At 38.6% G+C, this 72,089-nt stretch overlaps 4 protein-coding genes across 6 annotated transcripts; all 4 read left to right on the top strand.

Annotated features, from left to right (window-relative positions):
- The first annotated feature begins 22,351 nt into the window (after positions 1-22,351).
- On the top strand, positions 22,352-31,288 carry LOC113276350 (paired amphipathic helix protein Sin3-like 4). Of its 3 annotated transcripts, none has more exons than XM_026525942.1 (25): positions 22,352-22,505; positions 22,689-22,736; positions 22,850-22,946; positions 23,491-23,643; positions 23,732-23,915; positions 24,020-24,118; positions 24,247-24,411; positions 24,523-24,748; positions 25,165-25,301; positions 25,414-25,492; positions 25,573-25,602; positions 25,804-26,060; positions 26,198-26,352; positions 26,545-26,672; positions 26,750-27,004; positions 27,437-28,036; positions 28,168-28,256; positions 28,562-29,209; positions 29,296-29,396; positions 29,478-29,616; positions 29,697-29,849; positions 29,956-30,119; positions 30,196-30,307; positions 30,570-30,748; positions 30,840-31,288. In XM_026525942.1, exons 3-24 carry the CDS (start codon positions 22,882-22,884, stop codon positions 30,732-30,734), a joined length of 4,104 nt encoding a protein of 1,367 aa, XP_026381727.1. In that variant the 5' UTR covers positions 22,352-22,505; positions 22,689-22,736; positions 22,850-22,881; the 3' UTR covers positions 30,735-30,748; positions 30,840-31,288. The 3 variants fall into 3 exon arrangements, with proteins under 3 accessions (XP_026381727.1, XP_026381726.1, XP_026381725.1); XM_026525941.1 differs by having other exon boundaries at positions 24,520-24,748; positions 28,565-29,209; XM_026525940.1 differs by having other exon boundaries at positions 24,520-24,748.
- Positions 31,289-32,172: 884 nt separating this feature from the next.
- On the top strand, positions 32,173-33,806 carry LOC113276349. The gene is made up of 3 exons (XM_026525939.1): positions 32,173-32,398; positions 32,498-32,564; positions 32,656-33,806. Exons 1-3 carry the CDS (start codon positions 32,330-32,332, stop codon positions 33,513-33,515), a joined length of 996 nt encoding a protein of 331 aa, XP_026381724.1. The 5' UTR covers positions 32,173-32,329; the 3' UTR covers positions 33,516-33,806.
- Positions 33,807-42,513: 8,707 nt separating this feature from the next.
- On the top strand, positions 42,514-46,905 carry LOC113276347 (pyruvate dehydrogenase E1 component subunit alpha-1, mitochondrial-like). The gene is made up of 8 exons (XM_026525936.1): positions 42,514-43,358; positions 43,639-43,718; positions 45,031-45,108; positions 45,672-45,767; positions 45,861-45,932; positions 46,104-46,157; positions 46,314-46,379; positions 46,480-46,905. The coding sequence occupies exons 1-8, from the start codon at positions 42,647-42,649 to the stop codon at positions 46,522-46,524; spliced, it is 1,203 nt and encodes a 400-aa protein (XP_026381721.1). The 5' UTR covers positions 42,514-42,646; the 3' UTR covers positions 46,525-46,905.
- Positions 46,906-53,369: 6,464 nt separating this feature from the next.
- On the top strand, positions 53,370-54,919 carry LOC113276348 (probable galacturonosyltransferase-like 9). Its single transcript, XM_026525938.1, has 2 exons — positions 53,370-54,270; positions 54,377-54,919. Exons 1-2 carry the CDS (start codon positions 53,505-53,507, stop codon positions 54,745-54,747), a joined length of 1,137 nt encoding a protein of 378 aa, XP_026381723.1. The 5' UTR covers positions 53,370-53,504; the 3' UTR covers positions 54,748-54,919.
- The last annotated feature ends 17,170 nt before the right edge of the window (positions 54,920-72,089 follow it).

Below are 72,089 nucleotides of genomic sequence, written 5' to 3'. Positions count from 1 at the left end.
TGTGATACTAGTTGCTGGAGAACTAATTGATGCAAGACTCAAGTCTAAAGTACTCGGAATTCTTTGTAAACTTTACATTGAAAAAGCCTTTGACAATGTCAATTGGCATTGTATAGACTCTTTGCTTGAAAGTGCAGGTTTTGGTGAAAAATGAAGGAGCTGGATATATTGGAGCATGTCGTCAGCTCAATCTTTAGTCTTAGTCAATGGAAGCTCAACTGAAAAGTTCAAGCATCAAAAAGGACTTAGACAAGGTGATTCACTTTCACCCTTCCTGTTTATACTAGTTGCAGAGGTGCTGACTAAACTGCTAAAGAAAGGAGAGCAACTCAACATGATAGCAGAATTTAACATTCATGAACAGGTCAGTGTGTCACATCTCCAATTTGTTGATGACATACTGATCCTTTTAGATGCAAAAGAAGAAATGGTGGAGGGTTTAATACTAATTCTACAAGTCTATGAGGAAATAACAGGCCTTAGAGTAAATCTTGAGAAGAGCACTGTGATAAGTCTAGGAGCTGACCATAAAATTCAAGGTATTGCAAAGATACTCACCTGCAAGGTAGAACAACTGCCATTCAAATATTTGGGGATGCCTCTTGGTTCTACAGTAAAACAGAGTAGTGCGTGGACTCCAATATTAGAGAAGTTGCAAAAAAAAGCAAAATGGAAGAGGAGGTTCCTATCTAAAACACAAAAACTGGTACTCATCAACAGTGCATTGGTTAGTCTTCCCATCTACTTCATGTCACTTATGCAAATACCTGTAGCAGTTGAGAAGAAAATGACTAGTATAGTGAGGGACTTTCTTTGGGGAGCCACTACAGAGAGAAAAAAAAGATGGATTAAATAGAAAAAAGTTGCTAATCCTAAGGAACTAGGGGGTTTGGGCATAAGAAGATTGAGGGAAACAAATAAAGCCTTATTGGTAAAATGGAGTGGTAGATACACTGAAGAAAAACAAGCACTGTGGAGAAAAGTGGTGCGGATCAAGACAAAGTCAGAAAAGGGTAATCTATTCCCATTAGAGTACACCTTACCATATGGGAAAGGTTTCTGGAAAGGAATTCAGAAGGAAAGGGATATTGTTCAAGGTAACTCTGAGATCAAAATATGAAATGGTCGAGCAATCAAATTTTGGCTTGACTCATGGAAAAGTAACTCTCATCTCTGTAAAGATTAGCCAATCGCATTCAAAGCAGCAAAAGACAAGACATTGAAATTAGAGGATGCAATACTCAATGGGAGGTGGCGAATTCAACTTAAAATAAACCCAAATCAGGAAGTATTAAGTCAATTCTCTCAGCTGATTAATCACTTGGGCCTTCCTCCAGATTTGAATGAATAATTGGGCTCCATCAAAGGACCACATTACACTTCAAAAGAGGGATATAAACTGTTGATGAAACAAAATCAGAGTCAACCTTCTCTCAGCTTCAGTTTTGTATGGAAGAAACATGTACCTCCTAAAGCTCGGGTGTTTGTGTGGCTTGTTGTTCAGAACTCAATTCCCACCATTGATAAATTGAACAGGAGAGGATGTGACATTGCAGAAACATATTGCAGCTTTTGCAACAACAATGAAAAAGATGTGGATCATATACTCCTTCAGTGCCCTTTTTCTATAGACATTTGGAATTACTTCACCACAAAAATGAACTCAAACTGGAACCACAAAGGGTTAGTGACTGAGCAGTTTGAATCCTGGACATCTCAAAGGGAGAAAAAAGTGAATTCAAAAATCTGGTCACTACTTACATTTGCAGTAGTATAGGCACTATGGTCGGAGAGGAATAGAAGGGTGATGGGGAAGAAGAGGGGAAGGGACAGGGATGGAGTAATTATAAATATCAAGAGAAAGATCTATAAATGGGGTTCTAAACCAAATTGGTTTAGATTTCATAGATTCCGGGAGGTGGTTATGCAATGGGAAACGATTATGGAATGTAACTAATAAGTAAGCTAACCAGTTGGACTTGTAACTGGCTACAATCTGTAATACTTTCATTTTCTTAATCAATAAAATCGTAACCCTATTTTATCAAAAAAAAAACAAACTATGATGTACTAAACTGATCAGAGGTTCGTAATGCCGGTAGCCTTGTTTTATTAATAGGCAAAGAGTTCCATAGGAATTAAGTGTCAAACATAATTCACAGAACGATTGATAGCGGGCAAACAAAAATCCTCTCCGTAGATGGAGGGAAATGGTTTGCTGGTTTTTTAGTGAAGTGAAGAGACGATCGAGCGGACGAGACTCCACAACCGAGTAAACTGCCTAACCTCACACAGATGCACTGCACGGGAGTGTTTTGTGTTCGAGAGATCAATCTGTAGGACTCCGGCCTAAACCAAGTCAATGGTCGTTCCATAGTCAATTCGGTCACAAAGAGGGAGATGGGTTGATCTGTAGGAGGGAAGCTGAGAATTATGTGGGATCAATGATGACCAAGGATTGTGGATGTGTTGTGGGTTTCTGCAAATTGATGAATAAGTTCGAATGATTGAGAGATATTTGTTCACACGATGATCCTTGGTTAAACGATGGATTGTCTGTTCAATATCTCGTGGATTTTTTTGTGTCTTTAATCATGGATTCAGGGACTTATTTATATTGTCACAATAATGAACACATTGATCCCAGTAAGTGTGACGGTTTCTGGAGTGAAAGAGTGGGAAAGTGGAAGATCGTGGTAAAATCAGTTCCATGTCGTGTGGAGACTTGATTGATCATGCACCCACCACTTTGCTAACTCCTTCGACCGTTTTCACGACTTACTCACATTTCTCATCGTGGATGAATACACGTGTTGTAGGCCGCCAGACCAAAACCTTAACTGATACCCCCATGTGACGTGATTGATGTCTCACGAACGTGGAGTCTGCAAAGCAGACGTGTATTTGATTAGTCAGTCGTTGACTTATTAGACAGTGAGTCTAAGTTTTGTTGAATTGAGCATGGGTGACGAATGCTCAGTGATTCATGGATTGAACACACGTACAGTTCTTATGTTGATATTGTCGTCTGAGAATATTGTAAATTCGAGCAACTGAGCAAGTATTGCTCGATTCAACGAGTTACTGAATATTGATAGTTGGATCAATATTCGAGCAACTGAACAATTGCTGAATTCGACGAATTACTTGTAGATGGGGAAAAACGGGTCGCTGGTTTTTTAGGTAAGTGAAGAGACAAGCGTGTTTCCGAGACTCTTCAACCGAGCAAACTGATTAACCTCACACAGATGCACTGCAAAGGGAGTGCTTAGATTCAAGAGATCAATCTGTAGGACTCCGGCCTAAACCAAGTCATTGGCCGTTCCAGAGTCAATTCGGTCGCAAAGAGGGAGATGGGTTGATCTATATGAGGGAAGCTGAGAATTGTGTGGGATCAGTGATGATCAAGGATTGTGGATGTGTTGAAGGTTTCTGCAGTTTTGGTGAACTTATGAGTTCGAATAAGTTATGATAGATTGATGAATTCTTGAGAGTAGTTACTCGAGAAATTTTGTGTAGACGATTGTTGATAGTTGGTGATCATTTGTTGCCTTCAATCATGGATTCAGAGACTTATTTATATTGTTAGAGTCGTGAACACCTTGATCCCTGTAAATGTGACGGTTTCTTGAGTGAAAGAGTGGGAAAGTGGGAGATCGTGGTGAAACCAGTTCCAGATTATGCGGAGACTTGGTTGATCATTCACTCACTACTTTGCTAACTCCTTCAACCGTTGACACGACTTACTCACATTTCTCGTTGTGGATGAATCCACGTGTTGTAGTCCGCCAGACCAAAACCCCAATTGATATCCCCCAATTTGACGTGATTGATGTCTCACGAATCGTACGTGGACTCTGCATAACAGACGTGTATTAATTAGTCAGTTATTGACTGTTTAGACAGTGAGTCTAGGTTTTGTTGAATCGAGCATGAGTGACGAATGCTCAGCGATCCATGGATCAAACACGTGGTTCTCTGAAATGATGTAGATTAAGTGATGAATTACTGACCAGTATTTATACGAGACCAAGTGTTGCTCAATTCAGAGAATTACTGAATATTAAGGATTTGACGAGCAACTGAGCAAGTACTGCTCAATTCGACAAATTAATGATTGTTGATAATTTGACGTGCAACTGAGCAAGTATTGCTCAATTCGACAAATTACTGATAAATTATTAAATATTGATAGTTGGATCAACATTTGAGAAACTGAGCAAGTATAGCTCAATTCGACGAATTACTGATAAATTACTAAATATTGATAGCTGGATCAATATTCGAGCAACTGAGCAAGTATTGCTCAATTCAACGAATTATTTATTGGTGACGTGACCCAATAAAATATTGGTAGATTACCAAATATTATATGATTAATTCAGATGTTGGTTGCTAAATCAACATAAATTCATTAGTGTTTGAATCTTACTCAGAATGATGATTCGTGGAGCATTTATTCGAAACCCTAATTTCAGATCAATTATTTGTTAATTGATGAGTCGCTGAAAATAGGTCATGAGTGATAGAGGGACCGGACACATGGAATGATGGGTTTCCATGTGGTGCCCAGGGCTCGAGTGAGCATGCACCAGAGTCCTCAGTTGGAGAGTTGGTGAAAGAATGATGATTAAATGTCGGTTTCATCATTTATTGAAATATTGCTCGATTCAGCATTAGGTGATAAAACCCAGTTATGAAAAGAGTGTGGGACCGACCAAGAGAGCATGTGACCGACTCTTGGTGGTCACGGGACCAGCTGTTGGTCGTTTGAGAAATCCCCAGGTTGGTTGGAGAGAATTTGGGCCCAGTGTGAGCAATTGAGCAAATTAGGTTAGAATTATGAAAACATGTGGGACCGACTTTGTGCGAGCCCTAGGGATGACCCTGATCGGTCAAGAAGGCATGCACGTGTTACCATGGTGTCCGTGTTTTCGTACTGAGAGTTTCAGTATTTTCTGATGTGCGTTCGAGCAACATTGTGAATTTTCAGAAGAGTTTCATCTTGACTGAAATTCTTTATTTTTGTTGGAATGAGCATGTATGCTCAATTGATCAATATTTTGTAAATATTAAAATAAGAGTATTTTAACATTTAAAATTATTGTGAGAGGCTAGCCGGTCGTGTGACCATGTTGGCTTTTGGTTTTTCATGATTCGAACAAAATTTGAGAAATTATGACGAAATCATGATTTTTGCTCAAACCAAGGAGTTTCATGAATTGAGGAAAATAATAATTATAAAAGACTAGGGATTGCAAGGTGTGGGACCGGCCACGGCTAGGGCATGGCCGGTCGGCTATGCTGCCCGGTCCCACAACACTTTTCCTAATTTTATATTATTATTTTTCATGAAATCGTGATATTATGGAGAATCCATGAGTTTTGTTGAAACAGATGAAATTGGGAAATGATAATTATAAAAGGCTAGGAATTGTAAGGTGTGGGACTGGCCACGGCATGGGCATGGACGGTCGGCTAGGTTGCCCGGTCCCGCACACCTTTCCTTATTTTATATTATTATCTTTCATGAATCCGTGAAGTTATGGAGAATTCATGAGTTTTGCACACACAAGGAAAGTTGCTAAATTTAAGGAGTTTTTCATGAGTTCATGAAAATAACAAAAATAAGGAAAAATAATGGGAGAGGCATGGGACTGGCCACGGCTAGGGCATGGACGGCCGGTCAGTGGGCCCGGTCCCATGGGCGCCTCGTTATTATTATTTTAATATTTGTTGTTTTTTCTCCTGTTTCGTGTAGGATTCCTCGTCCGTCTATATTTCTGAATGCTCGTTTGTGCATCCCAGTGCTCACTTGCACCATATTGTGGGGCTAACTCAGCGATGGTCCAGGTGCCCAGTTGTTAAGTATTCATTACTAATTCATGAAATTCAGCGGAGAATAATTCATGAAACGGAGTAATAAAAATGAGTAGTTATTTATTATCAATTCATAGGATCAGTTGTGGATTCGACCATGAATTCAGAATAATAAAACAAGCATTACCATTCCGTGGGATCGTGGATTCGACCATAGAATCAGAGTAATAAAATTATCTATCACCATTTCATGAGATCAGTCGTGGATTTGATCATGAAATCGGAGTAATGAGATAATATAGTCGTTAATTGCCATTCTATAAGATCAAGCCGTGGATTCGGTCATGGAATCAGAGCAATTGTTATTGCCATTCCATGGGATCATGTCGTGGATTCGACCATGGAATAGGAGCAATTGTTATTGCCATTCCCTGGGATCAGACCGTTGATTCGACCATGGACTAGGAGAAATTGTTATTGCCATTCCATGGGGTCAGGCCGTGGACTCGACCATGGAATATGAGCAATTGTTATTGCCATTCCATGTGATCAGGTCGTGGATTCGACCATGGAATACGGGCATTTGTTATTGCCATTCCATGGGATCAGGCCGTGGATTTGACCATGGAATAGGAGAAATTTTTATTGCCATTCCATGGGATCAGGCCGTGGATTCGACCATGGAATAGGAGCAATAATAGATCATTCTGGGAATTCAGTAGTGAATGTCACGGCAGAATTAATCTATTGCATAAAGAATATTAGCAAGTTAAAGCGTCACATCCATTCTGAATGGTGCATAGTCAGGGAGTCACGGTGTTGTTTACGACCTGAAGGCGTTACTGCTCTCAATCTACGGAGAACCACCTGAAATCTATACACGGTCTCTCCACATAGCCAGGGAACAGTGAGTGTCACCGACGTCCTGAAGGCGTTCATGCTCTCAATCTACGGAGAACCGCCTAATCGTTCTTCTATGTGGAGGTGGGTCTCTCTCCTGTAGTCATGGAACTGTTAATCTGCAAAGAGGTCATGACGAATTTCCAGGGATCGAATCGCTCATCTAGTGGGTCTCTTCGACAACATATTCATCATGGCTTCGTAAAATATGAATCGTTGCATGCCTAAAAGCCGTGTCAAAAACATGCCTCATGATTTTATGATTTTGCCCTTTGTTTGAAAATCCACCATCAACATTACTGAATATCGATAAATTACTGAATATTGATAGTTGGATCAATATTCGAGCAACTGAGCAAGCATTGCTCAATTCGACGAATTACTTATTGGTAACGTGACCCAATAAATTATTAATTAAAATATTGGTAGACTATCAAATATTATTTGATTAATCCAGACATCGATTGCTTGCTGGATCAACATAAATTTATTAGTGTTTGAACTTGCTCAGAATGATGATTTGTGGAGCGTTTGTTCGAAACCCTAAGTTTTGATCAATTATTCGTCAATTGATGAATTGCTAAAAATAGGTCATGAGTGAGGGAGGGACCGACCACATGGGATGATGGACGTCCATGTGGTGCCCAAGTGCTCAAGTGAGCGTGCACCAGGGTCCTTAGTTGACATGTTGGTGGAAGAATGATCAAATGCTGGTGTTGACCATTTATTAGAATAGCGCTCGTCTGAGCATTAGGTGATAAAACCTAATTATGGATAAGTGAGGGACCGACCAGGGGGGATATAGAACCGGCCCTTGGTAGTGTGGGACCAGTTGATGGTCGATTGAGCAAATTCCAAGTTGGTTGGAAAGAGTTTGGACCCAATATGAGCAATTGAGCAAATTAGGTCAAAATTATAAGAATATGTGGGACCGGCTCCTTGCAAGCCTTAGGACCGGCCTTGGTCGTTCAAGGAAGCATGCCCGTGTCACCATTATTTCCTTGTATCAGTCCTGAGAGTTTCGCTATTTTCTGATGTGCGTTCGAGCAATATCTTGGATTTTCAGAAGAGTTTGATCTTTGACTGAAATTCTTGATTTTTCTCGAATGAGCAAGTAGAACTTTGCTTCGATCAATATTTTGAGAATATTAAAATAATAATAATATTTTAATATTTTTCGTAAATAGCCTAGTCGGTCATCTGACCATTTGACTTTTTGGATTTTTCATGGTTTGAGCAATATTTGAGAAAATATGAAGAAACCATGATTTTTGTTCAAACAGAAGAGTTTCATGAAATTAGGAAAATAATAATTATGAAATCAAGGGATTGCAAGGTGTGGGACCGGCCACGGCTAGGGCATAGCCGGCCGGCTAGATAGCCCGGTCCCGCAACACCTTTTCCCATTTTATTATTTTTCATGAAACCGTGAAAATATGGAGAAACCGTAAGTTTTGCTCAAACAAGGAAAGTTACTTGAATGAAGGAGTTTTCATGAGTTCATGAAAATAAATAAAATAAGAAAAATAAAGGAAGAGGCATGAGGGACCGGCCACTGCGGCATGGCCGGCCGGCCGGTGGCCCGGTCCCTAGACACCTCTTTTCTATTATTTTTTAATTTTCTCTCTCCTGTTTAGTGTAGGATTCCTCGTTTGTCCATATTTTCAAATGCTCGTGCTTGCATCTATGCGCTCGTTCGTGCATCATTGTTGAGGACACTTGCACCATTTTATTGGGGATTACTCGGTGATAGTCTAGATGCCCGATTGTTGAGTAATTATTACTAATTCATGAAATTCAGTGGAGAATCATTCATGAAACGGATTAATAATCATGAATTGTGCATCTATTACTAATCCATGGAGTTATCCGGGGATTCATGGAACGGAGTAATGAGATATAATAGATTTTATAGGAATTCAGTGGCGAATATCACGGTAGAATTAATCTATTGTAAAATCGAGATATGAGATAGTTGAAGCATCATACTCGTTCTTAAAGGTGCATAGTCATGGAACAACGTGCGGCGTTGTTGACGTCCTGAAGGCGTTTAGCCCCCTCAACAAACAATTATATGGGAGATCTTCCAGATTCTATACACAGTCTCTCTACATAGTCAGGGAACAGCGAATGTCGCCGACGTCCTGAAGGCGTTAAGCCCTCTCAACAAACAATTATGTAGGAGGACCGCCCAATCATTCTTTTATGTAGAGGGGGGTCTCTCTATGTAGTCAGGGAATAACGAGTATCGTCGACGTCCTGAAGGCGTTAATCCCTCTCAACAAACAATTATGTAGGAGGACCGCCCAATCATGTTATTCTACATAGAGGGCATGATGAAATGCGTAGCATCAAACGCTCAACTAGTGGGAGGCCTTTCGAGAAACATATTCATCATGGCTCTGAGAGGAACTCGATCAGATCTCGTGAACGATTCATGGATCGTAAAATATGAATCGTCACATGCATTCCTGAAGTCGGGTCAGAAACATGCAGTATCATGATTTTACGATTTTTATCTTTGTCGAAAATCCACCATCAACATTAAGTCCCCTGCTTAGTGAGGGACAGTCATGTTCCGTAATAAGCATTGGATGGTGATTTTCCAGTCGACGAGATAAGCAGTTGAACTCGGTCATATAAAGGTATTTTCAGAATCCTCGATTTTCTCCAATGGTGTCATGTACGAGCAAATACTCAGGTAAGGACCCTGATAGTATGATAGAGCTTAATCCCATGAGCACAGAGAGATAAGGCACTGCTGATTTGGATGATCGGGCATCTTGTTTTGGTCGGTTTAATGTTTGCGGGCCCGAGCCCAAAAAAGGAGATCCATGTTTTATCAGGTTTTGAAAATAAATTTAATATAAAAGGGAAGAGACCCTGATTTATTTTTTACCGAGAAAGCACCTCCCTATCTTCACCACCTTCACGCGAGTAGCATCAGGAGAAGGAGATTTTCCGCCGGATTTCAGTCACCACCGACCGTTACCGACCACCGTCCGACCAAGTTCCGTCCGGCACCAACCAGGTAAGTCCGATTTTTTTTTTTGATGTATATTATTCATGAGTTGTTCGAAAATAAAATTTCACAGATATGCATGCATGTGTGGGTTTTATGAAAAATTGTTTTAGCAAATACACGCCCGTTTGTTCGTTAGTTTAAGAAACGAGCAATAATCCCTAATATGAAAGAGATACATAAATTCTTGAAGAGACATGATTTAGTTGCAGTAGAGAAAATTTTGTTTATGAGGTTTCATAAAAATCAAAATTTTACTTTCAAAGCATGAACTTTCACACAAATATCTTTAGGAAACGTACATTCGTTCGTAGTTAAAGTAATAAACAATAATCCTAAGATATATATATATATATATATTTTTGAAATAGACCTGCACTTTATGATAAAATTTTGTTTGTGAACTTTCAAAATTTTATTTGGAATATGTGGACCTTTACAAAAATAGAAAAGACCCTCGTTTCATAGGCGAATGCTCGTTTGAGCGAAACAAAAGAATTTTTTTTTAATAATAAATCACGTAAATTTTTTTATTTACGTGACTTTTTTTTTCTTTCAAAATCCATGTAAAATCATGTTTTCAGCAATTACTAGATGTAAACAATTTTTTGATACAATGTTGCTTGTATGGATTTTGTGATTTGTCAGTGTATGCACAAAACTAAAAAGTGTTCACCCAGTGAGAGTTGCTCACATGGCGGAAATTATGTGAATTGATTTTTTGTGAAAAGTCAGGTGTCAACTTTAAATAATGAGTTTTTTGCTCGTCTTCACAGGTTTGAAGGAGTGAGCAAGTCTTTGAAGTTTTTACGTTATTATCACTAAGTTCGTGAAACCGTAAATAGGTAAGAGTTGAAGATTACCATTTTTTTAGAAGCTGATGTGAGCATCCTAATTATTCTGTTATACTTTAACTCCATTGTGCTGATGAAATTTATTGTATGGATGTCACAACAACTTTCCAAAGATGACTGATTCTCATAGTAGCGCTTCCGATGAAGATGATGTTTCCAGAGAGGAGGCTTCCAGTGAGGATGTTACAGATGCATCTTCCTGAGATGATAGTTACGGGACTTCTAGAGAAGAAGAAGAAACTCCTAGAATTAAGAACATTCCGAATGCTGAGAATAAATTCTTCGTGTTTTTGTATAGACCCGAAGTACGTCCCTCAGGTTCCTCATTTCGGCTCCTCATAAATCCCAAGAGTACTACTCAGAACAAATTGGTATCTCCTCAAGCGATAATTCGATTATGTTTACAAGGGAAACACTATTAGGCTTCACATGTGGAATTCAAGCTTTCCTGAAAGCCTTTGACGGATTTTTTTGGATGGGCAAGACATATTCTGGGTTATAGCCGTGTAAGGAATATGCTGGATCATTCACAGGTGACACGATCCATTCAAGCAGCTGGACAATTAGTAATCCATCATGATACACGAGGTATGGTGGATTTGCATGCTCGTTGGTGTATTTCTAATCATACTTTCATATACTGATGGGGAGAATTCGCCATCACCTTGGAAGATGTAGTCACTCTATTGCATCTCCCGATTATTGTTAATTTCCCTGGAGAGCTCTCAGTCGAGGATCCTGCAATGTCCAACATTTTGAAAGCTATGATGCATGATTGTAACAAGTCGCCCAAGTTTTTATATGATCGATGGTTGATGCACTGGTGGCCGAGAGATAGAATTCCTGAAGAACCTGTCGATAATACATTAACTATTGCTGATTTCTTATGTTTGTGGCTCTCCAGAGACGCTCTTGAGGATAGTGGACATTTGTTGAAGCCATTTGTGATTCCTTTTGCTATTATAATGGCTAAAGGTGATAAACTTCCTATTTGTAGTCTGTTCTTGGGTTCGTTGTTCGTCAATTTAGATTCCTTAGTCATAGACTCCAGTGTTTCTAGTGGATTCATGAAAGATGAAACATATGCTAATACAATATTTCTCCAAGCTTTGGTGTGGGAGCACTTTGAGAATTATGCTCAAATTCCTCGTGGCGTCTTGCAAGGAACAAATGTCGACACTCGTCATGCTTTCCTTGAAAAAGATAATGCCAGGATTATGCGGTGGTCTACAAAGCAACCAAGACACAAGGCACGTCTCACCAGTGTTTTGGACATCGAGTCTGAGTTTAACTTTCTCCCCTGGGTGTCGGTTCCTTCTCTCTTCTCACAATTGATCACTTTCAATGCTGCTGAAGAAAACGTCACATTGAAATCAGGCATCGGTCTGAGTGATGGAGAGAAATCTTTCATACCGGGTTGCACTCCTGGTTATTTGGTGTCAGTAATGCACGGAAAGTTCCAGGTGGAAGAATACAACATCGACAAAGCATCTCGGCAAATGGGTCTCGATCAGTGTTCTCCAGTCCAACGAATGAATAAGCCATTGGTCGAGCATCTGAAGGCTCATTTAGATTGCACACATGTGGAAGGAAATGATTACTTGTTTCCTTGTTCCAACCGAGCTACCTATGTAACTCCAAGTTATGTAGACTTCTGGAGCCAACAACTTGAGAGCTTACATAAGTTTGTGATGGATGTTAAGCCTTTGGTACGAGAATTTCCTTCTGCTGGCATGATTTCTGATCGACCAAGATTGAAGCATCTTTCTAATGGTGATAAAAGAAAAACGCCTCCAAAATGCTCACAGGTACATATTCTCCTTATGATTTTAGCAAATACATGATAATGGTATCTTGACTATTTCATTAACTTGTAGGCCGACCGTATTGTGAGGTCTCGAATTCGGCTAGATTTCTCAGAAGTGCAAGGAAGTCCCCAGGGTGGAGAAGGCAAAAGTAGGAGGAACTATAGGATAACGTGCAGTCCCCAGTCGCTTCTTTGGTGAGTTGTTAATATTACTTCTCCCATGACTTTTTCTTTGTCCGTGTACATTAGGATCATGAAACCAATGTTTGTTGTTGTTCCAAAACTTTGCTCCATCACGCATTGACGGTCTCTGTCTTGTTCAGCCAACAACCCATGAGTCCAGCGGTGAAGATGAAGTCGATGTAAGTATTATTTTGTATAATTAATCATGATACTTATTGAATCAAATAATAATGATTGTTGTTGATATACCCAGGAGGAGATTTTCCTGGAAAACCTACATGGCCATGTTGTTCATTCATCTTCGAATGGTGGTGAGAAAGAGAATCTTCAAGAATTGGGACCGAATGGAGATAATGGTGCTCCCAATGTTAATGCCGACCATGTTAATCTTTCGAACGACTTGGAGACTCCTCAAGTAAGTATCCATTTTGTATTATCCTCGTAGAAGTATAATATTGCTGATTTGTTGATGAATAGATGACAATTCTCATGAATAATTGAAAAGTTTTACCGAAATACGTCACCAGAAAATTCAGAACTCAACCTTTTAGCAAAAACGCCGTAAAATCTTCATCCGATGTCAGACTTTCATGATCTACCCATGTATCTTTATGCCAAGGAAATTTCCAAGCTTTTTAAAAGAATCTTTTTAAGTTTTGAGCACGTTTAGGTGTTGAAACCAGTGAAACAGTAAACCTCCAGGAGACTTTCAAAAATTTTCCAGCTGGCATGTAGTCCAATGTTTTGGCCACATCACTTCGCTCGTTTATCCAATTGCTATGAAATTTTGATATGTTATAAAGAACATACATATGAAGATAATGGTGTATGAATCAACCTTAGATTATTTATAAATTGCTCCCAGTTCATCGTATTATACATGGAAGTATAAAATCTCTTTAGACGAGCTTGTCGAAAAACGTGGTTTATGACTTTCACACTATTTGCTCATGTCTTGGATGTATAGTAAATAACTTAGATAATGTTGGTTCACTTAAATGCTGGATTTTATGATTGACTTTGGTTCAGGTGCCAAATGACGAAGTTGAGAATAATAGAACCAATGATGTTGATTTGAACAATATGGCGAATCAAGGTGATGGTATTACGATCCCTGCACCTCAGGGTCATAAAAATGTTGCTACCGAGGTTGTTGACGAGAAAGATGCTCAAGTTGTTACCACTCCAGGGATAGAAGAAACCATACCCAGAATGGAAGAAGTTGCTTCCACAATTGCTGAAGTTGCTCCGGTAATTGAGAACCACATAATAGTGCATGAATATCCCAATGCAAGGATTATTTGTGAGCCTCCATTCGGCGAATCACTCCCACATCATACATCAGTTGGCGGATTTAGCGTTCCTATAGGGTATGTGATATGTATGAGAAATTGTGGAAAATATATGGTCACATTGTTGTCACCAAGGATCCAAAACGCAGTTACTTCTTGACAATGCAAGTAGGAACTATATTGCATGTCATTGATGATATACGGACCAGGGTGAGAAGTACAGTTACTCAAGATGTACTCTTTGATTGGGAGTACAATTTGAAGAAATCTGAAGAACTTGGTTTCAACTTGAAGTGGCTTCGTCAGAGGATCAACATCATCAGGGATGCAGTAGAGAAAAATATACCCTTCACCAGTGATGTTGTGGCGGAAAAATGGCTAAGATTGCTGAATTGACTGAACATATAGAGTTTGAGAAGGCGGCCTTGCAAGTCTTGAAGAATGCAGAGAAGCAGAAATCTTACTTTGCCGGTTTCCTTTAATTTTCCTTTCCATAATCTCTTGGACCTTCAATTTCTGAGAGATGTGAGGTTTTATTTTGGTTTTGACTTTTTGATTGGTTTTTAATTAGTGAATGATTGAGGATTTTCTTTTTTGGAATTGATAGAGATTTTCTTAAAATAAATAACTTTGATAAATTGATGAATTCAAATACTGAATGCAAGAGTTGCAAACTCTTGGAGGAATTGAAATATATGTGAAAGAAAATCCTAAAATGAAAACGTTAGGTGCTCAAGAGTTCATGCCTTGAACATAAAACACCTTGGGACGCTGAATGTTTCATGCGTTAAAAGACTTTATCCAATTCTCGTGAATCATTGGCACACTTGTCTTGCCTTTCATGTCAGCTAATTTGTAATATCCTCCGACTGCTGACTTAGCAATCATAAAAGGCCCTTCCCAGTTAGATCTCCTTGTGGAATGGAGATTACGCTTAGTTGCCTTGAGAACTAAATCCCCTTCATGAAATTTGTTAGGCTTGGTTGGTCGTGCCCTGAATATCTTCTGCTGGTTCGAAATTCCTCGTATAGTAGGACTCCGTATTAGTGGAGCTTTCCAATCTTGCGGTACATGTGGACACTCACGCAAGGGAGAATACCTAGGATATTGATTGTCGTGCTCGGTCATTATTCTAGCAATTACCGTGTTAGTGAGATGCTGGATTCAGAGAGGCTCTGCGTCGAACCACTTGGTGAAATATTGCTGAGGCGAGACTAACCACTCATAACGTTTGGTGATAACTTGGTTATGAGTAAAATTGAGCCCCCAGACCAGGGTAGCATATTTGAAAGTTGATAATATGGACGCATGAGGGGGAATAAGACTTGCCTGAGTACGAAATCTTTTGACGAATTCATGTGCGCTCTCCTCAGGTTTTTGTGTAAGTCCTATCAGGGCTTGAACTTTCTCTAGATGCTCGAATGATGGAGTGTCCTCTATTTCTTATGAGTCGGAGCTTTCTTCTGAGTCAGAGCTTTCTTCAACAGAGAAATGTGCAATTGAAGGTGTTGGAGTTACCTTTTCAGCATGAATCCATGTTCGTCCAAGGATCATATCATATCCTGGGTCCTCCCTAATTATGTTAAATTTGGTTTCTGCCCAGTTTGTGCCAGTTTTTATCTTGAGAATGATGTAACCATAAGCATCCCTGGAGATTCCTTCATGATCTCTGACTGAGACAGGAGCATGAGTGGCTTCTTGGTAGGGTGATGCCTGCAACTCTGAGAGTTTTTAAAGGGATGGTATTGACAACATTGCCAACATCGACCAACGCTTGCTTGAATTCATTTCCTTTCAGGTGCACTGTGGTGAGAAGTCCCTAGTCGTACATCTCTTTGTCGGTGACTGAAGGTTAAGGGAGCACTTCTGAGATAGATAGGCGTTTCCCAAACGCTATATGGTTCAAAGCCACCAACATGTCCATCCTTTGAGCCTTTGACAGATAAATCAATTCGCAAGCATGCTCGATCAATGATTGAACTGCTTCTTTAACTGGTTGTTCAGATAACGTAAAGGTTCTGATTGAGAGAGGATTCTTGTGCACCCCTTCAGTCCCCAGTTCTCCTGAATCAGCCTTTTCCTTGAATATGTGCTTCAAAGTTCTGCAATCACTGGTCGGATGACTGACATACCTATGAAAGAGACAGTAACGCGGATTCTCCACTTCCTCGTCTGTCGTCTCTCTCCTGACGGGAGGTAAATTGATCGCACCATCTTGGATCCAGACTTCCAATAACTCGATCACCTCTTCAATAAGGAAAGGAAAGTTTGGCACTTCCTGATCATTTTTCTGAAGCTGAGTAGGTGTTTGTGCATTTCGAGTTTGGTTGTCCTTCCTTGGTGCTTTCGTGGGATGAGACGTTGGAGGAGAATTCTTATGTTGATGCGCCTCAGCTTTCCTTTTGCTTCGTTCAACAACATTCATGGAAGGTTGAATATTGTACTGTTTATTGATTAAGCGCTTGGTGCTGCTTCGAGTGTCTCCCGGCTCTTCGGTTTTGACAATTTTTGTTCTTTCCAGTAAGGCTGGAGCAGTAGTTGCCGATTGCTTGGACGCTTCATGAAGTTCTAAAAAGGTTTGGAACCAGAGATTTTCTATCAAAGCTCTGTAAACCGGGATCATCCCGTTGATGCACAAGTCTACCAATTATTTCTCGGTGACATTAGGGTCATGGAAATCCAAAACTTGAAGTCTGAACCTCTTCAGATATTCATTTGAATGTTCAATATTCTTTTGAGCCATTCTTCCCAAGTCAGAGAGATTAATATGCTCGGAGACGAATAAGTATTTCCTGTAGAAGGCATTAACCATTTCTCCCCAACTAGAGATGCTCCCAGGTGCAATGTTGTTATACCAGGTGTATGCTCGGACGGTCAGAGATTTAGAAAATTCTTTCAGACGGTCGACATGGTTGTGTTCGTGCTCACCTAGCGCCTCCAGGAATCAAGAGAGATGCATGATCTCGAGCATTCCCTGTTTCGCTGTATAGTGTGAACGTTGGAAAGGTGTAGCCTTTAGGGAGAGGGATTCTCTGTGTAGCAACAGGATATGGAGGTTGATGACGATGGACAAATGGTGTCTTGTCTTTTCCTCGAGCCTCCATGAAGCGCTCCAGATCTTCACGAGTGATGAAACCTGCAGACTCCTTCTCCGGTGGATTTTCTGCAGCTTTGCAGGCTTCATCATTATCCACCACATGGATTGGTGAACTTTCAGGGTCTGTTTCTTTGGATTTTACTTTCTCCGACCTTTCCTCAGTTTTCTCTGAGATTTTATCGGTGAGAGTTTTAAGATAATTGCATAGTTCCTTCTGAGTAGTGGCCATATCAGTTTGATTTTTGGCGAGAATTTCTTGAACCTTCATGAGATCATCTATGGTGGGCGGATTTTCCCTGACTTCCTCGGGATGCCGGCCGAAGAGAGGATGATTTCCAATGTTGGTTTGAGGAGGAGTGGTATCACCACCATTGTTGGAAGCAGGAATGGTTTATGGAATACTATCATTGTTATTGTTGCCAGTGCTAGCGTCATTTTCATTTGTAACTAACCCAGACCTAAAACCAGCCATCTTGCGAAAATGTGAGATTACAACCGAGATGATGATCTCCCAATGTGGTCGCCAATCTGTAGATGGGGAAAAACAATTTGCTGGTTTTTTAGTGAAGTGAAGAGACGATCGAGCGGACGAGACTCCTCAACCGAGAAAACTGCCTAACCTCATACATATGCACCGCACGGGAGTGCTTTGAGTTCGAGAGATCAATCTGTAGGACTCCGGCCTAAACCAAGTCAATGGCCATTCCAGAGTCAATTCAGTCACAAAGAGGGAGATGGGTTGATCTGTAGGAAGGAAGCTGAGAATTGTGCGGGATCAATGATGATTAAGGATTGTGGATGTGTTGTGGGTTTCTGCAAATTGATGAATAAGTTCGAATGATTGAGAGAGTGTTGTTCACACGATGATTCTTGGTTAAACGATGGATTGTCTGCTCAATATCTCGTGGATTTTTCTGTGTCTTCAATCATGGATTCAGAGACTTATTTATATTGTCAGAATAGTGAACACATTGATCCCAGTAAGTGTGACGGTTTCTGGAATGAAAGAGTGGGAAAGTGGGAGATCGTGGTAAAATCAGTTCCATGTCGTGTAGAGACTTGATTGATCATGCACCCACCACTTTGCTAACTCCTTCAACCGTTTGCACGACTTACTCACAATTCTCATCGTGGATGAATACACGTGTTGTAGGCCGCCGGACCAAAACCCTAACTGGTATCCCCCATGTGACGTGATTGATGTCTCATGAATGTGGAGTCTGCAAAGTAGACGTGTATTTGATTAGTCAGTCGTTGACTTATTAGACAGTGAGTCTAAGTTTTGTTGAATTGAACATGAGTGACGAATGCTCGGTGATTCATGGATTGAACGTACGTACAGTTCTTATGTTGATATTGCTCGTATGAGCAAATATTGTAAATTCGAGCAACTGAGCAAGTATTGCTCAATTCGACGAATTACCGAATATTGATAGTTGGACCAATATTCGAGCAACTGAAAAATTGCTCAATTTGACGAATTACAGAATATCGATAAATTACTGAATATTGATAGTTGGATCAATATTCAAGCAACTGAGCAAGCATTGCTCAATTTGACGAATTAATTATTGGTAACATGACCCAATAAAATACTAATTAAAATATTGGTAGACTATCAAATATTATATGATTAATCCAGATGTCGATTGCTTGCTGGATCAACATAAATTTATTAGTGTTTGAACTTGCTCATATTGATGATTTGTGGAGCGTTTGTTCGAAACCCTAATTTTTAATCAATTGTTTGTCAATTGATGAATTGTTGAAAATAGGTCATGAGTGAGAGAGGTACCGACCACATGAGATGATGGACGTCCATGTGGTGCCCAAGTGCTCAAGTGAGCGTGCACCAGGGTCCTTAGTTGACCGGTTGGTGAGAGAATGATCAAATGCTGGTGTTAACCATTTATTAGAATAGTGCTCGTCTGAGCATTAGGTGATAAAACCTAATTATGGAGAAGTGAGGGACCGACCAAGAGGGCATATAGAACCGACCCTTGGTGGTGTGGGACCAGCTGATGGTTGATTGAGCAAATTCCAAGTTGGTTGGAAAGAGTTTGGACCCAATATGAGCAATTGAGCAAATTAGGTCAAAATTATAAGAATATATGGGACCGGCTCCTTGCAAGCCTTAGGTTCGGCCTTGGTCGGTCAAGGAAGCATGCCCGTGTCACCATTATGTCCGTGTATTTTTTGATGTGCGTTCGAGCAATATCTTGGATATTCAGAAGAGTTTGATTTTTGAGTGAAATTCTTGATTTTTCTCAAATGAGCAAGTAGAACTTTGCTTCGATCAATATTTTGAGAATATTAAAATAATAATAATATTTTAATATTTTTCATGAATAGCGTAGTCGGTCATATGACCATTTGACTTTTGGCTTTTTCATGGTTTGAGCAATATTTGAGAAAATATGAAGAAACCATGATTTTTGTTCAAACGGAGGAGTTTTATGAAATTACGGAAATAATAATTATGTAAACAAGGGATTGCAATATGTGGGACCGACCACGACTAGGGCATAGTCGGCCGGCTATGTAGCCCAGTCCGTAACACCTTTCCTCATTTTATTATTTTTCATGAAACCATGAAAATATGGAGATACCGTGAGTTTTGCTCAAACAAGGAAAGTTGCTTGAATGAAGGAGTTTCCATGAGTTCATGAAAATAAATAAAATAAGAAAAATAAAGGAAGAGGCGTGAGGGATCGCCGGCCGGCCGGTGGGCCAGGTCCCTAGGCGCCTCTTTTCTATTTTTTTTATTTTCTCTCTCCTGTTTTGTTTAGGATTCCTCGTTTTTCCATATTTTCAAATGCTCGTTCGTGCATCTGGGTGCTCGTTCGTGCATCATTGTTGAGTACACTTGCACCATTTTATTGGGGCTTACTCGGTGATAGTCTAGATGCCCGATTGTTGAGTAATTATTACTAATTCATGAAATTCGGTGGAAAATTATTCATGAAACGGAGTAATAATCATGAATTGTGCATCTATTACTAATCCATAGAGTCACCGGGGATTCATGGAACGGAGTAATGAGATATAATAGATTATTTTCTAGGATTTCAGTGGTGAATATCACAGTAGAATTAATCTATTGTAGAATCGAGATATGAGATAGTTGAAGCATCATACTCGTTCTGAAAGGTGCATAGTCAGGGAACAACGTGCGGCGTTGTTGACGTCCTGAAGGCGTTTAGCCCCCTTAACAAACAATTATGTGGGAGATCCGCCTGATTCTATACACAGTCTCTCTACATAGTCAGGGAACAACGAGTGTCGCCGACGTCCTGAAGGCGTTAAGCCCTCTCAACAAACAATTATGTAGGAGGACCGCCCAATCGTTCTTTTATGTAGAGGGGGGTCTCTCTATGTAGTCAGGGAACGACGAGTATCGTCGACGTCCTGAAGGCGTTAAGCCCTCTCAACAAACAATTATGTAGGAGGACCGCCCAATCATGCTATTCTACATGGAGGGCATGATGAAATGTGTTGCATCGAACGCTCAGCTAGTGGGAGGCCTTTCGAGAAACATATTCATCATGGCTCTGTGAGGAACTCGATCAGAACTCGTGAATGATTCACGGATTGTAAAATATGAATCGTCACATATGTTCCTGAACCGGGTCAGAAACATGCAGTATCATGATTTTATGATTTTGACCTTTGTCGAAAATCCACCATCAACACCCTCCCAAGGCTACAACTGCCAAACTGGAGCTGATTCGTAATCTATGCGTTCAACTCAGAAGGCTTAATTATAATCGATATATCTCGTCTGCCCAAGACTTGAGTAATTAGCTAATTTTGCTGTTCCCACTGATCTTAGACCATTTTCAGGACCCATGCATACAGAAAAGGACACTAATTAATGTGGGAAATATATCAAAACAAACCAGATAGCCAGACTTTATATTGCGCTCTAGATTTTCAAACGAATGAATGTTTCTCTTGGCAAATTCATTATACACAAGAACATGTTCTCAGGAGACAAATTAGGGAAGTCCTCATTTTTTTTTCTTGATAAAATATAATCATTATTACTTATTTCGACACGTGCAAAATTACACGCTTCCAACTGTTGTTATTCCACAAAATTTCAAGTCTCAGAAAATGCCACGTTCCCCAACTCTTGTGATAGGTTTCTAGTATCAGCCCTAATCAATACAATTAGCAGCAAACTCTCTCTTTAATCCAGTGGTTTTGGTCGTGTCTTGAATAATCCAATGCTCATAATTTTTGTTGTCAACTTTTATTCATCTAGTCTAGCTAGCTAGGCTATCAAGATTGGACGTATCAAAACAAATGTGACCTCTTATTTACGTCTACTTACTCTGTATCAAAAAATTAATCTCAACCAAATTTAGAATTACATCCAACCTAATTCTATAACCAAACATTTCATTGATACAAAATGCCCTGGCTTTTCATTTGTGGGAGGTGAAAAAATATTTGCATCCCACTTGCCAACCCTAATAACAAAAGAAAGAATATTAAGAGTTAAGACTTGCCATTTCTACAAGCATATCCATGTATGGATCACAGCATGCAAGTCATACGTGTAAGATTTTTATACATGGGTCGGGTCAATCCATTTAATGACCCGGATATATCTCCATGTCTTCCCCATGCCAATTTCTTTAAATTCCTCTTTATTTGCTTCATCTTTTCTTTTTTGTCTCCTCCATGTTAATTTTAAGGTTAGACAAATTTTCCGGCTGAGCTAATAAAAAATCTCATCTGATAGAATGGTAAAATTGTTAAATACTAATATCTATTGTTTAGACTTAAAAAATTGGATCATCAACTTCACTGTTTGATCTAACAAGAAGAAATCACTTTGTGTACTGGTTAACTTTCCAGCAACGTAATTCATAAATTCAATTATAATTGAAATATTTTTTTAGTATCCCGCTTTAATATGTTGCTAAACTTAACAAGCGACAACTATAATTAAACCTTTATATGCCGCTTTTAATCAACACGAGACTTTTATGCGTGTCGTTATGCACTCTTTACTGTTTTAATTGGCGGTAACTGTTATCCAGCGTACCGCCAAAAAATATAAAACATATAGCTAAGCTAAAAAGGGATTATAATTAGGGTAAAAAACATGAGAAATTTTGAAAAATTAAAATTACCAGACCAGCAGAACCACCACTACCAAAAGCATATTTGAACTAGAATCATCACTAGATATGATGAACCGGGTCTTAGAATGTGGATCCTAGTTCCCAAGTGATGAAACCGGATAAAATGAATATAGCCCTTTAACCTAATGGGACTTGTAAATTTTGTAACCGGTTTAACGCGAAAATACCTATTTTCTTTCTTCGAAGTGTTGTTGTTCCTTCTTCTTCTTCTCTTATATATATCTCAAAAAAAACAAACAAACACATAACATAAACTCTCTCTCTTCTTCTCTGAAACCTCTCTAATCTCTCTCTGTGAAATTCTCTAAATGCAAATAACACAAACCATTTAATTATCTGGATTCTTTCACAAACATAGAGAAGAAGTTTTCACAGTTAATCTTCTTCTTCTCTGTCGCTAAACTTCCATTTTTGTTTACAGGGAATAACTTATTTTATCTGTGAAGAAAACAAACCAAAAACGATCTCTTTGTTGATATGTGTATGATTACGTGTGTTGATGTTTCTCTTGTTACAAGTAATCTAAATATGCTCACTTTTTTTTTGTATTGTTGCAGGTTTTTGAAAGTTGATCTATTTTGATGTTAAGAATTGAATTATTACTGGTATGTTTTAGATCTAATGTTTTTAATGTTTTTGATTTCTCGATTTTGTTTCTTTGATTTTGTAGTTATGTTTATCTGATTTTGAATTTTTTTGGCTGTTTTTTCTTGAATAGCATGATTTGTTGAAAAGGAGAAGTTTTTAAAGATGAAAAGAAGTAGAGAGGATGTTTTTCAAGTTAAAAGGACAGTAATTTCCTCTAGAGGCGAACCGTAAGTTTTCTAATTAACATTTATTTTTGTGTTTAGTCCTTTAGTTATTATTTGATAATGTTATCAGATTATACTCGTTGATCATGTTTTGATGTTATCTGAGCTTCAATTCTGTTGGTAATTGTCTATATTGTGTGAAACTTGTGATTCCAAAAAGTTCTTTTTTTTTTTTTTGGATTTTGAGTCTGTACTTTACAGATTCTTCGTTAGAGTAGGTTGAATTGATTTTGTTGCGGATTTGTGCAAAAGTTTCTCTAAGCTGTTAGAAGATTTATAACCTAGATATGGATTAGGGCATGCTGGTGATTGAACTAGCAGAATATAGCTTAGGTTTTTTACTATTGGACCCAAAGATCCTTCTTTTGCTCTAGAAGGACCGGTTCTTACGATGTATCTGGATTGCCTTTAAAACAGTCGTTAACCTGGGGTAGCACGGTTGAAAGCCATTGGATTATTTCTTGTCACAAAGATTTGATTTTCAGTGAATGCTTTGATTAACTTTCTTTTGTTTTTCTTGCTGTGTGGTTCTTTATGGATAATGAAGCTCCGGGCAACAACAGGGTCCCGGAGGCATGTCACAGAAACTAACAACCAATGATGCTCTTGCATACTTGAAAGCTGTGAAGGACATATTTCAAGATAAAAGGATGAAATATGATGAATTCCTTGAAGTAATGAAAGACTTCAAGGCTCAGAGGTAGGCTATTTTTCTTCCGACACATTTTCTTTCTTTCTAATTCTTCCATACTAATAGCATTTTGTCTACTAATACTCCTGCAATGCAGAATTGACACCACTGGTGTTATAGCAAGGGTCAAAGATTTATTTAAAGGCCACCGAGACCTTATATTGGGGTTCAATACCTTTTTGCCTAAAGGATATGAGATTCACCTTGTAACGGAGGATGAACCTTCTCCAAAGAAGCCTGTTGAATTTGAGGAAGCCATCAATTTTGTAAACAAAATAAAGGTAAAAGTTACTAAGTCACTGTTTGTCATTTTGACTCCTTTAACCAACTCCATCTTAAGTATCTTGATCTTTATATTTTTTGCTCATCTTTTTCATTCCTTCAGACAAGGTTCCAAGATGATGATCATGTGTACAAGTCATTCTTAGATATTTTAAATATGTACCGGAAGGAGAACAAGTCCATTACAGAGGTTTACCAAGAGGTATTTTTAGAATTTCGTTTATCATTTATTCATAATTTTGATCGTTGTGAGATTTTATTTTATTTGAAAGGAAACGAGTTTTAAGTTTTTCCACTAGTCTCAGAATACCAAGTTGTTCGCTTTTGCAGGTTGCAATTCTTTTTCAACTTCATCCTGACTTGCTCGATGAATTCACACATTTCTTACCAGATACTTCTGGCACAGCCTCTATTCATCATGCTCCATCAGGCAGAAATTTTCCTCGTCGGGAGAGTTCTATTATACCTACTCTGAGGCCAATGCAAGGGGATAAGGTATCTTTCAGGCCCTCCCTCTTTCTATGGTGCTGGAGACTGTTGTTTGTTATGTTGTGCCTCAGTAATCAGTGTGTAACCTGTTCTTAAAAATTTGCATTTGGCCAGAAGGATAGGACTATGACTTCCCACCTCGACCGCGACCGCAGTGTGGACCGTCCTGATGACCAGGATAGGCGTAGACGTGATAAGGAGAGAGAGAGGAGAGATGATAGGGATAGAAGAGACTGTGGTAGGGAATATAAGGATCTTGAGCATGATAGAGACTTCGAGCAGCGGCCCCACAAACGGAAACCTGCACCAAGGACTGAAGACTCCAATGATGTGTTACATCAAGGTAGGGATGTGTTGAAAGATTTGAACTACGTTTCATTATATTTGTTTTTTAAAGATAAAGAGATAATATTTGTTGAAAAGTAAGTATTCCATAATGCCATTAGAGGATATAATACACATACTTAACGACAACACAGAACAGTTGTAATGAACCCCTACAAAAAGCTAATCTGGAAAAATCGAAGTTTATTATTCCTCTGCAGCTCCTTAATGTTTGAACTTTTATTTACTTCCTATAGTTTCAGTTGTATCCATCATGGTGTGTAGCTTAGCCTTAGCTTTCTTTTAGAGCAGTATTCTCCTTTTTCTTGTTTTTTCTGTTGCAGCTTTGGTCTGTTGCATTCACTGTATTTGAATAATGATTTTATTTAATTCTCGTTTGGGTCACTAATCAAATCTTTTCTTAAATCATGTCAGGTGACTACATTCAAGAATACACTTTCTGTGAGAAAGTGAAGGAGAAGTTACGAAATCCCGAAGATTACCAAGAATTCCTAAAATGCCTTAGTATTTATAGCAATGAGATCATTTCAAGAGATGAACTTAAAAATTTGGTAAGCCTTGGGCTGCCATCGTCATTTACTATCTTAGAGAAAGATATTGGTTATCTAAGGGCTCCTGAGTCCTGTCATTGTGTTTTAACTGAATCTACACTGTCTCTTTTAGATTGGTGATTTGCTCGGATACTTTCCTGATCTTATGTCTGGGTTTAACGAATTTCTGGAACAGTGTGAGAGGAAAGGGGGTAAGGGTTGGCAGCTTAATGTTTGGTTAGTTCCGAATTTTCCATCTACTAAATGTTCTAACCCAAACCCTTTCTTGCAGATGGATACCTTACTGGCTTTATGAGCAAAAGTACGTATATTAAATTTAATTCTCATATTCATTTGTTCCTTGTTGGAGTCTTCAGTTGGTTGATGATTTTGGAACTGTTTTCCAGCTATATTGAGAATTTTGAAGCTGGAGCCCTTTAGCTTTATGTTAATTAATTCCTTGAATATCTAGGTTTCTAGGTTTTTGCTTCACCGAGCTCATGAAGCCTTTGATTGATTGCAGAATCCTTATGGAATGAGAATTTACCTAGACATCCTAAGATTGAGAACAGGGATAAAGTACGAGACCGCGAAAGGGAGGAGAGGGATCGAGAACGAGAAAAGGAAAGAGTTGATAGAAATTTATCAGCAGCGGGTCACAAGGTTACAACCCCAAACAGGGACAGCAGGGGGGAGAAGTATATGGCGAAACCCATATCTGAGCTTGACCTCTCTAACTGTCAACGTTGTACCCCAAGTTATCGGCTTTTGCCGAAGAATGTAAGTCTGTCTCTACCTTGGTCTTTTGCTTTATGGTTACCTTTAAGGATTACTTTTTTTTTGTCAGGTTTGTCATTTGCTTTATGGTTACCTTTTGCTTTGTGGTCACCGATTCTTGTTTTTTTTTTTTTTTGCAGTATCCAATACCTTCAGCCAGCCAGAGGAGTGAGCTTGGAGCTCAAGTATTGAATGACTTTTGGGTATCTGTAACTTCAGGAAGCGAGGATTACTCTTTCAAACATATGCGCAAAAATCAATATGAAGAAAGTCTGTTTAGATGTGAAGATGACAGGTAAAAAATCCTCAAATTTTTATGTAATGAGGCTATTCCTTGTTCGTAAATGACATCAGACATTCTTCATAACATGACTTGGAAGCCTGAGTGAGCATATATTTTTATACATGTTCAGTTCAAATCCTCGCTGCCGAGGCTTGATTTGTTTGGTATTTAATTCATGCTCTGTGATTATGTTTATGATGATAGATTCGAACTGGATATGCTGTTAGAGTCTGTTAATGCAGCCACTAGGCGTGTGGAGGAATTGTTGGATAAGATTAATGACAATACTATCAAGCCAGAAAGCCCAATACGTATTGAAGATCACTTCACTGGTTAGTTGATCAAACCACACTTCTATTTGACTCCTACATCTCCATTGATCTTATACCACTCTGGTTTATCTTTTTAGCTCTAAATCTAAGGTGTATTGAACGCTTATATGGTGACCATGGGCTGGATGTGATGGATGTATTACGTAAAAATGCTAGTCTTGCTTTGCCTGTTATATTAAGTCGCTTGAAGCAAAAACAAGAAGAATGGTCCAGGTGTCGCACAGATTTCAATAAAGTTTGGGCTGAAATTTATTCCAAGAACTATCACAAATCTCTGGACCACCGTAGCTTCTATTTCAAACAACAGGACACGAAGAGCTTGAGTACTAAAGGTACCTGAAATCTCCGAATTGCTTACATGAAAGCTTGTCTCTTTACATTCATTTGTGCTTTCTTATATCTTTATTATCTTATATTGTAGTAACAAGCAAACATTAAGATGCATCAATACATTTAATTACAATATTTTCACAAGTTGTGTGCTCAACTTGAGTTGCCCATATTCTTATGTTGGAGATTTATATATTTCCTCAAAGTCTTTAAATTTTCCCCAGTGCCAGACAGGATTTCTGGTCTTGTAAATGAATCTGGGGAATGAGACAAAATAATCTTATATTGGCCCTGGGTTAGACCCTTCTTGTCTCCAGCCTAATGATTTTGTTATCTGAAAAGCAATGTTAGGTTGATAATTTAAGTGCTTTCTAGTTTTTATGTTGTATACTCCTTTTTATCTTGGACTAACTTGTATGCTTTTCATCGTGTAGCCTTGATAGCAGAGATTAATGAGAAAAAGCATAAGGAGGATGATGTACTTCTTGCTATTGCTGCTGGGAACAGAAGACCTATCATTCCTAATCTGGAGTTTGAGTACTCTGACCCAGATGTACATGAAGACTTATATCAGCTTATCAAATATTCATGTGGGGAGGTTTGCTCGTCTACAGAACAGCTGGATAAAGTCATGAGGCTGTGGACGACCTTCTTGGAGCCCATGATGGGTGTCCCTTCTCGTCCACTTGGTGCCGAGGACACAGAGGATGTTGTGAAGGATACAAATGGTGTTACCAAAAGTGTACCTAGTTTTGATGAATGTAATGGCGATGCTACCCTTGGAAGTCCCAAGCAAGTGAACTCTCCTAGACATGGAGATGACAAAGATGGTACTCATGGTTCTCGTAGGAGTGAAAGCACTCCTTCTGGTACTTCCCAGCTTGGAAAAGGGCAGAATAATGTGTCCATTCCTGAAGAAGCATCTGGAGTTGATCTACAAGCTCCTCTTAAAGAACAACCAGCAAGTTTAAATACCTCCCTTGCTATTAAATCAGAGCAAAGTAGTGGCAAGGCCACCATTGAAACTGTCTCAGGTTGGTATATGATTCCTGAACTATGAGTTTCTATTTTTCATTTACGTTCTCTTTTACATACGTAGTAATTCTCAAATTTTGTTATTCGTACATTTATTAATTCTGGACTGTTGTTGTCTTTTATCTGCAAGGTCTTTGCACGACACCTTCCAAGACTGCTCATGCTGCTGTTGAGAATGGGCTCGAGTCCCCGCTCAATAATGAAGCTTTACCTGCAGAGGTATTGGTTTACCATTAGTTGCATTGGATTTTCTCAGTTGTATTAATATATCGCGCAATGGTACAAATCGTATTAATAACTTAATTTAATGGCGAGGAATAAGGGGACTTTGGTCCACCAATCTGCTTAATCTTTCTTTTGAAAACTATTGAAAAACTACTTAACCTTTCCAGTTTTGAAGGTTAAACATTTGGAATTAATAACTATGTGTTTATGAACTACTGCATTTTGTAATAGAAGATGTTAGGTTTCTTGTGAAAGAAACATTCGTACTCATGTAGGCTTTGCTGCTCCTATTTATACAGCAGGATGGTGACAGTAAAAGACCAATTTTATCAAATGGCATGGCAGAAGGTTCCAAAGTGCAAAAACATCATGATGATTCTGTTGTTAACTTCAAAGTTGAAAGAGAGGAAGGTGAACTATCACCTGCTGGAGATTTTGAGGAGGATAATTTTGCAGTCTACGGAGATGCTAACAATGGAGCCGTGTCTAAAGCAAAGAATAGTGCATCAGGTGTACAGTATCAAGTTAAAAATAGTGACAAAGGAAGCTGTAGGGAGGTGCGAGCAGTTGAAGCAGATGCTGAGGATGTAGGTGACGGTGAGGAAAGTGCACAAAGGTCTACCGAGGATAGTGAAAATGCTTCTGAGGCTGGTGAAGATGTTTCAGGCAGCGAGTCTGCTGATGGTGAGGAAGGCTCTCGTGAAGAACATGAAGAAGAAGATGCAGAAAATGATGCAAAAGCTGAAAGTGAAGGCGAGGCAGAAGGGATGGCTGACGCAGATGATGTTGACGAAGATGGCATGGTAGTGCCATTTTCTGAACGTTTTCTAATGATAGTGAAGCCTCTCACAAAGCATGTACCTCCGGTGTTAGGTGACAAGGAAAAAAAAGATTCTCGAATTTTTTATGGAAATGATTCGTACTATGTGCTTTTCCGCCTTCATCAAGTAAGATTTGCTCTTCTCATCTTAGTGGCAGCTCTTAGAGTTATTCATATTTGGTCAGTTGATCTCATCAATCTAGCTTCTTGCAGACACTTTTTGAGAGAATATTGTCAGCAAAGATAAATTCGTTGTCTTCTGATAAGAAATGGAGAACTTCAAAGGAAACTGGTTCTCCTGACCTATATGCAAGGTGCGTCTAAATTTCACATTTCATCTGTGTAGCTTATAGAAGCACAATGCTTACTTATTTGCAATACTTTTTGATTTGCAGATTTCTGAGTGCTCTATACAGCCTGCTCGACGGATCCTCTGACAACACTAAGTTTGAGGATGATTGTCGAGCTCTTATTGGGACCCAATCGTACGTGCTCTTTACGTTGGACAAATTGATATGTAAACTTGTGAAGCAGGTATATTTTATTTAAGTTAAAATTATTTTTATTTTTTGTAACTTCAAATTATGCAAACCTAATTTGTGTTAATGTTGCAGCTTCAAGCCGTTGCAGCTGACGAGGTGGACAGCAAGCTTCTTCAACTACAGACATATGAAAATTCAAGACGACCAGGGAAGTTTGTTGATTTAGTATATCACGAAAATGCCCGTGTTCTTCTTCATGATGAAAATATATATCGGTTTGAATGTGTATGTGTCTCCAACCCTTTCCTATATGCTTTAATCTTAATGATTTTGGAAAAATGACCGGGAAACTGATTTTGATAGGTTCTCGTTTGTGCTTTATTATTTGCAGACTTCCAGCCCAACTCACTTATCAATCCAGTTGATGGACTGTAGTCGTGAAAAGCCCGAAGTCACCGCTGTTTCTATGGATCCTCATTTCTCTTCTTATTTGCACAGTGACTTCCTCTCAGTTCTTCCTGACAGGAAGGAGGCGCGTGATGTTTTTCTTCACAGGTACAGGAAACTCATTAATGATTAGCCAAAGCTTTTTATGTTTCTTTGGTGGTTTAATTTCATTACGGTGTTGCAGAAACAAACGAAAATACGCATGTGGGGAAGAAATTTCTGGTGCATACAATGCCATGGATGGATTTCGAGTTGTCAATGGTTTGGAGTGCAAGATATCTTGCGTTACATCCAAGGTATGCATCATACATATACCGTCAGGCCGCTCTTTAGATTTTATTCTTAAATTTAGGACAATGTGAGTAAGTCATTAATTTATTTCGTATGAGAATCTTGAAGTATTTGTAGTTGATTTAGGTAATTCAGTGGCAAAAGTAACCTGAACCGATACCAATTATATTATTAATGTTGGTTCCTAGCTTGTTGCTTTTCCTGTTTAACTGCCTACCTATGTTGACACCTTAACTATTTGACTTATGAAATGTTCACATGGGGCAGGTCTCTTATGTTCTAGACACTGAAGATTTCTTCTTTCGGATTAAAAGAAAACTGAAAAATGTAACAGAGGGTACCACCAGCTCAACATGTCACGAGCAATCAAAGCCCTTAAATCGTTATGCTCTAAGAATAGAACGATACCAAAAGATCCTGTCTGGATCCTAATGTATATGCTGAAGGTAAAGCTTTTTCAACTCTCTCTGGAAGAAGAAACAACTATGTTTTACTCGGATTTGTATTAATTATAAAGTATTTTTTGTAAGTGTGCAGATTTCAAGAGATGGGATGAGGTAAGCCAAAGGTGAAAAAAGAAGTGTATGATGTAGTGCAGGGTGGTGTCGGAGAAGCTTTGCTGTTGAGAAGGCGTTCCCTTGCTTTCTTGATCAGCGAAGGAATATACAACTTTGAAAGAGGTGGAGAAAGCAAAGTGTAGCTCTTGAAAAGTGTAGTATTTTTGTAAGTTGGTTTGTTCTAGTGTTGTTTTTAAAGGTTTTTTTTTTGTTTTTTTTTCCCTTCTTGGTGTACATAGGTTGATCAGCAAAATACCATGTAAAACAGAGAGAGATGTATGTTCATTTCATTCCTATCCTCTTCCTTCGCTTTTGATGGTAAAATCATAGGCGAGCCTGAAGTCGACTCAATACTTAGGAGTCGGGAAGAGAACTAGGGTTTGTGTGGGCTTCTCTAATTAATAATAAGTAAAAAAAACCTTTAGCTCAGAAATTTAGCATATTTCATTTTTTTTTTGGTCTTCTGAACTATTAAAACTAAAAATTCGATTCTTCTGTTGAGTGAAATGTTGAAAATTATTTACATCTTAAGCAGCTCCCTTGGGTTTGGTACTGGGTATGTACCAAACCCAAACGGTTTCCTTTTAATTTCCTTCTAGAGATGAGGTGTAGGATGTTTGTGTTGGCAGGATATGAATCTTATGAGTTAGTGTTGGTTAGATAAGTACAAAATCTACCCCACCAAACAAGTGCAAAAGAATGTGTGAGAAGCAAATTCCACTCTCTCCTCCATGCTCAAGGTTAGTTTGTTTTACTATGTATGGTTCATTCTCAGGGCCCAAAAGGATTCAGGGGACAATGAGCACATACAAAAAAGTGTTTTCAACCTTATTCTCTCAAAGTCTGTTAAGTCTGATATGTCTATGTTTTTAATATTTTGGGTTGCAGTTCTTTTTCTTCTGGGCACTTTCTATCTGATTTTCCCAAGTTCTTTAAGATGTTAGCGACTGTGCTTATACTCTGGCTTCATCTAAAGACATCTGAAAGGAAAAATGATTAGTCTTCCTATGTACTCGTGGATTTTGTCTGTTTATGTTCCACACATTCAGAAAGAAAGAGCAAGTGATGAACAATCAATCAACCTATCACACCCACAATGCACGTCTGGAAGTGGAAGTGGAAGTGGAAAGACTTGAGTGATTCCCTGCCAATGCAATGGACGTGGGTGGAAATCCAAATTACGATAACACTTCAGTCATTTTTGTTTTTTTCCAAACAATGAAAGGGTATTTCTGTAATTGAGAACTATCTGTTTAGATTTTTGTGTTAAATAGAATGGTAGGATTTAGACAATCCAAAAGTAATCAGAGGAGAAAGAAAGAAAGAAAGAATAAAAACTCAACCCTCAAACTCATTTCAATCAAAAGGCGTTTCTTTCTTCCAGTTATCCACTCTCTGTAAGGGTTTTATTTTATCTTCTGAAAATTAGGGTTTTTCATATCTTTCAGAAATTTTGAGAGCAACTCCATCATGAGTTCTGAGTCCACCATGAACGCTTCTGCTCCTGCATTGCCTAAGGATTTCGGCAAGAAAAAAAGGGTAATCCATCGATTTCTTATCTTTATATTTGCATTTCCCCTTGATTTTGATTTTGGATTTGATTTTAGGGTTTTCCATGATTGTTGTGTTGCAATTCAGGGTAATAGGTTGGCAAAATTGAAGCAGTGTAAGCTTGATGCAAAGCGTGAGCAATGGCTTTCTCAAGGTGTTTTTTTGTGTCTTAAATTACGTCTTTTCTTAATTGTTTTCATCAACAATATTGGATCAGTGAATTGATGAAATATCCATTCATGCAGGGAAAAATAAGGGTAAAAATGGGACTCTGCCATCTCCCGTTATCAATCAGAATCATGAAAAGGAAGAGACTTCATCAAAGAATTCTGAAACTAGGTCAAGAGGTGGGGAAGATTCCAGTTTGCATGATAGTGATTTGGAGTTTCTGACTTATAGTCCAACAAATAGTAGTGTTTCAGGAAGTAAAGATTCAAGGAAGAATCTTCACATTGGAGGAAGTAGCAGCAGCAGCAGTAGTTGCGGAAGTTGTTCGGTCAGCGTTAGTGATGAAGAAGATGTTCGAGGTGAAGATGATGATGATGATGATGATGATGGGTGTCTTGATGATTGGGAAGCTATAGCGGATGCGTTGACAGCTGAGGATCTTAAGGTTCAAAACCCTAGTTTGGAATTACCTTCTGGATCTGCTGATGACCTTGGTAAGGAGCGTCGAGTTGGTGCTCTGAAGCCAGACTGTAGCAAGAAGATAGGTCAGAAAGTGGTTACGAATTGTCGTGCATGGAGACCTGATGATGTTTTTCGTCCTCAGAGTTTACCCAATCTCGCTAAGCAGTATAGTTTCCCTATGAACTCGGAAAGGCACTTTGGTCGTGGAGGTATGAATCAGGGTTGTCATGGTATAAGTTCACAGCCTTCGTCCTGTCCCATTTGTTATGAAGATCTGGATCTTACGGACACGAGTTTTATTCCCTGTTTGTGTGGATTTCACCTTTGCCTTTTCTGTCATAAGAGGATTTTGGAAGCGGATGGACGTTGCCCTGGTTGTAGGAAGCAGTATGATTCTGGAAACGGAGAGAATGGTATTGGTGGAGGAGCTCAAAAGTTCCGGTTGGCTCGTTCTTGTAGCATGACCGGAGCTTAGGAAGAGACTCATTTTGTTGTTGGCGGTTTTCGGAAACATATGCTAGGTTCATCTCTGCTTTTGTGGGCGTGTTTTATGCATTATCATCAGTTATTAGATCTTGAATTCTGGTTGAGATAGATGTGAATATAGGGTTTAGACTAGAGACAGGCGATCATTTTGCAACCTATATAGTGTTGATGTAGAGGAATTAAGTGGGTGTGTTGATAGATAAAGTGGTATAACCATAGGTACTTCAAATACTTCAAAATTTACTGCAATATATTTCATATCCTTTCTTGTTTTTTGTTATTTTAAGATGTTTTTGATTTTGTGAATATCGTGCATTTCTAAATATCGCTTATTTTTATCTATGTATTGTACTCTTTATGAAGTTGCAGGAAGATATTATCTTGTCATACTGCATATATGGTAAAATGGACTGCTTCTGAAGGTACGAATATTGTTTTAGTTCCCACCGGCATGAATGAAATCACCACTGCCATGCATATCTAGCAATCTATTATACTGGTACTCCATTTGTTGCCTATTTAATTTTGAAGATATCTGAAAGGAGAGTCGGTATCTATTTGCTAATTTGCGGTGATGGTAAAATTACTATGTTTCTGCTCACACATTGCAAAATTGTTACATCTTTGTTAAGATATAGAACCTTTAAGGGAGTACTGTTGGATCGCTTTCTCTAATTATTAAATGGTAACCAATAGAATAAGACTGAAATGGAAGAGAAAATAGTTATCTGTTCTCTATAGACTATCGTATGACATATAATTCGTTATCCTTAATTGTAAGGATGGATTTTATTGTACACATGTTTTTCTCTCCTTAATTGTAAGGATGGATTTTATTGTACACATGTTTTTCTCTTTTAATATGTACGTGTTTCCTCATCAAAAACAAATAATGAAAAACCTCCATTTCTTAGAAACTACAAACTAAAGTCTGAGTTTCCTCAAGGTACTTTAATTAACAAATGTTGATCATAGCTTTGAATCATACGCCTCTTTCGCCTTATGCAATGTCGTTCTCAATCACCCTCACTGACTTTGAAAGTAGTATGCGTTACTAGCAACGCTGGGAGTAAAAGAAATAAGGTGTATTATGATAGAGACGGTTGGTTCTCATTTGGGTTAAAGAACTAGAGATTATTCTGTAACACCATGCTTATTCTGTAAGATCATGCCGACGAATTAAAAATCTATGCATGAACGGGTAACCATTTTTTCTAGTCATATTTTGGAAGTAGATGTTTGGCATTAAAAAAAAGGCAACTTAAAACAAAAAACCAAAAAATGTACTGTGTTAAAGACTGAATCCTTGTGGATGTGGTTTCAACCAATGTTTATGACAATTCTTCTTTTGATGAGTACTGTTTTTGTGGGTTTCAAGTGTTATTGTTCAGGATCTAGTTTTACTATAATGCTCTGTTTCCATGGGTAAACAGGTGGGCAGAAAACCCAGGGTATTTGTTTCAGTTCCTTCTGGGAAATGTGTAATACCCTTTGAGCAGGTTGAGTGCAGTCCTATTTTAATCAAACACCATCTAGTGAGTGCGGAACAACCATGTTGAAATCTTTAAATCTGCCCTCAAGAAATGTTTGTTACAACTTAGTGATATATTGTTATAAAGGCTGTTGTAGTGTAGTGGTGTAAACAAGAAGGATAAATGTATACTTGTATGTTTGTTGCATTTGTTTCCAGCCGCATTACTTACATTTCTGTTTTGGTGTGAAATAAACAAGGTTGTACCGTTTTTATGGTTGAAAGTGTCTGCCTTTCAAGTTTTAATTGTAAGAGTTTATTGGAACTTTTAAGTCTTAATTCTGGGTGTTCTAGTATTTTCAAAAAGATAATTCTGGTGTTCTTTCTCTTACAAGGACTCGTTGAGTCGAGGACATCTACTTTGTCAGAGAGGTGGTGTTAACTCTTTTTTGGCTTTTCTCATCAGTGTTAATTTTTTTCCTTGTACTGTAAGTTACGTTTAAGTCCATATTCAATGGATGTATTCATGTAGAACAGAAGAGTTGGCATACTTTCATCAGAGAGTCAGACATCAATATGTACCAATAACACATAGCTACCTATTCTTTGTGACGCTGATTTGGCTAAGATGCGAACTACCTTTGGTTCTTTCTAGCTTGTGGAAAGACAAATTAGTACATTTAAGCCAGAAAGTAAAATACAAGAATATATTGTCCTCCCATAAATCTTTACACCATGAAGAACTTTTAGCGGGAGGTTTAAGGCATCTGGTTCCTTAATTAATCTTCAAGCTACTTTTATTGCAAGGTTAAATTTATGTGCATCTCTGAAACCTAAGCCCCATTTTTGAATTAATTTTCATAAATTTATCCAAACTTTTTGATATATTCCTTTTCACCAGAGTGTTTTCTTCACCAAAAATCTCTTTGTATTGCATTAATTTATTTGGAAGGAAAAAACACTCCATTTGAAAAGTTAGTATACTGGCAAGAACAACTTTGTTCAATATCGATCTACTTGGTTGTGAAAGAACAATTCCTTTCCGACCTTTAGATTTAGCTTCCATTTTTCTCTAGAATATAGCTTCCATTTTATCCCGGATCTATCCATAAAAAGTGGAGCTTTAAAATATGAGTCTCTAAGATTGATACTTTTAATTTTTAGAATTTCGGACATCATTCTTTGATGTTTGGGTTTCACTTTCTTACTAAAGAAAACTCCAGATTTATCGAAGTTTATAAATTGGCCTGAAGCCTTACTGAAGATGTCTATTGTTTATAGTAAATTCCTGCATTCAACTAAATCAGCTTTCACAAAGAGCAGACAGTCATTTGCGAAGAAAATGTGAGAGATATGATCACTTTTGGGGGTTATTTTAACACCATGAAGAAATTATATGTTCTCTTGAGAGAGAAATAGCCTTGAGAAGATTTCCATACAGATTATGAATAAGTATGGGGGAAGAGGGCCGCCTTGACGTATAGGTGTATGAAACAAATTGGTTCAAGTTGACTCCCTTTAGCCCGTTAACGACGCATTGGAAAGTTATCCTGGAAGAGAATTGTAACTGAAATCAAACTGCTCTAGGACAATTTTGTAACCGTGCTTATATTTTCTATTTCATGGTAATAAAATCATAACCTTTTTCGTAAAAAAAAACATTTCCAACAATAGGGTTACCGATTCTATAGTTAACTCGATACCGATCCATCTGTCGGAGGAAATGATCAGGCAAGGACTGGCTTGGAACGCGGTGAAAAAGCCGACCATCTCTGACAATGCAAATACTACACGCCAGCAACCACAGCCGTCCATGCAGAAAAATAAAGAATGTCCCTTTGGAAAAGCTGAGATGAAAGAAACTGTACCTGTCAGAGATGCTGGATCGAAACAACCTAGTGATGGACCCCACATGCCCACATCATCAATGACACGTCATGCTACAACTAGATTCACCACACATGTGGCATAACACATCAGCGTAAGGCCCAATGAGTCACACACACTCCAGAAAGGTAAGGCAAAGGCCCAACAAGGTATAAATGAACCACAAGAGCCTGATACTCCAATACAGCACACCAAACCAACTATCATCCTGAACCCAAGCCCGAAGGAAAAACCTGGTGTTGCTAGAATGCTAGCATTCTTTACGCCTAAATACACAAAGATTCAAATGGGTTTTTTACAACGAAAAGATTCACAAGTCAACATACTGGTACAGAACATTGACGGAAAGCCAGAGGTGATTGTCACACATAATGCAAAACCGGATGAACTGAAGCAATCTCTCAAACCCCTGCACACATACAAAAGAAGAACAGTCAGGAATCCAACAAAGTTACCACCACACCTTGATCTACCAAATACTCCAGAGTTTGGGGCGCAACCACCACCTGCAAAATTGAGGAAATATGTGTCTTTAGATGAGCTTGAACAACACAACAGAAAATGGGTCCAGCGCAATTTGAGGTGCCAACAGCAAGGACCAGAAAGCAATGATCTGCAAGAACTGCTAAACAATTTTACTCACCACCAACAACAGAAACAACATCAGCAGCTTCAGGCTATACAACACCATCAAAAGCATCACATTCTACTGCGAACGATAGCAATGGCACAAGTGATCGAAGAACCAAACTTGCTTGGCACATTTCCCTGAATGAAGAGATTTGTCCAGCAACTGACCAGAATATTGAGTGAGATGTTGGCCAAGGCCAACATTCGCAGGCCAAATGAGTTATCTTGCTTGGAACTGTCAGGGTGCACATAACCCCCTGACAGTTTCTAAACTGCGTGAGTATACACGCAGGTTTAAGCCAGACCTACTTTTTTTTGTCGGAAACATTGTCAAATGCTAGTTACTTGCCTGTGCTTCAAAATGCTCTGGGATTTCCTAATATTTTTTCAGTTCCATGTACCGGACATAGAGGTGGCCTCTGCCCGATGTGGACATCCCACCTCAATGTCAATGTGTTAGTAGCTAATCAAAATTTGCTTCATGTGTATATCTGTCCTTTACTATCTCATTCACAACCTCTTCACCGGAATTTATGGACCACCCCAACCAGCGGCAAGATGGAAATTTTGGCAGAACTTCAACAATACCATCATAACTCCAAATATACCTTGACTCTTGATGTGTGACTTTAATGAAGTGCTAACACAGGATGAAAATAAAGGAGGTAACTACTCAGGCCAGATATTTCAATCACTTCATCAACACAAATGGCCTAATTGATTTGGGATACCAGGGAGACCCCTTTACTTGGTCTAACAAACAAACAGATGCAGGCTTCATTATGGAACGACTTGACAGAGGAATGATTTCACAACAATGGGTGGATCTACACCCTCATGCCCTAGTCAGGACCTTTCCAAGACTAGGCTCTGATCATGCACCTTTGTTACTACAGGAAAAAGCTATAACAAGGATCACAGGTAGAAAATTTCGTATAGAACATTTATGGTTCTTGCACCCCCAAATGGAAGACATTGTTATAGATGCTTGGCAACAAAATGGAGCAGTGGAGGTGGCCGTAACATTCAAATCAAAATGGAAAACACGGCTAAGAAATTCAACAATGGCACAAACAAACTTTTGGACACCTGCCAACACTGATAAAGGAAGCTGGATTTCAAATTCAATTGGCACAGACAAAATGTGCCACCACAAATGGTGCTGAGCTAATGTTCTGGTTGCAACATGAGAAAGAAACTCGTAATTCACACTTGATGCTACAACATTGCTACGACACCTATTGGAGACAACACTCAAGAATAGATTGAATCAAGAATGGGGACCTAAACACTTCGTTTTTTCATACAAAGGCAACCATTCATAGAAGGATTAATCATATCCGGCAACTCCAAGCAGATAATGGCATCTGGGTGGACAACCAAATAGCTATAGCACACATGCTAGTTAAATATTTTGAAAACCAATACAAGGCACCACCGACTACAATCGACATGGAGTTGTTTAACTGGATGCAACCACGACTCTCCGACAACCAATGCAATTGACTCACTAAACTTCCTTCAGTGGAAGAAATTCACAAAGCACTACTGAACACTAAATTGGAAAAAGCATCGGGACCAGATGGATATACAAGTAAGTTCTTCAAAGTATATTGGGAAACAACTAATACACAAATTATTGAGTTAGTTCACAATTTCTTTGAAAATATTGAACTAGACAAAACCTTTAACCACACCAATATCATTCTGATCCCAAAATCCAACAATCCCACCAAACCAAATCATTTTAGACCAATTGGTTTATGCAATGTGGTCTACAAAATCATTTCTAAATTGTTGGTGGACAGACTAAGGCCACTACTGCAACACATCATTAGTCCCTATCAGAGTGCCTTTCTACCTAGCCGAGCAATCCATGACAATATATCCATTGCCACGGAAATCTTTCACCATATCAGAACCACACCACCAACTCTAAAACCAGAAATTTCCTTGAAACTGGATATTTAAAAGGGCATATGACAGCATTGACTGGGGTTTTTTCAGACAAACATTGCCATCGTTAGGATTCCCAAACAAATTCATATAATATGTTATGATCTGTATAACATCAGTTACATATGCAGTGAAAGTGAATGACAAACTTCATGGCGCAATCCAACCACAAAGAAGATTGAGACATCCATACAGGGAGATCCACTCTCCCTATATATTTTCATTTTGTGCGCAGAGATTTATCTTCTAATCTTGCAAGGTTAGAAGCTCAAGGAAAACTAAAAGGGCTAAAAATCTCAACACATGCTCCACCAATCTTGCACCTGATGTATGTAGATGATCTTCTCATTGCTTGCTCGCAGACCAAGTAACTTGTGACCACCTAAATGCAATCTTAAAAGTCCTACTTCAACTCAGCTGGTCATAAAATAAACACCCATAAATCAAGCATCATCCACCATCCAAAAATAACAGAAAAACAACAAGATTGGTTAGCTAACACCTTCAATATCAGGACCACTCATAACCCACCAACATATCTGGGGGTGAACTTCAAGCAAGGTAGAAACTCGACACAAATTTATGCTCAACTATTACAAAAAATGGAGAGGAAAGCAAAAGGCTGGATAGTCAAATGCATTAACCAAGCAGGTATAAGAATTCTAATCAATACATCTCTAATTCTAATAGCAAATCATATCATGCATACCCAACTACTGCCAATACATGTACACCACAAAATTGACAGGATTGCACGAAATTTCTTTTGGGGCCATGACAAGGACACAAGGAAACTCCATACTTTTCGATGGGACAAAGCTAACATCCCAGTCAGTAAGGGTGGACTTGGCATTCAGGATTCGACGAAACACAATTATGCTTTGCTGGGAAAAAGAATATGGCAGATTCATGCTAGACCAACAACACTGTGTAACACGCTATATACGGCCAAATATCTTCCCAGCGAGACGGTCTTTCCGACAATTCCGAAACCAATGGACTCTGCCAGTACATCATGGAAAAACATCTGCAATGTTGTTGTGTTTGTGCAGGACAACTACTCGATTCAAATTGGAGATGGAACAACTACTAGAATCAAAGAAAACTGGATACCAAGACACATAAATCTTCCTAGTATAGGAGATGCCGGCAACAATTTGGTTAGTTCTCTCGTCGAATCATTGGCTTTTAATTGGAATATCAATTTACTGTTGTAACACTTCCCACCAAATATTGTGAAGTCAATCAGGAGCATCCACATACCAAACCCATCCATACCGGATGAGCCAATCTGGCCGCATTCGAAATCGGGGCAATACACAGTCAAAGTGGTTATGAAATTTTAACCAATACCTAAAATCCAAACATTGACCCGTATATGGTTGAGCACTGCAACACAATTTGGAAAGTTGAATGCCCACCAAAAATAAAACTCTTCATCTGGAAAGTTGGCCACATCAGTATACCAACTTTCGAAACACTTCGCGCGAGGAATATAACGAACAACAATCTATGTCCAATCTGCAACAATGCCATAGAATCAACGCAACACTGTTGGTTTGAATGCTCGCGGGCAAAGCACATCTGGGAACTGATGTGCCACTATTTGAGAAGAGGGACAAAAGGGAATCCATACAATGGTCTTCAGCTACCACCGCACCCGACTCCAAACATCATCTGCAACACAATGAGAAACAAACACAATGGAAATATCCAGCAGCAACAACATGTAGGAAACCTGCCTCGTCGTCAAAACTGTAACCAAATTAAGGTACCACAAAACTTCGCAGATTTCCTAAACCAGACAGTACACAAAAAAGAATTCACTCTCTGTTGTTATACTTTGTGGATGATTTGGTTGTCTATAAATGAAATGGTCTACAAAAGACTAAATCAAACATCTCAACAAATTTTCCAAATAGCTCTGGTCTTAAAAAAATGAATACAACTGGGCACAAAAGCACAATCTTCACACACAAGGGCAGAACAAGAACCACAGGGAAAAACAACCCAACACACCTAACAAAACAACAATCTAGGTTAAATGGACGCTACCATCACCAAACTGGATGAAGATTAATACAGACGGAGCAAGTAGAGGACAACCAGGAGGAGAACCGGGCATGGCTGGAGCGGGATGGATTTGCAGGAACTCACAAGGTTCAACAATCATGGCAATGGTTGCACCAATAGGAATTACAACAACATTGGTGGCAGAGACTTGGGCACTGTTACTGGCAGTTAGAATGGCTACCACTAGAGGATGAAAGCATTTGTGTTTCGAGATGAACTCTTCTGCCCTAGAGAGTCTGATCAAAAATGGCGACAACAAGGCTCCATGGATCATTCCAAATATGATTAAAGATATTAACCAACATCTGCAACAAATACCTGAATACACACTAACAAATATCTATAGGGAAGGGAACCAGGCAGCGGATGGACTAGCAAATAATGCGATAGACGAACAACTATAAATAGAAGGTGGTACTGATATTTATATTTGGGACAACTCATGTCCAAACTTCCTAAATTTAATTGTAATGAATGATTCTATGAGACTTTTGCACCCGAAAAAAGTTTCTATATAAATAAAAACTTCTTCTCTTTCAAAAAAAAATAAATCTACTGTCTAAATTTCACTCATTCTATGTCCCAAAGCTAGTAGACTTGTATCTACACGAGCCGTTCGGCTAGAAACTCTTCCCCAGCTAGAGGATCTTCTCTACCCGTCACCATACATCCTTGCTCCTTGGTCATTATTATACTTAAAGTCTAGGGGCCAAAGTCTAATCTCTCCTGGCCTCTTCATCCAACCTAACCTCTCTACATGACCTTTGGATACTCCTGAAGGTCCTATTATTCAAGTGCTCTCAAATAATCAAAACGGTCAAAAGTCAAAACACCGAAGAGAAATTTTTACATTTTCCAGTCAACCAAATCTCAACCGTCCAACCCATCCAAACATTTTGATCCGACAAATTTGGATCAAAGATTTTCCATTTCTCTATAAGTCGGAGACAAACAGAGATGGCGAAAAGTAAGTAAAAAATAGAGGAGAATATAAAATCAACATTCTCTCTTTTCCAACTAACCCTTTTTTTTCTCTCTCCAAAAAAATCTTTGTTCAGAGAGAGAGATTCTGATCGGAAAACCTTACTCCGGTAAACGGAAAAATGATGAATCTAACGAAACTCATCTCGTCCGCCTCATCATCATCAGCGGCATCAAGATCTAAAACCCTAATTTCATCATCCTCATCGTTGCTCAACCGTTCATTCTCCACCGATGATTCGAAAGTTTTAACGATTGAAACCTCGATTCCGTTTACTGCACATAACTGTGAACCGCCATCAAGAACAGTAGAAACAACAGAGAAAGAATTGCTAGGTTTCTTCAAAGAAATGGCGTTAATGAGACGTATGGAAATCGCAGCAGATTCGTTGTATAAATCCAAGTTGATTCGGGGATTTTGTCATTTATATGATGGACAAGAAGCTGTAGCTGTTGGTATGGAAGCAGCGATAACTAAAAAAGATTGTATTATAACAGCTTATCGTGATCATTGTATCTTTTTAGGTCGTGGTGGAACTTTAGTTGAAGCCTTTAGTGAATTGATGGGGAGAAGAGATGGATGTAGTAAAGGGAAAGGTGGATCTATGCATTTCTATAAGAAAGATAGTGGGTTTTATGGTGGACATGGGATTGTTGGTGCACAAGTTCCCTTAGGGATTGGGTTGAGTTTTGCTCAGAAATATAATAAAGATGAAGCTGTTACTTTTGCTATGTATGGTGATGGGGCGGCCAATCAGGGGCAATTGTTTGAAGCTCTTAATATTGCTGCTCTTTGGGATTTGCCTGCCATTCTAGTTTGCGAAAATAATCACTGTAAGTAATCTCATTAGCGTTTTAAGTATGAAATGAAATTCAATTTGATTGTTAGGTGGATTATGAATTCAATTGATTTTCATATGCTTTGTTGCATTTGATTGGTATAGATATTGGAGCTTTATGTCGTGTGTGAGAATTGTTAGTTAAAGTAATTGTGATGTGCTTGCCCCTGCATCAAATTGAGTACCGTAATTAAGAATGAGATAGTTTTGCGAGCTTTGTGGTGTTTTTGATTGTGCTATGTTCTGAGTTTTACTTTTTTATTTGATTTGGATAGATGGGATGGGAACGGCAGAATGGAGAGCTGCGAAGAGTCCTGCTTATTATAAGCGTGGAGATTATGTTCCTGGTTTGAAGGTGCAGTGCAAGTTATTTATACATTCAATTGTTATTTTATTTTAGGTTTTATTTTCAATTTTTAATTGGTATGTTGAAATGGATATTATGGTATTTGTGCAAATGTTCATCCATTGATTTCATCCCTAGTTATTGTTGTATGTGCGCACGAAGCTGATAGAGTGTGAGTGGAAATTTGGTTGAGATAGAATTATTAGTGGTTGTATGTTATGCAGGTCATCTACTTAGGATTTGCTCTCGCTAACTGTATTCGTTTTGTTATTCTTAGTGTGAAACACAAACCTAGGAAACTTATGCTGATATTTCATTGCTTTTGATTTGGAAAACTTGAAGTGTTAATGCTGGGTTAAAGGGTTAACTTGGAGAGGAAGTGTATTAAATGGGCATGCTTAGTTTAGGTCCCTAGGAATAAGATGGGGTTTATGGTCAAATTGGTGGGAACTGTTGAGATGATTTTCTTGTTCATGTGCAGTATGTGTTTTCAGGCTCTGTAATCATCCTAATCTTTTAAAAATGATGTTTCTCCCTTGTTCACAATTCAAAGCATAACAATAGTAGAAAAGTAAAATTAGTTGGTAATTACATCCATTCATCCTTGTAATAACCCATCCAAAGGAGTTAAGAGTGAGAGAAAATTCAAACAGGAAACCAAGCAATCCCTTAAAAGATATATGTATGATGAGAAAAAGTATTTGGTTTATGAAGGAGTTTCCCTGAAAAGATTTTTGGAAAGAGCAACAGCAATAGTTAGCTACTATGAAATTAGTGGGAATTTGAAAATGGACTTGAGACAGTGTTGCTTAGTTATTAACATGAGCTGAGTATCACTGGTTTTCACTTATTTCGTTGGACTCATATTTTTGAATGTTTTATTTTGTAATAATATGGTCACTTGTGCTGCTCCTATCTTCATGCACATTACAAATCAAGAAGCGCCTTAATGATGGTGCTTGTTCTGAGTACATTAACGATTCTGGCGTTTACTTAGTTATATCATCGTTTCCTACTATTTCGCTACTACAGTAGACATTAGCTACTGACAAAGAGGAGGAAAAATGGAGTAACACCAGATTAACTCTCGAATGCTTCTATTGTTCATCTTTTCTAATGCTTGTCACATATTTTTACTGTATGCTTCCATTTGATTTTTATAGTGGTATTTATTTGATTCGACTCTACAGTCTCGGTTAAGTTTCATGGTGGTTGCGTCATGCAAGTTTACAGATTTAGCCATCTGCAATGTGACGCACAATTAGTTGTATTCCACCTCTTTCTGCCAATTATGCTAGCTGAGGTTTGTATCTGTTAACAGGTAGATGGTATGGATGCTTTTGCTGTGAAGCAGGCATGCAAATTTGCAAAAGAGCATGTTCTGCAGAAGGGACCCATTGTGAGTATATTTATTGAGTTTTCAGTTTCAACTAGGTTGTATGTTCCCCTCGCTTTATTATTCTAAGTACTTGGTTTTATTTTTTCGAGTGTCTATGAGAGTTCTGTTTATGAAATATCAGTATGAAAAGCCGCATTGCAAGAACTTGCCCTTTAGTGTGTGTTACTATTGCATTGACCATCATGTAACATATTAAACTTGATTTTTCAAGAAGACCAAATTACCAAATTTTAAACTTGCAAGATAATATTCAGCAGTAGATAAGCACTGAAACTTCTCCTGAATAAAATTTCCAATTTTTTTGATCACTGCAAAATTGCAGTTATATGGCTATATTATATTTATATCTGTGTAACTTAAACTTTCATGTGTTTTTATTTCTTTTCTTTTTCTGTCATCTACTTTGTGTTGCTTATTAACGTACTGCAGATAACTGATTTAATGTTTGTGATTTGGCTGCTTGTCGAACTGCCAAACCTTTTTTTTAACGCTTTTGATAGTAGTATTATATATGGTGGACGTGTTTCAGTAGTTTGAATGATATGCTGATGTCTATGTTGCAGATTCTTGAAATGGACACTTACAGGTACCATGGGCACTCCATGTCAGATCCAGGCAGCACATACAGAACCAGAGATGAGATTAGTGGTGTGAGACAGGTTGGTGATCTTTTTCAATTTGTAATGGTTGTGGTCTTGTTTACCCAAGTATCGAATTTGTATTTTCTAATAATTCTTGGTAATCTATTTCAGGAGCGTGATCCAGTAGAAAGAATAAGGAAGTTGGTGCTCGCGCATGACCTAGCAACTGAAAAAGAGCTTAAGGTATATTCGGTTCTTTTTAAACAAGGATGTGTAACTGAAGGAGTTAGATTTGGATTCTCCGGATTACCCAAGAGATTGGATATGAAAGAAACTATAATCTTATCATAGAACTGTAATATGGAATATGATGTCTTTGTATGTTCTTCACATTTGAATCGAATTCTTGTGTAGGATATGGAGAAGGAAATTAGAAAGGAAGTGGATGATGCCATTGCACAGGCCAAGGTAAGAAACATGTTATACTCAAATGCTGTTCAATTCGGGTGGTCGTTCATTCAAGCTATAGAGCTAATCATTGCCTGAAAAGAATCACAAGTGGCGTATATCGCATAGCTAATGTTCCTTGTCTTCTTGATTGTTTCTCTTTTATGTGTTTATCAGGAGAGCCCAATGCCTGAACCTTCTGAGCTCTTCACCAATGTTTACGTTAAGGGTTTCGGTGTTGAGGTATATATCTTTATTTTCTTCTCTCTTTAATTGTGTTAAATAAGTCTTATCATCTGCTGTTGCTGTAACTAAGGTGAGATTGAATCCCTTTATGCTGCAGTCCTACGGAGCAGATAGGAAAGAGGTGAGAGCTGTACTCCCATGAAGAAACAATAACTGCCTGCAAAAATCATTCCTACATTTGAACTAATAAAAGAAGCCAGATGAACATCCTTTGGCTTTTTTGTTTTTCCTGTAAACTCCCGGTTTTATTGTATAGAGAAGTTACTTCCATCTTCTAGATTTGTGACATTAAGAAGCTCAAGCATCATCCATGTTTGCCAGTGCTTGGATTTGGTAACTCTTAGTACAATCTTCTTTAGCTTGGAAAATCTGACAAAAGATTTTGGAGAGTGTTCTTCGTTGGCTCCTTCACTTGGAACTTGTTCACGCTTATATTACACGGATGTCTACATTATAATGAGTTTGTGAGTGTTCTAAGTTCCACCACTGACTTCTATATTAAAACTGTCTCATCTTTTGGTTCCTCGCAATTAGCGAACTTGTTACTGTGTGCTGCCTCAAATGGTGTCATATGATTCATCCATTTTGATGCTAGGAAATTGTGCAAGTGTATCTATTGAGAAAAGGTGCAGTCCTATGAAATTGACTAAACAATAAAGCATTTGGGATCTTCATTTTTGTTGACGAAAAGAATATTAGAGGTAGAGTCAAATTTCATAGGACTGCATGACAATGGACCCACCGATCACAAGTCCACTAGCTTGCAGGGTCACACAACCTAAAGCAACCCAAAAAGATCAGCTGCGCATTATTTGGGGAAATGCTACGCTCACCGCGGGCCAGCGAAGGGAAATTTTTTGAATTCCCTTGTGGCTCGGCGGTTTGCAGGGGTGGGTTAAGAGTGGGTCCCACCCCCCTCTCTCTCACAAAAGCTAAAAGGGGATTTTAATAAAGTGCCACACTTCCAATTTGCAGTTTAAGAAAATGCCACCGTTTTTTTCAGAGTTTATTTAATGCCACACGTTTGACCTTTTCCATCCAAAAAAATTGTTGCCATCAGTTAGTGCATAGGTGGCATTTATCCAACTTAGTAAAAGACATATACACCCTCAAATCTGCCACCAACTCACCAAACCCATTCCTTATTTTGAACAGTGTAAGTCATTGCCGGTCTGAGTTGGCTGGTTGGATCGGTCATCGTGCTAACCAGAATAAGCCATCGCCGGTACCGAGTTGATTCAACATAACAAAGATTAGATCGAGTTTCAGCTGTTTTCTGCGCTTTTCTCAGGCAAATTTCAGCCAATTTCCCTGCAAATTCCTAACATTCATCTATACTTCCATCGCTGCTTCATTCTTTTCAGTTCTCTAACATCCAATAAACTTATCGTGTCCCTGCAATGATTCAATCTAACACAAACACATTCAATTTCTATCTTGAGCCCTAAATTCTTCTCTGCAACCCATAACTCAAACTCAAACACATTCACAGCACAATCATCTCACAACACTACTAGGACCATGCCTATGAATCACTACCTCAACTCAAAACCCCTCTTTATCACATACCCATTCATTCCATGGCAGTGAGCTTAATGTCCATTCGATCAGTCAACAACAACAGGAGCTTCAAATTTGTCTTTCCTTCTGTTAAATCTCAATTCCACCAGTGCCTCCATCTGCATAGACAACACCAACAACATACATTCAAACCCTAAATTCTAAACTGTAATCATGACTTCATGTCATAACCACCATACTCATCTTATCCATCTCAATTCACTGTCTATAGATACGTCCATAAATTCAACAACAAAACTGCATAACTTAAACAAAATTCATAGAGAAGAACAATTACCTCAAACTCATTTACTCAAGCACCAGCCAGTTCATCCCAGATAACTTCATAATTCATCTGAGTTCCAAATACAAACTCTAACTATTGAACTTAAGCTAGTCTCCAACCGTAACTCTCAATTCAGATCAAACCCACCTCCAATTAATCATCTAAACCCTCAATTCAGTTCATCCATCAACATCAATTCTTAACCAACCCTAATTCAATTCCCAAATATTCTATTCTCTCAATCAAACTCAATTCATCCATCAAAATCTTCCAATCTATTCAACCCATCCTTTAATTCCTTCTTATTCACCCTTAGTTGAATCTCGAAATTCATTTCAGGAACCCTAATTTCTTTACAATTTCATTAACATCTCAATTCTTCTTCAAGACAATACTACAACTTCAGTTTAGCAATAACCCTTTGATCTTCATCTGTTAACATCCCGTTTAGCTTATCAATTCCAAATAAACTCAACATCAAACTCTAACCTTCACAGAAACACTTCGCTTCAACTCAATCGTGGATTCTAACCAAACCCAACTATGAACTCATCAGCACCACACTCGGTTTATTGGTTTCACTAATTTTCTGCAAGGTTTTCTCAACAGAGATTTCATCTCTGAAACGCCGGAGAAAAAGAAGAAGGAGAAGGAAGAGAAGAAAGGAAAGAGAAAGAGAATTCAAGTGTAGTTAGGTAATGTTACTTCTTGTGACTGATTCAAATCGACCTAATAGTGTGAGTCATTGTCGAGTTTGGACCAACACGAATTCAAGGGTAGTTAGGTAATGTTGACACGTTGTATTGACTTTTTCAATGATTATAGACCGAGTTAGTGGGCCCTGACGGAATATCTAACGGTTGTGGCATTTAATAAACTCTGAGAAAACGGTGGCATTTTCTTGAATCGGGATTTGCAAGTGTGGCAGTTTGTTAAAAATCCCAAACTAAAATCGGGATTGGGCCTGCGGGATATATATCATTTTCGCATTATTTGGGGGTGTTTTATGGGATGCTTTGGTCTTCTTTCTCTGCTTGTTGTGGCCCTGTGGGATCAATTAGAGCTGGTTTATCAAAATACGCTTTTCGAGCAGAATGTGGCCGGGTTTAGCTATGTACTACTGGGCTGTCAAAGAGAGTAGAACCGGGGACTTTTCTCCTAAAATCGCATAGGCCTCTGTTACAAGCTTACTGCTTCTGTTTCTACCGCATTGTAATCCTCCAAAGGCCGTTGGGGAATGAATGCTTTTAAGCATAAAGGTATATCTAGATTGCTTCGGATCCTCCCCGCGGTTTATTTCCTAAAAGCTAAGAAGAAAATGTAAAATATACACACATGCAGAGTTGCGTCCAGCTGGTAAAAGTTTGATGCTACCAGCTACAAAGGAGCCTTTGAATCATCTCTTTGTTTTGGTGTGTTTTAGAAAAAGAATCCACCGGGGATATGGGACCATCTCAGTCCCCAGCAAGCATAATAACAAAGGTACTATGTCTGAAGTACTTGTGGTATTAAAATGGTTGTATAAATAACAACAATCCACGACTGTTTATTACTGTTGGCATTTCCAGGTGCTCATTTTGTTTCCTGACACCATTCAACACAACACTAACTCTACACTCCAACCCCACCATCCTTATTCCCTCCAATCCCCTTTAAACCTAAGAATCCTCATTCCACAGTTAACCTCTCCAAGTAAAATCGAAGTCCTAGCCAACTTGGCAAAGCCCAATTGGTCGCAGATGATGTCTTACACTTGAAATTAGACAGGCGGTTCAAAGTTTACCGGGTCTGCTTTGTAGCTTAACCTGACATCAATGAAAATGAAACCGAGTATATGTATATATATGAAACTAAACACATGTATGGCACCAAGCAAAAGGGCCCTCACCTTCGCATACATACTACTGGACTACATGGAACAAACAATTGATCGATCCCCACCTTTTGTCTCATTGGGAGTGGATACACATGGGACATCAAAGAGTTCTTTGATTAGTCCATTAATAATTGCTTTGAGATTAGGAAGAGAAGGTGTTGTTCTAATTAGCCAGATGGTTAAATGTTAATAAAATAGTGAGTTAGAGTAAGAATTAGGTCAAAATGAAAGAGACCTTTTCCAATTGGTCTGACATTTTGATATTCCATGGTTACTGCTTGTATCTCGTCAACTAAACACGCGCATCACCTTGATTCCTGATACAACTGAAATTTACTACCCATAAAAGAAAACCTTACATGTTTTAACTTGAAAGCTCTGTAATTAAAGTTTTGAGTTATCCAAAATAAAGTTTTATTGTGAAAACAAGCAAGGTGTACGTACATGAATCAGGTTGGCTCATTTAAACCTTTGTTACTTCCTTACACGACATGCACCATTATGAATCCCATCTCACCAAATGGGAAGTGAAAAGTGTTTGTTGTATCTCAAAACCGCTCATCAATATAATCAACCATTGAATGGTTGGTTTCGCTACATTGTATGTCCAGTAAATTTTGCCATCCCGTTTTTTCAATAATATATTTAGCTCTAGGACAGTGTTGTGAAATAGTTTGATAGTGATGAATTACCGATGCCAAAGATCCACGATGTTGATACTTCAATTTGTGCTTCCCTGTAAATGTGATGTCCGTAATAGCGTGCGGTTTATCATCTTGCAGTATAGGAAACCTCCCTAACCGGGGAATATCAACCTTCTTAATTGTACCAGTAGGGATTAAGTGATAATCCTCTTCGGCTACAGATTTTTGTTTCTTGTTCGTCTTCATGCGACCATTGAACCGCGCTGTGAATTTGTTCAACATCTGTGCACACACAATATAGATGCAGTTACATTATTAAAAGACCAACCCTCATTAACGAATATTTTTATTAGTCCATCACCATTTATATTCCAAATACTATAAATCCTTAACACAAACCATATCAATTCCAAATTCTATAATTCCACAAACACAAATTAAATCGTCACCGATGCATTTCGAAAATCATTACAAGATTCCACAACCCAATTTAATCACTTCAAGATTCCATAAAAATCACTAAAAAATCAATTCCATACTCACGCAATTAGCTCTTCTACATATGTAACTCCCAAAATTTACATAACTACAATTTACATAACTAAAATTAATCACCTCAAAATTCAATAAAAAACAATACAAATTCAATTATTGGTAATCATATTCACATACAACATGCAGAAAAGCAATAATTAATCCAATAATTTACATAACTACAATAATTTAAAATTAATCCAATAATTTACATAACTACAACTATTGATAACCATATTCACTAAAATTAATTACCAACAGACAACATGCAGAAAAGCAATAAAAGGAAGCTCTCAATTGAAATAGGTTGATTGAAACAGATGAAGGGTGAGAACTATTTCCCACATAATCTACATAACCATAGATTTTTACAATACCCAAAAATTATAAATCTATTCCGCCCACAAATTAGATCTTCTATAACTATTTTCGGCAAAAATTTAACCAAATTTACATAAGCAGCAAATATGGTTTTTTTCACATACATATTAATCTCTAAAAAAACATAAAACACACATACCCAATTAAATTTAACCAATTTCATATTCATATTTGTTCGTTAAAACCCAATTTTATATAAACTAATTTTAACAAATAAAACCCTAAATAAATTATACAACGATAAAACAAAAGAGATTAAGGAAAAAAAAACATACCTCTTTTGTAACCCGGGTTCATCAAGTATCTCGTTTTTTTCTTTTCTTTTACTGCTCGTTACTGTGATGTATGTGTTGGTTCAGAAGCTGTGTTTGTGGGCGGTAGAAACAAAGAGGAGGTAGAAAAGAAAAGAAAAGAAAAGAAAAGAAGAAGACAGAGAAGATTAGGGTAAAGGGCAAGTGAACACGTGGGCTATACGTGGTGGTTATAGATTGTCTGGGCTTTAATTCCACACGTGCTCGATACGTGTGTTAATACAAGTCCAACACTATACGTACGCCTGCCAAAAGGCCTTGATTCCTTCATTCGCCTGAGTGAAACCAAGCGTTGATTATACGTACGCCTGAGAGAAGAGTGAGGCGTTGATTATACGTACGCCTGAGAGAAGAGAGAAGCGTTGATTATACGTACGCCTGAATGAGGCGTTGATTATACGTTCGCCTGAAACAGGCGTTGATTATACATACGCCTCAAAACAGGCGTTGATTATACGTACGCTTCATTCAGGCGTTGATTATACGTTCGCCACACCAGGCGTAGATTATACGTACGCCCCTTCTCCGAGCGTGAACTATATGTACGCCCCACAACCAGCGTATTCTTTACCAACGCCCCGCAACCAGCGTTAACTATATCTCCGCCCGGCCCAAACGAAGATTATACAAACGCTCCACATGCAAGCGTGGATTATACATCCGCCCGACTAAATATACTCCACTGCCTTAACGTGACACTACAGACAAAACTCAAATTTGATCGTTTATTTTGGTCTTTGATGTTTGGTTTTGATCGTACCGCTTTGGACGCTCTCCGTCTCCCAAGTCCCAACTACGCTCAGATTCTAAAATAAATTCTTACCAAGTTTTGGCTCTTTGTTTCCTTTTCCTAGCCTGTACCGAATATATATATAAAGTAGTAGGCGATTTCGATATCTATTGCCAACCTTACAACCGCAGCTGCAAATTTTCCATATAGATGTCGGTCGGTACTGATATATTTTTGGCTCCTAGTAAGTAAAGTATTATTTTAGGAAGTAGGAACCGAAACAGATCTATAATAATACTTACCATTAATATTCTTCTCCCAAGGCCAACCCTAATAAAGCAACACATGATCACATGGGTATTGGTTCATGAGCCGTGACTTTCTCCCAGATCACAGCCGTCGCAATCAATCACCAGCCTGTTTCATCCTACCTGTCTACGGCAAGTGGACTTTCTTTTTTCTTATTCTCTTTTTTTTTATTTCCCTCTGAAAACGTTTTTTTATTCTCTAAACTTTTCGAAGAAAACAAACAAATATTGTACTAGCATAATACCAAACCCGATAAATCGGATTCTCAAACCCTGTCTGACACCGTCTTTTTACTGTTACGTTTATAAAAATCGGTTTTCTATCTAAGTTTATATACTGTGACGACATCTGTTGAAGAAAACCCAGAGAGTAGAGAGAAGAGAAGAAAAACTCTCTCTCCTCTCTTTCTCTGCAACAAACCAAAACTCCATTTATGGAAACACAGCAAAACCATTAAAATAAAAACCAAAACCAATTATCGTCATTCAGCAATGTCTCTTTTTCGATCGACCTGTACTGTTTTTATCGTTCTTTTTCTCGTGTACTCTTCTTTGAGTAATGCAATTCGTTCTTTCCCCATTACTGAAGATGAAGAAGAAAGGGTTTCTGGGAAAACCCTCATCAGATTATTTGATAACTTTGATTTACCAAGATTTGCGGAAGCCCCAGAGTACAGAAACGGGAAAGAATGTACGAGTAATGGTTCTTCTTCTTCTTCATCATCTTCTTGTGATCCTTCTCATGTTCATATCTCAATGACACTTGATTCAGAGTACTTAAGAGGATCAATGGCAGCTATTCATTCAGTTCTTAAGCATTCTTCTTGTCCTGAAAACATATTTTTCCACTTCATAGCTTCCGAGTCAAACTCAGTTAAACCGAGTTCGTTAACTCAGCACGTCCGATCCACATTCCCTTCGTTGAATTTCAAAGTGTACCACTTCGATGAAAGTCACGTCAAGACTCTAATCTCTTCATCAATTCGAGTGGCTCTTGAGAACCCATTGAATTACGCAAGAAATTACTTAGCTGATATTCTTGAAGACTGTGTTGATCGAGTGATTTATCTTGATTCGGATATTGTAGTAGTTGATGATATACAGAAACTATGGAATATTGAGTTGACTAAGTCAAGGGTCATTGGTGCACCACAGTACTGTCATACCAATTTCACTACTTATTTCACTGATGATTTCTGGTTCGATTCAAGTATTTCTAAAGTTTTTCATGGCAGAAATCCATGTTATTTCAATACAGGTACGTAATTCATATCCATTAGTTCTGACTTCATATTCAATCATTATATCTTCTTTACTGTCAGTGTAGGACTTGTAATGATAATGTCTGGTTTACATTTATGCAGGTGTAATGATAATGGATTTAGTGAAATGGAGAGAAGGAAATTACACTGAGAAGATTGAGAAATGGATGGAATTACAAAAGGAGAGAAGGATATATGAGCTGGGTTCATTGCCACCGTTTTTACTGGTATTTGGTGGTGATATTGAAGCAATAGATCATAAATGGAATCAACATGGACTTGGTGGTGATAATGTGAAAGGTAGTTGTAGATTATTACATCCTGGTCCAGTTAGTTTGTTACATTGGAGTGGTAAAGGGAAACCATGGTTAAGGCTTGATGAAGGTAATCCATGTCCACTTGATCATCTTTGGTTACCTTATGATCTTTACTTACATAATCATCATAGAAGTCTACTTCATCAAGATATGTAAACAAACACGGCTCCTCCATTTCTTTCTCTTTTTTTTGATCAATTTTATTGTTTGTCATAATTTTTTAATTTTTTTTTCTTGATATACTGTATATTGTTCAAAACATGAGTAAGAACGTATTAATTTGATAGAGTTTACTGAGATTCTAATGGTTGAATATTTGATTGAGTGATGAATTGAGCAAAGGATAGAATAAAGTGAAGAATTTTATTAGATTTACAGAATTTGTTCTGTTTTGACGTGTGTGATAATTTAGACACTGGATTCTCTACAGCATTTCAGACTTCTTATTCAAGTTTAATTCAAGTAGGATTTTCATTCAGAATTCTAATGGAATCAACTACCATATTTGCTTCGTTTTGTATGGAATCTGTTGATGCGGCGCCTCTTGCTATGTCGATTTGAAATAGTATTTCGTCGACATGGAGAAGTGGCAGGTCGGTACAGAACCAAGCAGTGTCATTACCCATCTATTCTGCATTAAGATTTTGACTGTTAAGGCCAGGCTGAAGAGTAGTGCAACATCTTAAGCTCTAGGGCACCTCAATGGAGTATGAAAGAGTAATCTCCGGATTGTATTGGGCTACACAAGTGAATGAACAAAACCAGCATGAAGTTCCTTAAGGAGAAGTACAATTTTTAGAGCGCTAGGATGCCAATGAAGAGGAACTGCACCAGTGGTGTTTAACTCGTCCCAAGCTAGGATGGACGGTTAGGGTAATCAGCTGGTGTTTAACTGGTCGCAAGCTTGTGATATCAGTTAGAATCACACTAAAAGTAAAACCTAAAGGTTGTGTTTACTAATCCTGGGTTTCGGTAGGACAATAAAGTGTAAGTGATAGACTATATGCTGGGCGAATAAAGGTTGTGTTTACTAATCCTGGGTTTTGGCGTGGTTGTTGAATCAGTTTTAACAAGTAGATTGCAGACCACTGTACCCTTGAAGAGCATCTTTTGGTTCTGCATTCTTGTGATAAGAAATTGCATATTCACGAGATAAAGGGTACAAAAATTGGTGTAGATTCAGCAACATAGGACCCTGAGAATCAAGCAACTGTTATGAGTTCACGGATTAACGTTTGGGAAGTGGTTGTTTCTTTTGGTGCCATAAAAGAAGATAAAAGAAGAAGCGAGAAATGTGAAGATTGCTAATAGGGGGACCGGAATGTTTGGGGTACTAAAATACAAATAAGACAAAACAACATTTGCCTTGGGATTGGTACATCCCAAGCAAATTGGTATCCCATTAGCAGCCTTGAGAAATGTCATCGACGGAATAAGATATTCAGGAACAACATGAGCTACAAATAACTGATGGCCACCATAGTGTGGTTAAGGTCGGTGTTCAAATCAAGTCAAACTTGATATAGGTTGGTGGTGTTTTGGGTTTAGATAACCCAAACATTGTCGGTCATTAATTTGATTGGGATAGTTAGAGTTTGGGATAAACGATTGGTTAGTTTACAAATTCTCAAAGCCTAGGAACTTAATAGCCAAGTTAAGGACCATTTGGGCAATTCCTATGGTAATTCAACAACTCACAAAATCTGTTGAGCCTGGCGGATGGTTAAACTGCATTTTGTACTATGGTAAAAGTAGTGGGTGGTTGATGGTCAAACTGCATTTTGCACTACGATAAAAGTAGTGCGCGACTGATCATCAAATACGCGTCAGAAAAAAAAACGCTGACGGTTTAAGTAAAAACTGGTGGATGATCTCAACATGCTGGCGTGTGATGTACAACCGCCAACGGCTAGTTTTTTAAATTAAAAAAACGGTCATTTTCGTACCTCTATAAATTACCACCATCTTCAAACAATTCCCTCACTCCCAAATTCAGTTCTCTTGAATTTTCTCTTCTAAATTTATTTCAATTTCTTAGTGTTATTGTTGGTGAAACGGCTGAAAAGGCGATCACACTTTTTTGCGACGCAAAACTTGAAGCTGCCGTTTCCAAGATATGTGGAAGTTTTAAAAAGATTGAAAATTGTAAGAGGGAAGTGCAAGTTTTTGAAGTGGTTCCAAGAAAATGTTCCGCTAAAAGGCAGAGAAGAGCTCTAGTTCTGAAAGTTAACAACAAAAAATTCAAAAACAAAGGTGAAACTGTCAAAGAGCTTGTTGAATGGAAGATACGTCAAATGAAGATAAACAGGAGGCCAAAGCTCGTACTTGATTTTCATTGAAGTTGTTTAGTATTTTTTATTATTGTCTAAGTTTATATCTTGTAAAAGAATTGGCAGTATTATCAATGAATGAAAATATTTAGATTTTAAAATAGATTTCCACTTCAGATTAAGCGATGTTTATTACATTTTAAACTTGCATTGTATATAATAAACGACAACGATATGTTCAAACTACATCAAATCCAGCGATATTATCTCTACAGAGTTCATAGCAATCAAAATGCTTAAACTCTCTTCCGTTTTCTTTAATAAACTTGGTCTGAGCGATGGTTTTATATAAAGCAGATAAACAACAAGTTAGTTAAGATATTATGATGTAGTTGATCAGTGGGGACAAAGGTATTAAGATACTCATCAATTCTTTGTTGGATAATCCAGAATTGCTACGATGAACCATCCACGAAGCTTTTGTATAATGTTTGACATCATTAATGATGAATGAAAATCTTTTTTCTTTTTCTTTTTAGTAACACTGATGAATGAAAATCTTAGTTCTAGGCTCTTATTGTTTCTCATGGTTTCTTTCTGCAATGCTACAAAATAGTCCAATACTCTTTCCCAGAAACAATCATTGTTCAGTGGTCGATGTAACCAACTTCGAACAAGAGTAACATCTTCTTCCACTATAAAGACCGGGAGAGGCGTACGGGTGCAGTATAAATGTGCTTGAGATGGACCATCTTTAAGAATGTTGAAACAAGCTTCGTAAAGAAAAGGTTTACCATGAGCTTCCTTCCAATTATCAAGAGTTGTTTGGATCACTTCAGCTCCAGTTACACCGATGAACTTTTCTCGATTAATTTCCCTTACCAAGGCAAGAAATGACATGACTGCAAACCTAATTGATTGAAAGCGAGCATACAATTGACGGGCATCTCGGTTTCCCGGGTTCCCCGTCAGTGAGACGAACATTGTAAAAATGTTCTCCGAAAAAGACATGTCTTGATAGCCCATATATACCAACGATAACCCTGTGAAAAATAGGCTTTGCATATAGTCACATCCTCTTCTTCGGTAAACTTAGGACCATGAATTCTAGCAGACATTTCTGCAGAGTGAGAGAGATTTAAGAGTTTGGAAAAGAAAGAAGAAGATGTGAATTTGGAGATGGAAAGAATGAAATTTATAGGGTGAGAAAGAAAATCGAGCCGTTGGCGGTCAAAGTAAAACCGCGCGGCTTTATTTTGACCGCCCATTTGATTTACCAACGACTACTTTTTTTTGTTTGTTATAACTTGGTGGATGTTGTTGTTGGCTAAGAAAGAAATTTGTTAGTTTGGATGAGAATCAAATTTAGTGTTCTGGGTTCCACTTCATTTTCAGCTTCACCGTCGAGTTTATTTTTGTGATTGTGCACTAGTAAAGCTACGAATTCCGATACATGACGAATAATTACACTAAAACTATGCGATAATCCGCCAAAATCATGCCCATAAATGTTCCCCGTTTCAGCGATAAATATTTTATAAACTTTCTCCCAGAAACACAATATCGATTCAGTTACATTCCCGTTGATAGCATCTTGTGTGTGAAAAACAAAGGCTTTACAAGTAGCTAAATCCTCTTGTTGAGTGAATCTAACACTGCCACGAACTTTGGGAGGCATTTCTGTAGATGATTTGAGAGTGAAGATATTTAGAATGCGTAGAATGTGTGAATTTGGAGTTGAAATGAGGAGTATTTAAAGAACTCAAAATTCTAGCCGTTGGATGATAAGATTTTTCAGCCATCCATATTTAGCCGTTGGCGATTTTGGGTCACACGCTGTAGGATTTACTAGAGACGCTGGTATTTGTTGAAAAACCGTCGGGTTTTGGATCACACGCCAGCGTGTTTGGTGCCGCCACGCGGTTGTTCATCAAGCGCACAGGTAATCTATGACCGCATTCAACAAACCATCAAATTTATTGGTTTGCCCATCCGTTTTTCAAGTTTGTTGAGTCCATGGTGGGAGCAAAAGAATTGCCCTAAACTCAAGAAAACTAATGTGACTCATATAAAAAGAGGTCCATGCTATGAGTTTTAGCTATTATTTCTCATGGACATTTTCATAGGCAGGTTCCTACGCTTATAACATGTTTAGAAGCTAGAAGTAGAAGTGGGTCCGCTTCTCCAGAAGTAGAAGTCAGAAGCAAAATGTTTTTCTTCGTATTTTGTTTTTGTTTTTAAAAGTCATTCTGAAATTGTATACCCAAACTAACTTTTGACTTTTTACTTCCAAAAGTCAAAAAGCAACTTCTAGAATGGTATCTAAACAAGCTATTAGGGTAAACTTCATAGTTTGCCACTTTTGCACCCATTCTTTGGACACAACAAAGTGGAAAACATACCTATTCTTTGCACCCATGCTTTAATGCTTTGCACCTATTAAAGCATCATCGGTCGTCTTTATATCACTCGGCGCTATGGTCATCGCTCAGTGGTTCATTATCCAACGGTCATAAATCCACCCCCTATAAATACTCAATTTCAAATTCATTTCAACTTACACCATTTTAATTTCAAATTCATTTCAACATGGTTAGTGCTCGCTTCACTCGAGGAGAAGATATTTCTCTAATTCGATGTTGAATATAAGCTGCAAGCGACGGAGATTTCATATTAACCATACTTTTAATGTATAAGACAATGTGTTTCAAAGGTTTATGCATTAGTTGGTAATGAAAATTCAAGAAGAACAAATAAGATTTTTAAAGTAACATTTTCCATCATCAGTAGAGATGCAAGAAAGTATACAGAAATTTGTGGATGATAAAGGGGGATCATCCTGGATTGTCCATCTACGAACTAGTGAGCATTTTAATAACTTATTTATTTTTGTAACGAGTCAGTTTATTTAATTGAAATCATATCAACTTATCATTCTTTATTTGTTTTTCAAAAAATTAGAGATCATCCTAAATTTGTTGAAGCCAACAAAAGAGTATTTAAGCATGATGAATGCTATGAACTCTAGATTCATGTGCGAGGATTTAACTTTGATTAAATGTTATGTGATGTGATTGTGTTTTTTCAATTAAATGTTGGTCTATTTAAACTTAATGAAATGTAAAACCAGTTTGAATTTGAAAATTAATTTTAAGATGGTTTTCGTTAATAAAAATAAAACAATTACGCCAGAAATATTGAAATTAAATTACATCCACAAACTACCGATTTCCCTGACCATTAAAGATCCAATTGGTAGGGTCTTATGGATCAAGAGTTTTGCTCAATGTAATAGAGATCTCACCAGTCTGAGACTCACTTGGTGGTTGAGTCTCATCGGAGTCGTCAAAATCTTGAAAAATAATGGGATCACTCGGATGAAGAGGAACAAGAAAGCAATCCACAAATGGGTGACCTTGAAATGGTTGAAATGTTGATGTTGTTGGGGATATTTGGGTTATATAAAGTAGATTTCCTAACTGCTTCAAAGTTCAATCCACCACCAGGAGTCATAGTGTCAGTTGGAAATTAGTTAAACAAACCTCCCAGAGTGTTTCCATGTCAATGGCTTCATCACCTCCACGTACTTAAGTATCTAACACCACATTTGGAGTAAAAATATCTACCAATATATTCTACATAGAATAACTTCTCAAACTTCTTTGACTTCCATGACTTATCAAACTTCGCTGACTTCTACCACCAGGACTTGAGTATATACCAAGATTTGTACATAGACCACCAGGACATGTACCTAGACAACCATGACTTGGACCTCCACCATCATGACTGGAATATCTCAGAGTAATGATTTTAAACATCATGTTGTCCTTAACTTTGTGCACCTCACTCAAGTGGAATATCTGAAATCCATGTAGTAGATCGTTGTAATCGTTCAAGTGGTTCTGATACTGCTCCAGTGTATCTTGTGTTAGAGCATTGCTCGGTCGAACTCGCAAGCATTGCTATCTCAAGCTTGTTGTCAAGTTTAGTTGCCAAAATTATAAGTCTTGATTTCTAGTCTACTTATAGCTAAGTATCGGACTAGGATAAAAAGTATAGTTGAGCTCTAGACTCCATGGCGATCATCATACAAAGACGAAGAACTACTCAAGGAACTGGTGGAACTTCATCGACTAAAAAGGTATGTGGAGACTTGAACTTATCTATTACTCAAAAGTCTATCTACTCCATCTCCTATCTTGAGACAAAAGTCGTATTGCTATATAGACTTCGATTATACACATTTGCTATTTCAAGCCGAGTTTATCTCGCTTATCTATTTCTCGAAATATGTGTTGGTAAGCTTTCGCTTTGGCCAAGTTCATCTTTACTAGTGACGAAGGTCATATTAAGTTTCAATTAATTGAAAATTGCTTTGATGAAAAATGGTTTGTGAACAACAACTATATAACGTTCTCTAAGAATGTTTCAATGATTAAAATGAGAGTTTAGAATATATAACCATGGTTGGATATAAACATTGTGTGGTAACTCATACGTGTGTAAGTTCTTATTCCTTGAACCAAAGTATGCGTACTTTGATGCTCAGGAAAACCGGAACTAAAGTCCGCGTACCAGTACGCGCACTGTCGGAAGTTCACATCCCGTGAATTTCTGCTGGAGTTTGTGAACTGAAAACAAACTTATTCCGGGTACTTAAGTCCGCGTACCAGTATGCGTACTTAAGTTGATTATTTTCTAAAAACGATTATTCGTGAACTTAAACTTATATAAACTAAGGAATGCATATTTGCAAATCGTGGCTATAAAGTTCATGAATCGATTCGAGTGAATCAAATCGCTTTTGCTTCGATTGTGTCTTGTATACTGCTATAAGATCTAAGCAATTGAACAATTCTATAACTAGTTCATTTGAGTCATTTGAACTAGTTGTGGTAAAGAAGAATATAGTTGATATGAAAGTGCTCATATGGATAACCATTTGGTTAACTACTGTTGAACCAACTAGATGTACATGTTTGGGTATGGTTACACAAACCTAAATAACGTGCATTTCACTTGTTTGTAACAAGCTAAGTTTTGATCTAACGGTTGAAAGATATTAGCTTGAATCTAATCAGGTTTTCATATAACGGTGAATATTGAATGCTTTGTTACTATGATAACATTTATTGCAAACCCTGATTTGAAAGACTATATAAAGGAGAACTCTAGCAACTGGGAAACCTAGTCCCCACACCTCCTGTGTGATACTAGTTGTATTAGCTAGAGTCGATTCTCCTTTAACCTTAAGTTTATATCGAGACCTTGTAGGTTAACGACTTGAAGACTTCATTGGGATTTTTAAGCCAGACCGATACTACTTTTCTTGTAGTTGTGTAATCTGATCTTGCTGTCTCTATCATATTTGAGTACAATCGTAAGATTGGCTTGAGATTGATTTCTCCGATAGGCAAGATATAAAAGAAGTCACAAACATCTTCGTCTCATCGTTTGTGATTCCGCAATATCTTCTTTCACTAGTCGATTAAGACTATTGTGAGGTGATTGATAATTCTAGGTTGTTCTTCGGGAATATAAGTTCGGTATATCAATTGGTTCCGTTCACCTTGATTTATCAAAAGACAGAACAAAAATCGTAGGTATTTCTGTGGGAGAGAGTTTTGTCTATTACCGTATATTTTTCTGTGTGATAAAGATTTGTTTATTAAAGTCTTCGACTTTGGGTTGTAGCAACTCTTAGTTGTGGGTGAGATCATCTAAGGGAATCAAGTGCATAATATCATGCTGGGATCAGAGACGTAAGGAGCGCAACTGTAACTTGGTTCAGTATGAGATTGATCGGGGTTCAACTACAGTCCATATCTAAGTTAGTTTGTAGTAGGCTAGTGTCTGTAGCGGCTTAATACAGTGTGTGTTCAATATGGACTAGGTCCCGGGGTTTTCCTGCATTTGTGGTTTCCTCGTTAACAAAACTTCTGGTGTCTGTGTTATTTCTTTTCCGCATTATATTTTGTTATGTAGTTGAAATATCACAGGTTGTGCGTTTGAATCAATCAATTGGAAAATCCAACCATTGGTTGATGATTGAAATTGATTGATACTTGAACATTGGTCTTTGGTACCATTCAAGTGATTTCTCTTGTATTCAATTAGACTCGCAGATTTCTATTTGCTTGAGTAAGTATTGAATCGACAAAGAGTTTGATATACTTTCATTAAGATTGAGTCTGACTGTCTAGTTGATTCTCTTAAAAGTATATTGGAGTTAGTCCATACAGATTGTTAATTGAAATATTGGGTGTGGCTGTTAGACCCCCGCCTTTTCAATTGGTATCAGAGAAGTCAAACACGTTTAAATACCTCACAAGTCTGTGTTTGTAGCGATCTGACTCTATGGACAGGAATTCTATCTCCATAAACGTACCACCAGTCTTCGATGTCTCAAACTACCTATGGTGTAAAATGGCTATGCGTGCTTTTCTTCAACCTCGTGATTTTAAAACATGGGTATGTGTTGTTAATGGATATGATCCTCCGGTTAATACAGAAGGCGATGTATCTATACCTAAGGATATTGGTAGATATAGTCCAGAAGAAATCCTTGCTGCACAGCAGAATTCCGACGTCTTAAATACTACCATACATGCCATTACCCCATATATTTAGCAACATGTGACTACGTGCACTAAGTCTAAAGAAGCCTGAGATATCTTAAAAATCGTATTTGAAGGAAATACCAGTGAGAAAGAAGCTAGGCTTCAAAACCTAAATTCTGATTGGGAAAACCTTTGTATGGCAGATGAAGAAACATTTGATGAGTTAATCACAAAGTTTCGAAAATTGTTAATGCATCTTTTGCATTGGGTAAGACCATTCCTGAAAAGTACATTGTGATAAAAATTCTCAGATCGCTGCCATCTAGATACGAGTCTAAGAAGCATGCCATTATTGAAGGAAATAACCTTGATACTCTTTCCGAAAATACTCTTGTTGGAAAGCTTAAAATTTTCGATCTTGAAATTAAACAAAGAGATAAGCATCATTTGTTATGCAACCATGTTGCTATATCTGTTAGAAAGTCTCGACGTCCTAAATTGATTGATAAAAGGGATGAGAATTGATTTAATACTACTATGTCATTGTTTAGACAACAACTTAAGAAAGTTCTTAGACAAAGTAAAAGAAGGTATCAAAAGAGAGTTCAGCCAATCAATAAAAAGGATAAGAAATTTCAGAAAAACTATGTTATCAAAACTAGTTTCAAGTGCTATAGAAGTTTTCATGATACTTATAAAGGTCCTGATACGGAGTTGAGTGAGATAACCAAAGCATGGATGGATACTCTTGACTATTGTCCTTAGGATGATATCTATGATTGTTCTCTCAATCGCTTTGCTGATAATCACACTTGTCCTCCTAACAGTCCTGATTATTCCATGATAAACAATCTTGCTTCTCCAGAAGAACTTCAACTTGAAAAAGAAGTCGTGATTAAAAAGATTGAAGATATGGAATGTCAACTGTTTAATTTAAAATTGGAGGTTGTCAATCGCAATTGTGATCCCTACAAGACATGTCGAACCACTTCGATTGAGTCTAGTAAACAGTGCCAGCAAATTTTCTCTAACTTTATATCATTCTCAAGTCATTCTGACAACAAGAATGATATGGAAAACCATAAGAAAATACCAAATACTTTGGTCTCTTCGAGTGAAAATCAAGATCATCCTAAAGTTATTAGCACTAATGATCAAGAGCAGTTCTCCTATGCTAAACGATGTTTGTAGATGAAGAAAAAGAAATCTCATATGAAACTTTTCTTCTTTTCAAAAGAGATTTCCAAACCATTGTATAGTTTGCGAAAATCAACAATCAAGGTATTCAAAACTATGCTTAAAAAAGAAAAGAATGATGTGCGTAACTCTTCTTTCTTAAAGAAAAAATAGAGACAAGAATAACAAATATTTTATCCCCTCGTAAGAAATCTCCCAGTCCTATATTGGATTGGAACAATTGCATTATGTAATGTTGTTTATGATGATTCTTGACTATCTCTCTTAGACAAGGATCATATTTTTCAAAGAGGATTGTGATGAAATATTTCTGTTTATTCTCTAGGAATGTTCTGTTTCTGTTTGTTTTAACCTAGAACCGTTTTTGTTCACGAACGACTTCTTCCTTTAAGTCTCTTTTTTGGGGATAACCAATTTCTGTTAGGGTTTTGGTCAAAGGTCTTTTTGGAAATTTATCCCCTATCTTCATACCTTTTAAAGATGAAGTTTTCCTCCTTAATATGAACATTTCGTTTTTCTCTTCTATCATGTCCTCTTCAAGTATTTCAAGCAAAGAAAGTGATTTTTGGATTGTTCTGTTTCCCTCTAAGAAGATCCGTTTTGATTCTTCCGATAATGAGATGTTCTCTGACAAACGTGATTCCTCTCCAGATGGGAACTCCTCTGTCTCTCATTTTGATAGGCTCTCTTTAACCATGAATCTCGTCTTGGAACAAGTACATGCTCTGAAAAGTGAACTTGAAGCTTCTAAAGATACTTGAAGAAAAGATGGATAATCTTGAATCTGGGATTGATCTGATCGAAGATGAGCTTGATGAATACATGGAATATGAAAAGAGTATTCAAATTAAGTGAAATGCTTCATAGGAGTTGATTTTGTCTAGTAAATCTTCTGATTAGAAGTTTATTTCTTTTTTTTAGAAGAATAACTAGAGTTTGGAATAGCCATTATTGTGATTACACATAGCTATGTCCAACATTTTCATCTTCATTGTTTTTTAGGTTTATTTGTTTAAATTCTAAAAATTTGTTTGGAATATGATTTTTGCAGTATAAATCTTTATGGTGTTATATATTGCAATTTGTTATGGGATATATGTGTTTGCGTCCATGAACTATGATTGTCCCACACCTTGTCAAAAGTTAAGTCTTTCGTATGTCGATATGCATGTATTGATAAAAGAATGAATGGACTTTTGATATTACAAAAGTTTTAAGCCTATTACATGTCATTATGCAAATATTGATGGAAGATAGGATGAACTTTTGTTTACGAGGATTATGTCTATTATATGTCATTGTGCAAATAGTGATGGAAAATAGAATGTTCCTTGTCTATTCCGCAGTATTGATCTTCTGTGATCCATATTTTATGTATATACTGTGCGGCTCCGTAAGTTCTCTTATGTTGAGCAATTCCGATTAAATTAATCATAAGTTTTTGTTGAAAGTAAGGTCCAAATAAATCATTCTTTTTTTGTTGAAAGTAAGCCGTAGAGTGGCGTTTTCAAATTCATATTCGTATGTGATTTGTTATGTCCAAGGAAATCATTCTTTTTTTGTTGAAAGTAAGGTCGCTCTTGTTGTTCTTTCGGGAATGACATTTTATGGGGGAGAGTTCTTAATTGAACTTGTGCTTAATTGCCAAATCTTTGTGGGGACTGCGACTGTGGAATATTATGGGGGTTATCTTGTATCTTTATAAACTCCTTGATGAAGCATTTAGCTTCGGCTATATGATTGCATTTAAAAAGTTGATATGTGCTTTCTTTTGGTCATGAAATGTCTCTATGGAAATTTCATTAGGATCCCACTATTTTTCATACCTTTGCAAATTTTATTGACAAAAAGGGGGAGAATTAATGTGTGGATGAGAAACGAGTCTAGACCCTAAACAATGTACTGCACGGGAATACTTTTGATTCGATAGATCAATCTGTACAATCCTGGCCTAAACCAAGAAATGTCCATTCCAGTCTTGCTTCGGTCACAAAGTGAAGGAGACGGGTTGGTCTTAGGGAGGGAAGCAAAGAAAGTGTTGAGACCAGAATAGTTGATTCTGAAGGTGTGGTTGTTTACGACTTGTATCAGAAAGTAGAACTGGCTAGCAGGATGGAAAGTTAGCAGGTGATTTCTGGATACTGTGTTGTTCTCTGACCAAAACTTGTTGTCTGGTGGAAATAGGTGAGACCTATTTATACAAGTCGCAACAACACGTACCCTGTTCTCGTAGGAAGTGGAAACGATTGAGTGGTGAAAGAGTAACATGTAACGTTGGGATTTATGTTTCCATAATGAGGGAGGTGGATCTGCTCACGCCATTACTCTTTGCTATTACTAACCGCCTCGCTTTATGACACTTTCTTGTAACGGGCGTATTGCACGCCGCACGTTGTAAACCGCCAAACCAATACCTTGATGAGTATCCCCCAGTTTGTGACATGTTTTGATGTCTCGATTGTTTTCGTGGAAAACATGTGCTACATGTGGCAAGTTAAAATTGAGAGGCTTGCCGCAGGTAAATAGCATGTGATGCTATTATGCTAGTCTTGGCTGGTCGCCTAAAACTTGCCACAAGCCTGCCGGCTTAGTGGCGAACTTCGATGGCTGAGATCGCATCTTATGAAGAAGGGTAGTCGTTGATTGTGGCTACCTTGTGTTGGCGCATGATAATGGCGTAATGGCAACTTTAGGGCATGCCTGGCATGGCTTGTGCATGCCAGTGGCACGGTAGTGTAAGTGACGCCTGGCGTAGCCATGGTCACTGGATTTAGGCGGATGGTCGCCTGAAAGTTGCTACAAGTCTGTCAGTTTGGTGACGAACTTGGATGGCTAAGATTGCATCTCATAAGGAAGGGCAGTCATTGATTGTGGCTACCTTCTGTTGGCGCAGTGGCGTTTTGTGTACGCCAGTGGTAAGGTGGCATGGCTCGTGCATGCCAGTGGCATGATGGTGTAAGTGGCGCCTGGCGTAGCCATGGCCACTAGATTTAGGCGGCTGGTCACCTGAAACTTGCCACAAGTCCGTCAGTTCGTTGGCGAACTTGGATGACTGAGATTCGTAATTCAGGAGAGAGGGTGGCCGTTGATTATGGCCATATCTCGTTGTATAGCCGTGGTATAGCGGCATGCCAGTGGCGTAGCCGTGGCCACGCCTGTTGCGCTGTAGCATGTCCAAAACTAGGATTTGGCTCCGTGGCCAAAGTTAGGGCTTGGCGGCATGGCCAAGGCTAGGGTTTGGCGTCGTGGCCAAAGTTAGGGCTTGGCGACGTGGCCAAGCTTAGGATTTGGCGTTGTGGCCAAAGTTAGGGATTGGCGGCATGGCCAAGGCTAAGATTTGGCGCCGCGGCAAAGTTATGGCTTGGTGGCGTGGACAAGGCTAAGATTTGGTGTCGTGGCCAAAGTTAGGGCTTGGCGGCATGGCCCAGGCTAAGATTTGGCGTCGTGGCCAAAGTAATGGCTTGAAGGCGTGGCCAAGGCTAAAGTGGCTCGTGTCATGTTATTGCAGCAGAGTGGCGTGTTGGCATGCCGACTAATATGTTGTTATGGCAGGGTGCGGTTGGCCTATCGATTAACATGGAGGTGCGGAAGGGTTTGGCCTTTAATGTATGGTGGCAGGTTTAGAGCGACTTGATTGGTCAAGAAAAGGGGCGCGGCCACACCTCTAGTGCTTGTGGCGCATTTAAAGTGACATGATTGGTCGGTAGGAAGGAGAGGGGCCGGCCAAGCATGGGCGTGGATACACTTGGTGTGAGTGTGGCTGCTTTAGAGCAACCTGATTGGTTGATGGAAAATGGGGCCGGCTAGTATGGGCCCAACCACGACTTATAGGAGCATGGAAGATTTAAAACGACCTGATTGGTCGACAAAGGAGTAGGGCCGGTTTTAGGTAAAATGGGGGCGTGGCCAAGTGGCATGGCCACGCTTTAGCTCCTTCTCCGCAACTTCGTTACTCTTTGTTTTCTGATTTTGGATAGGACTATGCACCTATTACGGATCAATTGCTTAGTTGTTTGAGCATAATTTCGACCAATGGGGTCTAACCCTAATTTCTGCAAATTAGTGAGGTTCATGAGTTTTTTGTGAGTTATCACAATTGTGTGCTGTCACAAAATTCCTTTTTTACAGAGTGCAGTGTGCTTTCTGTTTGAGCATTTCGTGCAATGGCCTTAACTTTGGTACTTGGAGATTCGTGCTACTGCGAGTGAACATAAATCCGTCATGCCATACCGATATTAAGGGTTCTGCCGGGGAACAGAGCACAAGAAAAGTACTCAGTGAGTCTTATGTAGGTGAAGTGCCGAAATTTACAGAGTGTTTGGGATGGTTGCTACATCCACCAATCTGGGTAAATTTCATGTAGATATATTGAACGGCTCAATAAGTACGCCACTGGAGAGGTTGGCACTCATGGATCCGTTTCCTTGCAGAGTGACGTCAGATGCAAGATTTTACAATTTTAACCCTAAGCTAAAAACCAGCATCGACAATATGGTTTTCGAATAATTATGTAAGGGGGAGTGATTTCCATGTGAGACGGAATATTGATTAAGGAGGAGTGATACATATCACTATAGTATTTTTTTCGAAATTGTGATACAATTGAACTTTGATGTTGTGTAATAATACTATGACATTGTGTAACAATGATTGAGAATTCTTGTTTTCTCATTGTTATAACTACATATTTTCAACAACGATGATGCTAAACTTACAACCTTTGGAATCATTGGAGTACTTGGAAGTGACGAAGATTTCGAGTAATGTTGAAGAACCAAGAAGATCAGGCATGTGGAAGAGAAGCTACAAAAGTTTATTTATTTATTTTGTATTCCATATGTATTGATAGTTTTGTCACTAAAATTGACAAGGGGGGAGATTGTTAGAGCATTGCTCGGTCGAATTCGCAAGCGTTGCTATCTCAAGCTTGTTGTCAAGTTTAGTTGCCAAAACTATAAGTCTTGATTTCTAGTCTACTTATAGCTAAGTCTCGGACTAGGATAAAAAGTGTAGTTGAGCTCTAAATTTCATGGTGATCATCATACAAAGACGAAGAATTACTCGAGGAACTGGTGGAACTTCATAGACTAAAAAGGTATGTGGAGACTTGAACTTATTTATCACTCAAAAGTCTATATACTCTATCTCCTATCTTGAGACAAAAGTCGTATTGCTATATAGACTTTGATTATACACATTTGCTATTTCGAGCCGAGTTTATCTCGCTTATCTATTTCTCGAAATATGTGTTGGTAAGCTTTCGCGTTGGCCAAGTTCATATTTACTAGTGACGAAAGTCATATTAAGTTTCAATTAATTGAAAATTGCTTTTACGAAACATGGTTTGTGAACAACAACTATATAAGGTTCTCTAAGAATGTTTCAATTATTGAAATGAGAGTTTAGAATATATAACCATGGTTGGATATAAACATTGTGTGGTAACTCATACGTGTTTAAGTCCTCATTCCTTGAACCAAAGTATGCGTACTTTGCTGCTCAGGAAAACCGAAACTAAAGTCCGGGTACCAGTACTTGCACTGTCGGAAGTTCACATCCCGTGAATTTTTGTTGGAGTTTGTGAACTGAAAACAAACTTATTCCGGGTACTTAAGTCCGCGTACCAGTATGCGTACTTAAGTTGGTTATTTTCTAAAAACGATTATTCGTGAACTTAAACTTATATAAGCTAAGGAATGCATATTTGCAAACCATGGATATAAAGTTCATGAATCAATTCGAGTAAATCAAATCGTTTTTTCTTCGATTGTGTATTGTATACTTATATAAGATCTAAGCAATTGAACAACTCTCTAACTAGTTCATTTGAGTCATTTGAACTAGTTGTCGTAAAGAAGAATATGGTTGTGTTGATGGTGGTTTTTAGCTTAGGGTTAAAATCGTAAAACCATACATCTGCTATGATGTCACTATGACCATTAGCGCATTTATTGAACCAATCAGCATGCATACGTAAGAATTACCAGGGTACCTTTTTTTTTACATGTGTCATGTTCCACGGCAGAACCCTTAGCATTGACCGACATCATCTATACCAAACCCTAATTCTCATGCGCCAAGGCATGCCAACCATGCCAGCCGCACCACCGTGCCAATGGCAAACCATGCCATCCACGTCTCCGTGCCAAGGCATGCCAACCATGCCAGACACGTCTCCGCGCCAATGCATGCCAACCATGCCAGCCGCACCACCGTGCCAGCCACATCTCCGCGCCAAGGCATGCCAACCATGCCAGCCACACTACCGTGCCAATGGAAAACCATGTCATCCACGTCTCCACGCCAAGATATGCCAACCATGCCAGCCGTATCAACGTTCCAATGGAAAACCATGCCAGCCACGTCTCCGCGCCAAGGCATGCCAACCATGCCAGCTGCATCACCGTGCCAATGGAAAACTATGCCAGCCGCACCACCGTGCCAATAGAAAACCATGCAATCCACGTCTCCGCGCCAAGGCATTCCAACCATGCCAGCCGCACCACCGTGCCAATGGAAAACCATGCCAGCCACGTCTCCACGCCAAGGCACGCCAACCATGCCAGCTGCACCACCGTGCCAACAACAAACCATGCCAGCCACGTCTCCGTGACAAGGCATGCCAACCATGCCAGCCGCGCCACCGTGCCAGCCACATCTCTGCGCCAAGGCATGCGAACCATGCCAGCCGCACTACTGTGCCAATGGAAAACCATGCCAGCCACGTCTCCGCGCCAAGGCATTCCAACCATGCCAGCCGCATCACCGTGCCAATGGCAAACCATGCCATCCACGTCTCCGCGCCAAGGCATGCCAACCATGCCAGCCGCATCACCGTGCCAATGGAAAACCATGCCAGACACGTCTCTGCGCCAAGGCATGCAAACCATGCCAGCCCCGTCTCCGCGCTAAGGCATGCCAACCATGCCAGCCGCACCACCGTTCCAATGGCAAACCTTGCCAGCCACGTCTCCGCGCTAAGGCATGCCAACCATGCCAGCCCCGTCACTGTGCCATCCACGTCTCCGTGCCAAGGCATGCCAACCATGATAGCCACGTCTCCGCGCCAAGGCATGCCAACCATGCCAGCTGCGTTGTGCCAATGGCAAACTATGCCATGCCGGCATTTCCTTCACGGCTGCCAAAACGAAGGGTTGCAACGATCAACGACCACCCTTCCATCTGAGATGCAGATCTTAGCCGTCCAAGGTCGCCAGCCGACGCATGGTAACCTTTGGCCCAACGCCAAAACTCTAATTTTGGCCGCGCCCAAACTATGCCAAAACCCTAGTTTTTGCCGCGCTTAAACCATGCCTAGCCTGGCCACGCCTAACACATGCCAAAGCCATGCACGACGCTGGCTGCCAAAACAAAGGGTTGCGATAATCAACGGTCACCCTTCCATTTGAGATGTTGATATTAGCCGTCCAAGGTCGCCAGCCGACGCATGGTAACCTTTGGCCCAACA

The sequence above is a fragment of the Papaver somniferum genome, chromosome 4, assembly GCF_003573695.1.
Source record: "Papaver somniferum cultivar HN1 chromosome 4, ASM357369v1, whole genome shotgun sequence".
In the NCBI taxonomy this organism is placed as follows: Eukaryota; Viridiplantae; Streptophyta; class Magnoliopsida; order Ranunculales; family Papaveraceae; genus Papaver; species Papaver somniferum.
The sequence above is the reverse complement of the archived record's forward strand: the minus strand, read 5'-3'. Positions and strand labels throughout refer to the sequence as shown.

Coding starts and splice junctions, on each gene's coding strand:
- LOC113276348 (XM_026525938.1), top strand. CDS start 53,505: ATGTCTCTTTTTCGATCGACCTGTACTGTTTTTATCGTTCTTTTTCTC. Junction 54,271..54,376: donor TCCATGTTATTTCAATACAG/GTACGTAATTCA, acceptor ACATTTATGCAG/GTGTAATGATAATGGATTTA.
- LOC113276347 (XM_026525936.1), top strand. CDS start 42,647: ATGATGAATCTAACGAAACTCATCTCGTCCGCCTCATCATCATCAGCG. Junction 45,933..46,103: donor CAACTGAAAAAGAGCTTAAG/GTATATTCGGTT, acceptor ATTCTTGTGTAG/GATATGGAGAAGGAAATTAG. Junction 46,158..46,313: donor ATGCCATTGCACAGGCCAAG/GTAAGAAACATG, acceptor TGTGTTTATCAG/GAGAGCCCAATGCCTGAACC.
- LOC113276349 (XM_026525939.1), top strand. CDS start 32,330: ATGAGTTCTGAGTCCACCATGAACGCTTCTGCTCCTGCATTGCCTAAG. Junction 32,399..32,497: donor ATTTCGGCAAGAAAAAAAGG/GTAATCCATCGA, acceptor GTTGCAATTCAG/GGTAATAGGTTGGCAAAATT. Junction 32,565..32,655: donor TGAGCAATGGCTTTCTCAAG/GTGTTTTTTTGT, acceptor CCATTCATGCAG/GGAAAAATAAGGGTAAAAAT.
- LOC113276350 (XM_026525940.1), top strand. CDS start 22,882: ATGAAAAGAAGTAGAGAGGATGTTTTTCAAGTTAAAAGGACAGTAATT. Junction 29,210..29,295: donor TGCTTTTCCGCCTTCATCAA/GTAAGATTTGCT, acceptor AGCTTCTTGCAG/ACACTTTTTGAGAGAATATT. Junction 30,308..30,569: donor TATCTTGCGTTACATCCAAG/GTATGCATCATA, acceptor CACATGGGGCAG/GTCTCTTATGTTCTAGACAC.